At 45.6% G+C, this 72,089-nt stretch overlaps 2 protein-coding genes and 1 pseudogene across 2 annotated transcripts; 1 reads left to right on the forward strand and 2 right to left on the reverse strand.

Annotated features, from left to right (window-relative positions):
- Positions 1-246: 246 nt before the first annotated feature.
- Positions 247-558, forward strand: LOC136488009 (uncharacterized). The gene has a single exon (XM_066485068.1). The coding sequence runs from the start codon at positions 247-249 to the stop codon at positions 556-558; it is 312 nt and encodes a 103-aa protein (XP_066341165.1).
- Positions 559-17,087: 16,529 nt separating this feature from the next.
- LOC136486246 (uncharacterized) lies at positions 17,088-39,740 on the reverse strand. Its single transcript, XM_066483125.1, has 35 exons — positions 39,453-39,740; positions 38,806-38,973; positions 38,622-38,711; positions 38,362-38,498; positions 38,190-38,280; positions 37,992-38,074; positions 37,803-37,909; positions 37,125-37,277; positions 36,485-36,549; positions 36,250-36,337; positions 36,017-36,095; positions 35,822-35,930; positions 34,871-34,930; positions 33,623-33,741; positions 32,439-32,811; positions 32,168-32,352; positions 32,009-32,078; positions 25,338-25,488; positions 25,079-25,248; positions 24,647-24,988; positions 23,936-24,103; positions 23,556-23,849; positions 22,520-22,696; positions 22,120-22,383; positions 21,360-21,458; positions 21,072-21,256; positions 20,649-20,984; positions 20,368-20,521; positions 20,152-20,262; positions 19,853-20,020; positions 19,454-19,562; positions 18,844-19,002; positions 18,633-18,736; positions 18,479-18,538; positions 17,088-17,550 (listed from the first exon to the last, which is right to left on the reverse strand). Exons 1-35 carry the CDS (start codon positions 39,648-39,650, stop codon positions 17,347-17,349), a joined length of 5,430 nt encoding a protein of 1,809 aa, XP_066339222.1. The 5' UTR covers positions 39,651-39,740; the 3' UTR covers positions 17,088-17,346.
- A 24,486-nt stretch (positions 39,741-64,226) lies between these two features.
- On the reverse strand, positions 64,227-65,536 carry LOC136487424 (tryptamine hydroxycinnamoyltransferase 1-like; annotated as a pseudogene).
- Between the last annotated feature and the right edge of the window lie 6,553 nt (positions 65,537-72,089).

Raw genomic sequence — 72,089 nt, forward strand, 5'->3', positions numbered from 1 at the left:
GGAGGCAGCGGCCTCAACATTATGTACGCCAAGACGCTCGATGAAATAGGCATCGACCGAACACGCCTCTGCCCAACCCGAGCACCTTTCTATGGCATCATGCCTAGAAAGCAGGCTATGCCACTTGGGCAGATTGATCTGCCTGTTACCTTCGGGGATCCATCCAATTATAGGATAGAAACCCTCACCTTCAAGGTGGTCGGGTTCCCCAGAACCTTCCACGCCATCCTAGGATGTCTATGCTACATGAAGTTCATGGCCATCCCCAACTATGCATACCTCAAGCTAAAAATACCAGGCCCCGGTGGGGTCATCACCGTCGGCACCTCCTTCCAGCGCACCTATGAGTGCGAGGTCGAGTGCTGCGGTCATGTCACAGCAATCATTGCCTCCGGAGAGCTCGCCACCATCAAGAAGGAGGTCACCGAAGAAGCGCCCGACACCAAGAAGTCGACCAGGTCGTTCAATCCTATAGAGGGCTCTAAAGAAGTCCTCATAGACCCTGGGAGCACCAAGGGTAAAATGGTGCGTGTTGGTACCATGCTTTCCTCCAAATAGGAAGGCGCGCTCGTTGGCTTCCTCCGTGCTAATAGAGACATCTTTGCGTGGAAACCCTTGGACATGTCAGGCATCCTGAGGGAAGTCGCCAAGCACACCTTGAAGATCTGTCCAGGCTCCAAACCGGTGAAACAATGCCTGCATCACTTTGACAAGGGGAAACGCAAGACCATTGGTGAAGAGATAGCAAAACTTTCAGCGGCCGGATTCATCAAGGAAGTATACCATCCAGAGTGGTTAGCCAATCCCGTTCTTGTACGATAGAAGAGTGGGAAATGGAGGATTTGTGTTGACTATATGGGTCTCAACAAGACATGCCCAAAGGATCCATTTCCTTTACCGCGCATAGACCAAATAGTCGACTCTACCTCGGGGTGTGAAACTCTCTTCTTCCTTGATGCATACTCCAGGTACCATCAAATTGCGATGAAAGAGTCCAACCAGCCCATGACATCTTTCATCACCCCCTTCGAATCATTCTGCTACGTCTCAATGACGTTTGGTCTGAAGAACGTTGGGGCTACATACCAGCATTGTATGCTCAAGTGTTTCAGGGACCTCATCGGATGGACTGTTGAGGCCTACGTTGATGACATCGTGGTTAAGTCCAAATAGGTTGACCACCTCATTGTTGATCTTGAGCAGACCTTTGCAAAACTCCGAGCGAATGGCATCAAACTCAATCCTAAGAAGTGTGTTTTTGGGGTCCCGAGGGGAATGCTGCTTGGTTTCATCATCTCTAAGCATGGCATCGAAGCCAACCCAGAGAAGATCTTAGCCATCACAAGGATGGGCCCGATTCAGAACATAAAGTGGGTACAACAGGTTATGGGGTGCCTCACCGCACTCAGCCGCTTCATCTCGTGCCTCGACGAATGAGGTCTCCCCCTTTATTGACTTCTAAAGAAGGTTGATCACTTCGAATGGACGTCCAAGGCCCAGGAGGCACTTGACATGGTCAAGCAGCTTCTAACAAAGGCCCCGATCCTGGTTCCTCCTACCGATGGAGAATCCCTCCTTCTCTACATAGCGGCCACCACACAAGTGGTCAGCGCTGCCCTGGTAGTGGAATGGGAAGAAGGTGCAGCACCCTATGTACTTCATCAGCGAGGTCCTATCTAACTCGAAGACCCGCTACTCCCAAATCTAGAAGCTCCTGTGCGCCGTCCTCATCATAAAGAGGAAGCTACGCCACTAATTCGAGTCACACCCGGTGACGGTCGTGATGTCGCTCCCCCTCGGTGAGGTCATCCAAAGCTAGGACGCCATGGGAAGAACCACAAAATGGGCACTCGAGTTGATGGATCAGGGCATTACGTATGCCTCCCAAACAGCGATCAAGTCCTAGGTGTTGGTGGACTTCATTGCAGAATGGACTACGGTCCAAATGCCCCCAGTGGTCATCGATCAAGAGTACTGGATGATGTACTTCGATGGATCAGTGATGAAGAAGGGCATCGATGCAGGGCTAGTTTTCGTGTCACCCCTAGGGGTATGCATGAGGTACATGATTGGCCTCCACTTTCCCTCCTCCAATAATGTGCCGAGTATGAGGCGCTCATCAGTGGCCTACGCATCGCCATCGAGTTGGGCATTCGACGCCTCAATGTTCGAGGAGATTCCTAGTTAGTCGTCGACCAAGTCATGAAGGAGTCAAGCTATCATGACGCCAAGATGGCTGCATACTACCGAGAAGTCCGACGGCTGGAGGACAAATTCGACAGCCTCAAACTCAATCACATCCCGAGACGCCTCAATGAGGTGGCCGACGCGCTTGCGAAGGTAGCATCCGGCCGAGAGCTAGTGCCAATAGGTGTCTTTGCCAGCGACCAACACAAGCCCTTGGTGTGCTACGAAGGGTCAGAATAGGCTGACGACGGTCTACCCGATCTAGCCTCGGGGGCTAACCAACCGATAGCTCCATCTGGCCCTGAGGTCATGGAGCATGAAGAAGGTCTAGCGATAGAGCTTGATCCTCTGGTCGACTGGAGAACACTCTGCCTCAACTACCTACTCCATGACACACTACCGATGGACAAGGCGGAGGCTCGCTGGCTCACACGCCGTGCCAAGTCCTTCGTCCTTGTGGAGCGCAAACTCTACAAACAAAGCCACACCAGGATCCTACAGCGCTACATCCCCATTGAGTAGGGGAAGTGCTTGCTAAGCGATATCCATGGGGGTTCTATGGTCACCACACCATGCCTAGAACCTTGGTTGGAAACACATTCCAATAGGGCTTATACTAGCCCACTGCAGTAGCTGACACCGAGCAGATCGTGCCCACCTACGAAGGGTGTCAGTACTATGCTCGGCAAACTCACCTCCTAGCCTAGGCACTCCAGATGATCCCCATCACATGGCCCTTTGTGGTCTAGGGGCTCAATCTGCTTGGACGTCTCAAGAAGGCGCCCGAAGGATACACCCACTTGCTCATCACCATAGATAAGTTTACCAAATGGATGGAAGCTTAGCCGATCTCTGCGATCAAGTCTGAGCAAGCCATGCTATTCTTCCTCGACATCATCCATTGCTTTGGACTACCAAACTCCATCATCACAGACAAGGGCATGTAGTTCACCGACAAGAAGTTCCTTCGATTCTACGATGAATACCACATCTGGGTCAATTGGTCCACCATCGCGCACCCTCGAACAAATGGGCAGGTCAAGCGTGCAAATGGCATGGTCCTATAGGGCCTCAAGCCTAGGATCTTTGACCAGTTGAACAAGTTTGGCACATGGTGGGTCACCGAGCTCCCCGTGGTACTATGGAGCCTAAGGACAACTCCTAGTCGAGCCACCGGCTACACGCGCTTCCAGCCACGGCGCACCCTGGGGATCATGAGCGCCTGGTCGAGAATTTCTTCAGCTCCACCAACTTTGTAGCCTTTATTTCCCAGGCCAATGATATAGTAACCAAAGTGTTTTTCAACCCATAGTTTGTAATAGGTGATATTTAGCAAACAATTTCACCGTCTTGAGTGATTTTCCTTTGCTTTGTACTTCATATTATATGCATCACTTTGTCTGTGTTTGCTTTGCTCCTATAGGCGATACACATCATACCGGCTTTTACAGTTTTACCCCTTCAGGTTTATTTTTGCGCTAGAGGCAATACCTTTCTGGTATCGGCTATTAGAGCCGACGACCGAATAAATCAGTTGTCAAGTATTAATCCAAACACTAGGGTAATATTTCTTTAGATATTTCCCATTGATTGCTCTGCCAAATTCTTTCTCTCCTCTTAGTGTTTCCAAAATATAAGCATTACCAGACGCACAACATTTGATCCGATAAGGTCATTCCCAATTAGGTGACCATTTGCCAAACTTACTGTCCTTTGACCCGATCAACAATTTCACTCTCTAGACCATGACTCCTTCAGAAAATTGCTTAATCTTGACCTTTTTATTGTAATATTTTACAACCCTCAGTTTATTGGCTTCGATATTTTCAAGAGCACACAGCCAAAGGCAATGCAAGTCCTCTAAGTCATCTATCATAAGATTCTTATAGACTTTGGCTGACAAATCATTTTGCAATGTAACACGCCTTGATCCAGTCTGAACTTCCCAAGAAAGAACTGTATTATGGCCATACACAAGTTCATAAGGCGATGTTTTAATCGATCCATGACAGGCCATCCTATATGCCCATAGTGCCTCATTAAGCGTTGAATGCCACTTCCTTGGCTGTTCCTCAATCTTTTTCTTGATCATAATCTGATTGGACGTCTCTGCCTGGCCATTAGCCTAAGCATAGTAAGGAGAAGAATTTAGTAGTTTGATTCCCATACTGGCAGCAAAATCTCTGAACTCTTCTGATGTGAATATTGTCCCTTGATCGGTAGTTATAGTTTGAGGAATCCCAAAACGATACACAATATGTTCCTTGACAAAATCAACCATGTTCTTTGAGGTTACCGTCTTTAGAGGAATTACCTCCACCCATTTAGTGAAGTAATCTATTGCTACCAATATGAACTTATGTCCTTTGCTTGAGGGCGGAAAAATTTGGCCAATTAAATTAATTCCCCAACCTCGAAACGGCCATGGCTTGATTATTGGATTCATGGCCGATGCAGGTGATTTCTAGACATTACCAAAACATTGACAATCTAGGCACCCCTTGTAATATTCAAAATAGTCTTCCAATATCGTTGGCCAGAAATATCCAGTTCTACGAATAATCCATTTCATCTTATAATCCGATTGATGAGCTCCACATATCCCTTCATGCACCTCACCCATCAACACCTTAGCTTCTTCTTGATTTAAACATTTGAGCAACACCCCATCGACTATTTTATAATATAGCTGATCATCTAGTAAAACAAACTTAGTCGATTTATACCTTAGCTTTCTGGTAACTTTCCGTGTTTGATTCCTAAGGTAGTCGGCTATTTCAATTCTCCAATCATTACTCGAGGTTTCACTACTCAAGACTTCTTGAAACACTCGATAACCTGAAGCGCTTTGAGCTAGACGATTAGCTTCTTGATTCTGTGCCATCGGAATATGTTGAAAAGAGACATGAGGAAACTCTTTTAGCAACCTTTGACATTCATCATAATATCCCCTCAGAGTATCTTCTTTGCACTCATATAGGCCAATCAATTGACTAATAATTAACTATGAATCTCCAAATACTTCAGCTGCTTCGGCCTTTACTTCATGAAAAAGTTGAAGTCCCTTAAGAATAGCTTCATATTCTGCTTGGTTGTTGATAATCATCGGTTCAGTTGGAAGAGCAAACTCAAAACTTGCCCCCTCGAGGCGAAATAATAACAATGCCAATGCCACCACCTTGCTTGCATGATGATCCATCAAAGAATAACGTCCAAGGCACCAGCTCTACATAATCAATGCTTGGCTTATGATGCTGGGTGACAAAATCAGTCATTATTTGTCCTTTGACAGCTTTAGCCGATTCATACTTCAAGTCAAATTCCGATAACGTGAGAATCCACTTTCCTACTCTCCCATTCAGTATTGGCATTGATAATAGGTGCTTAATCACATTAGCCTTGGAAACAATGGTACATTTGACCGATAGTAGGTAATGTCATAACTTAGTGCAAGAGAAATATAAGCACAAGCATAACTTCTCGGTGGGAGAATATCTTGTCTCTTGATCCAGGAGTCTTCTACTTAGATAGAAAACAACTCGCTCTTTTCCTTCAAACTCTTGCATCAAAGCAGATCCAATTCTCTTGTCATCAGCCGATATGTACAACTTAAAAGGCTTACCTTACTGAGGAGGGACCAGCATAGGTCGACATTTCATATATTCTTTTAGCTCTTCAAACGTCTTTTGTTGTATGTTACCCCACTTGAATTCTTGATCATTTTTCAACTTCAACAAGGGAGAAAATGGCAGAATTCTTTCCAACAAATTTGAAATGAATCTTTTGATGAAATTAATCTTACCAAGCAGAGATTGTAACTCTATTTTAGTAGTCGGGGGAACTGCCTCATCAATTGTTTTTATGCTTTTTTGACCAACTTTAATTCCTCTCTCGTGGACCATAAAACCCAAGAATTGTCTAGCTGACACTCTAAAAGCACACTTATTAGGATTCATCTTTAGATCATGTTTTCTTGTGCATTCCAGAGTCTCCCGCAAATTAGCTAGATGCTCTTTGTACCCTTTGGATTTTATCATCACATCATTGATGTAGATTTCAACAATCCTGCCAATCAACTTATGAAAAATATAATTCATCGCCCTTTGATAAGTTGCAACGACATTCTTCAGACCAAAGGTCATCACAACCCACTCAAATAAACCGATTGCACCGGGGCACCTGAAAGCGGTCTTTGCTATGTCTTCCTCAGCAATGAAAATTTGGTTATATCTTGCATTGACGTGCATGAAGCTAATAACCTTGTGCCCGGCTGCTGCATCTACTAACATATCAGCTATCGGCATCGGATAACCATCCATGGGTGTGGCTTTGTTCAGATCCCTAAAATCAATGCAAACTCTTAACTTTCCATTCTTCTTATACACAGGGACAACATTCGATGTCCACTCCACATATCGGCACGATCGGATAAACTTTGCCTCCAGTAACCTTTCTGTCTCCTTTTTGATATCATCAAGCATGTTCGGGTTGAATCTCCTTGGAGCTTGTTTAAATGACCGATATCCAGGTTTGATTGGCAACCAATGTTCAACAATTGATCGGTCTAGACCAGGCATCTCATAGTATTCCCAAGCAAAACAATCTTTAAATTCTTTTAATAAACCAACTAACTCTTGCTTATACTTAGGATCCAACTTGGCACTTACATACATCGGCCTAGGTCTATCTCCAGAACCAATATCTACTTCTTCTAATTCATCAGCCGACGTGAAGCCATGTCCTAGTTTGTCATCTGTACCATCTATTGGATTATCCATTAAGATAAATTTTCAAAGCCGACTGCTTGGATCGGCTGTTGGCTTTCATTATTGACTCAATGAAGCCTCCTTCCCATATCTTGCCAGAAAAGCATTCGAAGTCTCCTAGTTCCCAAAAGATCGGATCGGCTGTTGCGATACTCACAGACTCGTCAACACGAACCAGCTCAACATCATCTCCATGCCATTGAATCAAACACTGATGCATGGCCAATGGTACACAATAGTTCGCATGAATCCAATCATGACCAAGGAGCAAACTGTATGACCCTTTTCCATCGATGACGGAGAATGTGGTGAGCAAAGTTTTACTCTCGATTGTCAGTTTGACATTCATTGCCCTCGGGTCTTAGACATATTACCCCTAAAGTCCTTAAGCATCATGTCAGTCTCAATCAGATCTCCTAGTAACTTGCCAAGTTTACGAAAAGTGGTGTAAGGCATGAGATTGATAGAAGCACCTCCGTCCACCAACATCTTATTCATCGGCTTCCCATCAACAAAACCTTTCACATATAAAGCTTTTAAGTGCTGATGCTTGATTGGTTTATCAATATAGCCTGTTGTATAACTGTCAGCTTAGCAACTAACTCCTCATACTCCGATTCATCAAAATCTAAATAAACTTCCTGATCTGCCGGAGCTCTGAACTCTGATGGCAACAGAAAAGCCATTGGTATATTAGCCGATGGTTGCCTTCTATCGGCTATTTGCTTAGCACACCATACTTGAGGTTTACCAGATGCCTAAGCCTGTTCCAACTCTCTATTCCTTAGGCATTGCACCCTTCTCTTCTGGCTTCTTGTCAAACCTCCTGGACACCATTGGCCTTCCTGCCAAACATATTCTCTCCCATTGCCTTCTTCATCATAATCAGCCCAGTCTTGATCAACAACTCTCTTTCCAAGCTGATTATGAATACTTCCATTTTTTAAGCGCCGATCCATGTTATTATGATGATATGCATCTTGAGCACGGATAGACCGGTGGTTAGCTTGAGATTGCCTAAACTCCCAATATTGATCGCTGCACTCTGGATAGTTATTCCTGGTAGGCAACTTCAAACCTTTGTTCTAGCAATGTCTGAAGAAAGGATAATTCCAATGCGATTCAGCTTGCTTTCTTTCATACCTTTCTTTTTCTTGTTGACGCTGGAATTCTTGTTCTTCTAACCAACGCGGACAATCCTTTTCCTTCTACCACTGCCACTTATTCAACAGAATTTGAGACATAACCTGCGGCTTTATCGCCCCACCTTTTCACATTTCTCCCTGCTCATATCGGCTCTTTTGCTTGTCGTGACATCTTCTAATTTCTCTGTATTCGTCAGCCGATATTTGCATCTTGGGATCGACTGTTCTAGCTTCTCTCGATTTGGTTGATGTTAGGACCTTAGTTTTTCCCTTGAGCAGCCCAGCATCGACCATCTTTTGATCTCCTAGGAAAGGATTATCATCAACTTTTATTTTCCGAGGCGTATCAAATTTGAGTCTTCCTTGCTGAATAGCCCTCTGTATATGCTACCAGAAAATTCTGCATTCATTAGTGGAATGAGAAGTAGCGTTATGGAACTTGCAGAACTTCTTATTCTTCAATTGATCAGGGGGCAACATAATATGATTATTGGGCAATTTGATCTGTCCCTTCTCAAGCAAGAAATCGAAGAGCTTGTCTGATTTTGTGACATCAAAGTCATAGCTCTCCTCGACTCCTTTTCCCTAAGGATTTGGTACCATTACTGCCTTTTTGCCCCAATTCCATTCAGCTGTGGCAACCTCTTCTTCTTCATCTTCATAGCCGTCATCGACTAAATATGGATTATAAGCTTCGGCCACTATGGTACTCTTCTGGAATCGGGTATCTCTGCACATACTCTGGAATTGGCTATTGAGCGCCGCCACTCGTTGAGCCAATTGACCCAAGTTGTCAAATTCTTATCCCGGCAGCTTTTCTTTCCATGTTGGTAGCATCCCTTGAACAGCCAAAGCGACTAGCTGATCATCAGCCGAATTTAATGAGAAGCACAAATTCCTAGTTTCTCAAAACCTCTAAAGAAACTCAATGCCCAATTCGTTAGCTTTCTGCCTTATAGTTGTCAAATCGGTAATCTTCTTTTCTCTAGTCCTAGTATAAAAATATGTATAAAATTTCTTTTCTAGGTCAGCCCAATTGGCAATGGAGTTGACTGACAGTAATGAAAACCAAGTGAAGGCTAGCCCTGATAGGGACAAGGAGAAGAAACGAACTCGATGGGCCTCTTCAACGGATGCTTCGCCCAACTATGTAAGATACCGACTGACATGTTCTATTGTGCTTGTGCCGTCTTGGCTAGTGAACTTAACAAACTCTGAGAGCCTATAATTTGTAGGAAGAGCGACCAAATCATACCATTCTGGATATGGGTGTTTGTACGAGAAAGCTAATCAGTAATTTAGGTGGAACATGCCGGTATTGCCAGACAGTCCTGAATGTGCGGCTCTGAGAGCCGATGTGGAAGGAAATCGACTAAATAATCGATTCCAGCATACTCATAAGAATAAATCAGTTAAAGCTCATGGGGTTGCGGAAGAAAAATCGGTTATCATTCAGGATGAATATCGTTATTTAGACAAATGTTAGTCAATGGCAATAGGATGTCAACAATAATCAGTTTATGCTAAGCCAATGACTGCAAGTAACCGAATCCATTTTTATATAAAAAAGCAGCTCATCATCATTTAACCATTTAATAAAGACAAATCTAATGAACATATTAGATCTCATCTATCGTTATGACCAGTGGGGCATGAGGCAGAATCATGCAGGTCATAGAAACAGCGATAAATTTGGTGACCCTAACTTATTACTAATATCAGAGGGGCATGAGGCAGAATCATGCAGACCGTAATACAATAATAAGATCATGGGGCTAATACATCTTTTAACCTAACTTTACTTCAACGGTCTCGTGATGTGAACTGCATATATGAAAGCACTCGATATCGGCTAAAACAGTCGATTCAGGCATAGCGCACAGTTAAGATCATGCCCTATCAGGAACAGATCTACCAAGTAACGATCCCCACTCCACGGTGCTAACAGTGGGGTGTGGGGCAGAATCACACAGGCCGTGATAACAGGCCATGGTACGATTTTCGTTAGCCAGTAGATCTATTCAAGACTAGACATGCCTTAACCGCACACTATGCACGATCAAGATTGACATAAAACAGTCGATAAAACATAACTCATCATTTAAGATGTAGATTAGATCAGTTTAGATTAATAAACGATGGGTTAAACAGGATATAAGGCCGATCTAGATCAATCCTAATCGGGCGAAGTGATATTGCTGTAATTAAATAAATAATGAAAGCAATAAGCAATATCGGTAACTTAATGAATCTATCCGAAGGACGCCATCCTTAGATAGAGCCAATAACTTGACCTTAATCTAGTTTGAGCAGTGGAGGTTGACCGGATCGATGCAGCCATACTTGAACTAAACAAGAGTCGATAACTAGCTTATACCAGAGTCACAGTGGAGGTCGACCAGATTGATGTAGCCGTACGAACAGAAGTATAAGCCATGACGGTACTTACAGATAAGCCAGAGGTTGGCTGGACCGATGCAGCCCTGCTCGCTGAAAAACTCACCAAGATCTACTCTACTCCTACTCCTAAGGGGTGGCCGGAGCCGAAAAAAGTAAGTAACTTGTATTTGATTGATTGTCCTTTACAATAACCGGGGTCCAATATTTATACCCGGAACCTACTCATGAATCCTACTTAAGCACGACTCATCACAATTTTTGGCCTAAGAGAAAACATTCCTAATTTAAGATAACTTAGACCCTAATCTTTCCCTTTTTTAGAGTCCAACATGTTTTTCCCGGCGCCGATCGTAGCTTTTGTCATTATCTGCTGGCGCTATCTGAAGAAAGCCGATTCTAGTGTTGCAGTAGAATCAGCTGATACCGACCTTCACGCAATCGATTCATTGATGACATGATCTTGAGAGCTTTCGAGTCCATGCAATTCTTCTTCCAAATTTTGGTGTAAACACGTCCCTCGTGCCTCATCGACAAAGGATGGGCCCGCAAGTGGCAAAAACTCAGGTGCACAAGCCTCAAGGGAGTCTCGATCCACGATCAAATCTCAACCGAGCTAACCCTAGATGAATCCCCACGAACAGGATACTAGGGTTCCCTTTAAGCTATCCGGCTAACAAAACCACGGCGGGCTGGCTGGCGCGGGTGGATGCGGCTGGCTGGCTGGCTGCCGGCGGCGCTCGTGGCGTGGCGGTCGGCGTGCTCGGCGGCGGGCGGACGTGGGCGCGGCGGCCAAGCGGCCTTGCTGCGCTGCTCAGATCTACCAAATAACGATCCCCACTCCACGATGCTAACAGTGGGGTGTGGGGCAGAATCACACAGGCCGTGATAACAGGCCATGGTACGGTTTTCGTTAGCCAATAGATCTATTCAAGACCAGACATGCCTTAACCGCACACTATGCACGATCAAGATTGACATAAAACAGTCGATAAAACATAACTCATCATTTAAGATGCAGATTAGATCAGTTTAGATTAATAAACGATGGGTTAAACAGGATATAAGGCCGATCTAGATCAATCCTAATCGGGCGAAGTGATATTGCTGTAATTAAATAAATAATGAAAGCAATAAGTAATATCGGTAACTTAATGAATCTATCCGAAGGACGCCATCCTTAGATAGAGCCAATAACTTGACCTTAATCTAGTTTGAGCAGTGGAGGTCGACCGGATTGATGCAGCCATACTTGAACTAAACAAGAGTCGATAACTAGCTTATACCAGAGTCACAGTGGAGGTCGACCAGATTGATGCAGCCGTACGAACAGAAGTATAAGCCATGACGGTACTTACAGATAAGCCAGAGGTTGGCTGGACCGATGCAGCCCTGCTCACTGAAGAACTCACCAAGATCTACTCTACTCCTATTCCTAAGGGGTGGCTGGAGCCAAAAAAAAGTAAGTAACTTGTATTTGATTGATTGTCCTTTACAATAGCCGGGGTCCAATATTTATACCCGGAACCTACTCATGAATCCTACTTAAGCACGACTCATCACAATTTTTGGCCTAAGAGAAAACATTCCTAATTTAAGATAACTTAGACCCTAATCTTTCCCATTTTTTAGAGTCCAACATGTTTTTCCCGGCGCCGATCGTAGCTTTTGTCATTATCTGCTGGCGTTATCTGAAGAAAGCCGATTCTAGTGTTGCAGTAGAATCAGCTGATACCGACCTTCACGCAATCGATTCCTTGATGACATGATCTTGAGAGCTTTCGAGTCCATGCAATTCTTCTTCCAAATTTTGGTGTAAACACCTCCCTCGTGCCTCATCGACAAAGGATGGGCCCGCAAGTGGCAAAAACTCAGGTGCACAAGCCTCAAGGGAGTCTCGATCCACGATCAAATCTCAACCGGGCTAACCCTGGATGAATCCCCGCGAACGGGATACTAGGGTTCCCTTTAAGCTATCCGGCTAACAAAACCACGGTGGGCTGGCTGGCGCGGGCGGATGCGGCTGGCTGGCTGGCTGCCGCCGGCGTTCATGGCGTGGCGGTCGGCGTGCTCGGCGGCGGGCGGACGCGGGCGCGGCGGCCAGGCGGCCTTGCTGCGCTGCTCAGATCTACCAAGTAACGATCCCCACTCCACGGTGCTAACAGTGGGGTGTGGGGCAGAATCACACAGGCCGTGATAACAGGCCATGGTACGGTTTTCGTTAGCCAATAGATCTATTCAAGACCAGACATGCCTTAACCGCACACTATGCACGATCAAGATTGACATAAAACAGTCGATAAAACATAACTCATCATTTAAGATGCAGATTAGATCAGTTTAGATTAATAAATGATGGGTTAAACAGGATATAAGGCCGATCTAGATCAATCCTAATCGGGCGAAGTGATATTGCTGTAATTAAATAAATAATGAAAGCAATAAGCAATATCGGTAACTTAATGAATCTATCCGAAGGACGCCATCCTTAGATAGAGCCAATAACTTGACCTTAATCTAGTTTGAGCAGTGGAGGTCGACCGGATCGATACAGCCATACTTGAACTAAACAAGAGTCGATAACTAGCTTATACCAGAGTCACAGTGGAGGTCGACCAGATTGATGCAGCCATACGAACAGAAGTATAAGCCATGACGGTACTTATAGATAAGCCAGAGGTTGGCTAGACCGATGCAGCCCTGCTCGCTGAAGAACTCACCAAGATCTACTCTACTCCTACTCCTAAGGGGTGGCCGGAGCCGAAAAAAGTAAGTAACTTGTATTTGATTGATTGTCCTTTACAATAGCCGGGGTTCAATATTTATACCCGGAACCTACTCATGAATCCTACTTAAGCACGACTCATCACAATTTTTGGCCTAAGAAAAAACATTCCTAATTTAAGATAACTTAGATCCTAATCTTTCCCTTTTTTTAGAGTCCAACATGTTTTTCCCGGCGCCGATCGTAGCTTTTGTCATTATCTGCTGACGCTATCTGAAGAAAGCCGATTCTAGTGTTGTAGTAGAATCAGCTGATACCGACCTTCACGCAATCGATTCCTTGATGACATGATCTTGAGAGCTTTCGAGTCCATGCAATTCTTCTTCCAAATTTTGGTGTAAACACGTCCCTCGTGCCTCATCGACAAAGGATGGGCCCGCAAGTGGCAAAAACTCAGGTGCACAAGCCTCAAGGGAGTCTCGATCCACGATCAAATCTCAACCGGGCTAACCCTAGATGAATCCCCGCGAACATCGCTACTAGGGTTCCCTTTAAGCTATCCGGCTAACAAAACCACGGCGGGCTGGCTGGCGCGGGCGGATGCGGCTGGCTGGCAGGCTGCCGCCGGCGTTCGTGGCGTGGCGGTCGGCGTGCTCGGCGGCGGGCGGACGCGGGCGCGGCGGCCAGGCGGCCTTGCTGCGTTGCTCGGGCAACGGCGGCTGCTCCGCCACTGGCGGACGCGGGCCGCGGCGGGGGTCTTATTCGGCTCTGCCGCGCCACGGATCAGGGCGCGGCAGTGCCGCGTCAAGATCGGTGGCGCGGCAGACCCTGCCCCGTCAGCGATCAGCGATTCGGGTCGCCGCCACGTCAGCCCTCTGCCGCGCCACCATGCATGACGCATTGACGCGGCACAGGCATTTGGCCGCGCCAGGGCAATAGGGACGGCCAAAAGTGTTAGTTTTTTAAAAAAAACCGATCATGTTAAATTTAAAATTAGTTTTAAAAAATGTTAAAATTAAAAAAAAAATCTCCTCTCACTAGTCGAGGGCTCCGGCCCGTGCTCCGAGAAATCGACCTGCATGCGTTGATCCCGTGTGCATGCTACGTCCGTGAAATCCTTATTAGCTTCTTCCCTTATCTGAAGAATGTGCAAATCGGTTCAACCTTATAAAATCCATTTAAAATCAAAATCAAATCCAAAAATCATGATTCAAGTTTATTTAGGTTCCTTTTGATCAGATTATATTCTAGAAGTGATAAAAACATATGTTACACCTTGAATATTTGTTATATATTTTGTTTTTGTAGCCTTTAGTATATTTTTATAGAAAATTGTTTGTTATTCGTATCAGTGTGAATTTTTATATAAATATATTAATATACTATTTATAATGATGCTTTGTCTATAATATTTATGTTTGATCATGGTGCCAGAATTACTAGTCTAAAAAATATTATAATCATATTTAACTTAATTATGCTTGATTTGTTTTGTATCAACTAACAACAAACCGGTGTACAAGGATCATATTCATACTTGATCGTGACTACATGCAACTATTAAACAACTTGTAGACAGTGAAATAGACGAACCATTGTATGAGCTATCTATTTAGCTATATATATGTGGATTTCAAAAACTTACCGAAAACATGTTGTACTGTCTGTGGATTGTACATGCCCACAGACCAAAAGACAAAGAAAACCAAGGCTTAACTTGACTAGGAAAGCCCATTGCCAGATTCAAAAAGTTCAACAGCAAACAAGGAGACAGACCAACCCATTTACGCCTGGCAGCTCGGCAGGAGGCTCCTTAACCTCCTCCAAAACCATAACACCAGTGAGTTCTGATTTCTAAACTGCCAAACACAGGTGGGCTTTGCTATAGTACCCTCTAATGACTATGAGTCGTTCATTTAATTAGATCGGACGGTTAGAATCATCTATTACTTCCTAGGAGGTAATAGATGAAATATATATTTATTTGATTTTAAATTTGGTAAAATAGAATACATAAGGAAAGTTTTAGATACAAAATTTATTTTCTAGATCTAATTGACGCATGTGTGATATATTAGATATAGTAATTTTTTTTATCACTTCTCATATATTTCAGGTGCCTAAATTTTAAGATGATTTCAGGCAACACTCTTGTACTACCAATTAGTACAAGTAAATTATTACTTTTGTGATTTATTATTTGTCTTTGTGTCATATCAAATTTTTGTCCTTGTCTGACTATAGAAATAATTGTAAATTGTTGAATTATCTTGTGCCAACACATATAAGATTTTGTCACTCGGAACAAAAAATTACAGATTATGTCTACAGAAATTGCAAAAAACTAAAACTGCAATTTTAGTATAAAATATATGCAATAAGCATCGCCTGAAAAAAACTAAAATTCAGGCACCTAAAATTTAGCAAATCCCTTTTTTATTTTGTAAGTTTAGACATGGAATAATTTAATTAGCCATAGCTGCCGTGAGCATTATTTCGTGCATGTAATTTCATTCTCCAATCACGTATACGTGACCGTAAATGTCTCGTTGCCAAATCCATGTCCGTACATGACCGTGACCATTTTTTATGCTTGTATGTAAGTTCTTATTCCTAAATCTACACACGTGACAGCACATATAAGAGTTTTTTTAATTGATTATATAACGTGATCGGTGTACAGCTTTAATGTGACTATGTATCTGCCAAAAGTTTTTTATCACTTTTAAAGAAAAAACATGTACATTAGCATCACACTGTATGCAAAATGAACAATTTTTTTAAAAAAAATACAGATTCAAATGCATTGTACAATCGGAGTGATAGTTGTATTATACATAATTAATAGAGTTGGGAGAATTTGAGAAATCAATGGCTTCACGTCCACTTGTGCATGCCGTGATGAGGGGGATTTTATAGCTGCACGTCCACTTATGCATGCCGTGATAAGGGGGATTTGAGAATACTTTTTTCATTTCTCATATTAATTAATCAATTAATTAATTTAAAAATTTTAAAAATCAATGACTCAGATTTGTTTGAAATATTACTCCCTTCATACTAAAAAATAAAGTCGTTTTGGACATGATTTAACATACAAGAAGTAATTAATTAGGATGTATTTTTCCTATTTGCCTGGGTATGAAGACCAACGTCGACCTCAACAAGCTCATGGAGGCTTGTGATTACATTTCCAAGGAATTGGGCAGGCCACTGGGTTCCAAGACTGCGACTGCTCTGCGCAAGCTAACCACCTGAGTCCCTGAAAACCTTTTTCAAGCACTCCGAAGAGAAATGTATCAGTTTGTGTTATCACACGTTTTTTTTTTTTACTTATATATACAGACGAGTCATATGAACGTCCTAAAGTTTTACTTTAGTTTGCAATTTGGTGAACATACTCTGAAAACATTTGATTCACACATTTGTACCTGTCGTTGGAAGGGCAGGCCTGGTGAAAGCGGTAGAGTTTTACCGCCTATGACCGGAAGGTCCCAGGTTCGAGTCACAGTCTCCTCGCATTGCACAGGTGAAGGTAAGACTTACCACTGACACCCTTCTCTAGACCTCGCACAGAACAAAAACTCTCTGCACTAGATACACCCCTATTTCTACCCGCCGTTGGATGATTCTGAATAATCTGCGTTTTCCTGGACACAAATTGTGTTTGCAGAAACGAGTATACGGAACAAAATGCACTGATAAAGTTTTGGAATAGTCTACATACTTCACCAGTTGCAATATGGAGACCTCGCTGGTTTTTTTTTTTTTTTTTTTTTTTTGGTAGCGGGCCTCGCTGGTTTTGTGCCGACGGGAAGTAAAATTTTCAAAAATCTGATCTTTGGTACCTTACCGTTATATTGGATGGACGGCACAACTGCGAAATGCTGCAGCAATAGTTTATTGCTGCCTGACAATCTCGTGTTTCTTACACGCACATGTATCAGAATATCACAGCTAAGGATCTAGGCAACAAATAAGCAAACTAATCGAAGCATGTGCCTATTCTTGCCCTGCCCTGACATAAAATGGAGGGAGAACTTCGCCATATATTCTGTACTATATGCATATATCGGAATCAATTTACAATCACCACGGGAACTTTACATGTTCCCTGTGCTGGTTTTTAATCCGTCGTCATGGTTACTCCAGGGAGAGTTTTAAGAATGGCCAGGCATTCCTTCAGAATTGCCTTTGCTTGTTCACTTTTTTCAGACTCGCAGAGCTCTGTAAGTTCATCCTCGAACTTGGCCTCTGTTCTGTCCAACAATGGGAAGTCTCTGTACAGTTTGCTCAAATCAAGAAGGCACTCCGATGCAGCAATGTGAACCTGCAAATAGGTGATAACTCGTGACTCATGAGGAATAAGGTTTGGTCTGGATACTAATGGCTAATGGCAAACTCAACAACAGCTTCTAAAACCACTGGTTAAGAAACAGCCATGGGTCTGTTTTACTATTAGTATTTACATGGATGTAACCTCATATTGTGGACTACTTATGGCAATTCCAGACAACCTTTGCACCATTCGTGTGTATGAGAATGAATGATGTAAGTATTGTGAAACAGGAACACTAGGGTTCTGTTGGCCAGCACTTATTCCAGTAATTTCACTGGTAGCAGCCATGACATCTGACCAGCGAACAGGAAAACCAAACCAACTTAGCATCCATGATTTATTACATGTCAGGGCTAATTAATTAAGATCTGCCAGCCACCATGATTTATTATATGCCAGGGGCATTTAATTAAGAACTGAGCAGATTAAAAAAGGTAGTTAAACAATGAGACAAATGCGTATTTGAATCTTAAAGAAATAGAGTGGACCCTAATGGTCACCTGAGTGATTTATCTGAAAACATAATCTTGCTCCTTACATAAAGCACTTATGCAGTTTTCCAATAATTGGTTTGAAGTTACTTGTTTGACACATGACAACTAAATTTGACAGAAAACAGCAACTTTTCTTATCATCATTAATGGAATCATAGACAAGTATACACACTGCTAAATCAAGGGCCAATGCTATTAAACCATGCTTTAAACTGTCAAGTGCAATATTACAATGTTTACATGCTTTATTCCATAAAAAAGACATGTTATAGGCACATATTTTAAATTAAAGTGAGTGTTAATTATTATCCATTAGCAGGAAGACAACGTATTATCTACGGGTAAAGGTGTTATGAGATGGTAACAAAAAATAGGCAAATATATTTCAACATCAGCTAGGGAGGACTAGACAGAGAGAAAATTACCTGAGCAATCTTTACTAATCTTATGGAGTCTACTAATTTTGGTGATACCAAATGAAATAACTGAAAAAATTAAACAGAAAAGATATGTCAGAAGCAATGAAAACCAACGGCAACCTGAAGCTGAATATAGAGACAAACAAACTACAGGATATACCTCCTGAACCAAGCAAGCTGTGTCTTGAGGCCATGTGCTACTATCACCAGAACTGTGAAATTTCAGGCACAACTCTTTGATACACAAGAAGGATGATAGTTTAACTGTTCATGAAAAAAATAATATGAGCGTTACTATGATGATTTGCAACCATGAGACAGAAGCATCCAAAAGATGTTTAGAATTATATTACGGATCCCATATATCATACCTTGCCAACTCTCCTCAGGTGAGAGAGAATTCAATATTAGTTCTAAAACATTCTTCTTTTGGTTGATAATATCCTGTGGAAAAGCGACACTGATGCAAGATGTTGCACAATTGAGCACTTTATCCAGAGAAATAGAAGCACCTTCACTTTCATCTAGTTCTGCAGAAAATAATCCATACATAAATTTTAAAGGAGTGAAAGAAGTATTTGGAGATACAATAGAGATAGATTATATAAGATGATTGCATAGCAGTAAGATCAAGTCAGGATTAGTTGAGGCTTCACTTATTGATTCAGAAAGACAATCAGTGATAACAAATTCGGCAAATTAGAATGATCATATTCCATACTAGAGCAAAATTTGAAAATTATATCCTAAGCCTCTCTGTAAATGAAATGTTGCTACACGAAGGGTATCAATGTATTATTCTGGAAGTGCCTCATCAAGCTTCAAGCTATTCTTGAAAAGGTCCTCAGAACTAAAAAATATGTTATCCTACAAAATAGCTATACATATAAAAGAGAGCATCAGATATTCTTGTATTCAATTACAAAAGGTTTTGTTAAGAATAGTCATTAACTGAATGAAATATTCAAAATAATGACTCACCCGCACCAGCAGAGCCTTTTGTCTTCGAAATGACAGATTGGTTAGAAACCTCGTACAACATTGGAAACACACTATTGAAAAATCCTGGATCTCTGAATGCCGCAATCACCTGAAAAATGATGAAAAAGAATAACCCTAGGTAAATGGTACCAATTCTAAAATTTTGAAATAGTATCTAAAAGGCTATATCATTGCAAACCTTAAGTTAACACCCTCAAGAAAAAATCTAGTAAATCTTTAGCATGATGCTAAAAGGTACATTTCTGCAACAGTTAAAATTTGTTTTATTAAAGAAAATTTTGGTCCACTAAAGAAAACGCTGGCCAACAAAAAATAACACTACAGCATCTGCTAGTGAAAATGGGTTCCGAAAAGTAAATGAGATTTGAAGAAAAATACTTTGTGTAGACACAAGAAAGCTGCTTCACGGTACAATTTTGATTTCCTACTGCACGCAGCACACACAGCATTTAGTATAACACTTGGCAAGCTGGAGTCTTCTGCAGTTATAGCAACATGACAGCAAGAACACAATGAAGCCAATGCGTCCAGAATAGCATCTTTTCCCTGTTGAAAAATGTAAGGGAACAAAATTAATTATGTACCAACAACCAAGACATGGATAAATTTCCAAAACAATGTATAAGCAGATACTCCACTTATCATTCCATGAACAAATGAATGATAGTGTGAATTACCTCCCAGAATCGACCTGGCAATTCTTTCAAAAGTGATTTGAGAATATTCTGGTAGTGTGCTGATAGGGGTTCTCCAAGAATATCACATAGCTTCTTTATAGCCTTGGCTGACTGGAAGGAGAAGGCTGTACAGTAAGTATATTACAAGGTACAGGACTTTTAACTATTATTATCTGATATGCATATGGACAAGCAAATTATGAAATAGGACTGTACCTTTCTTTTACCAGCCCATGATGACAATGACATGCCATCACATAAAAGAGATACAATTTCTGGTAAATATAGTGTTAGGGTTACTCTTTCACTAGTAGGAATATCCTCCCAAAGTTCTTCATATAAAGCACTGGTGTCTTTATCATCATCAAACCTGAAACAAAGTTTTGTTTATACACATGGAAAGGTTTCTGTATTTCAACTAAACTGAAGGCATTATGAATATTTGAAATACTAGGAGTCAAGAAAATGCAAGGTAGACAAATGTGTCCTTCACATACCTCGACACAAAAATTACAGGGATAACCACCGCATTATATCCACCAAGAATATCTGCTGCATTGCTCAAGTAGGCTTTAATAAGAATTGCACCAGATAACTGATCGTTTTTCCCACCTGAATGCAGAGAGGTAGTATCTTCAATAAGCTTCTGAGCCTGGGGAAGACTAGCGTATTTCAAAACAGTTGCACAAGAGGACGCGAAAGCCTTTTTAGCGGTAGAACTCCTTTCCTCCAGAACAGCACTATACAATAACTTCAGTAATATTGTTGTGAATGGTTTGATGTCAACCATGACCCTCTGCACCAACAAGGTTATGAAGCTAGCAACACCAACCCTGGAATCAGACAGAAAGGAACATTGAAGTAGTGAGAAATGAAGCATTTGAGGATATAATGAATAAGATCGTACAGGCAATCCTAACCTTGTATTTAAGCCAACAGCTGATCTAACCATTTGAGCCAAGCGAGGAACCAATAGATCAAGTGAATTCTTATCAACAATTTTTATACAGATATCAAGAGTTTCCCACATTGGAGAATCTTTAGCCACAGCTATACGCAAGCTTTCAAGCTTATCAGTTTTGATGCCAACATTCCCTGCATGCATCTTTGATCCAAAGGCAGGAGTGAGTAAAATATCGCATCTGTCAGATATACACGTGCAACATCATCATCATCAGTCCTTATAGAAGTGGGGAAAATTAGCATACCTCAACATAATTCAACCTTTGATCCTCCAGACTTGACAAACATTCAAGCATACAACTAACAAGTTCCGGCAGATGAGGACGAAGGGCAGGACCAGCACCCTGAAGACATCAGGAAGCCATGAGCTTAAGACATCTCTTTAGTTAATTATTTTGGTGATGGCATCTACATAAGCAGAGGAACTAGAAGCTGTAGTCTGTGCATAGGCAAAGTAGTAATTTTATTTTGCCCGTGGTAATAAGAACCTTTCATGTTTCTTTCCTTTTGATTCATTTCCTTTCATAACATTACTTAACAAATTCTAGGAATTCTGTTCCTTTACTTTAAGAAAGAAGTTAGAATACTCTTGAGGCATTCGGCCAAGTGCCAACCACATAAAAATGACAATCATGTTCGTGTTTTCAAATAATGTTCATATAACAAGGCTAATGCTGCATTAGGCTATTGGCATCCAAACAAGGAACTGGAGAAATTGCAATTTATATAAGTTCAAGTGGAATAAACATATGAAATTGCTTAGAAAGTAGAGGTAATAGAAAGTTTCTCTTCGATACCACCTTGAGGAACTTCAATGTTTGATTAGGATATGAATAGAGATAAAGTTCTATGATCTATTGTTCACTCAGTGGTCAGTATGTTAGAGTTGAAACACAATTGTCAGAGAAAAAAATCATCGAATTTGGTGAAATATCGCATGGTTTCAATATAACTCATTATGGCAGATATTGCAACTAAACTTGTTAAAGTTTACCATCAATATACCTTAGCAAGCTTCATGACCAAACTAATAGCAGCTTTTTGAACACTCGGAACTTTACTGAGTATGCCCTCAGAAAGCAAGTATGGCAGCACAATGTTCATTGTTTCGTTTGCATCAGAAGTAGAAGTTAGTGATATATCACAGAGCCTAATTGTCAATGAGCTTACGGCTCGGCACAAACTGTCACCAGCAGTTCGCACAGTTTCCTTTATGTCATCCATTGCACGGAAGGTGGTTGTCCATATTTTTCTCAAATGTTTACAAACCTAAAGAACAAATAAAAAGGTGAGTTGTAATTGTTCTGAAAAGAAATTCAAAGTCAGATTCATACAAACACTTTAATATAGCTCGTCAAATGAAATATTGAGCTATTCAGAATTTCCATAACACCATGAATGTTACCTGACTATATCTTCGACCTTGGATGATGTCTGCAAGTGCAAGACAGGATGCTTCTCGTGAGCGCCAAAGCCTCGATCCAGATTGAACCAATAGATCCTCTACTATGGCATCATAATGTTCATCTATTGCTTTTTTCGGATCTGAAACAATTAACTTCCAGATGTGTACCATTGAATCCTAAAAGGTGCAGCTGGAACTATTAGCTCCGAGGAAAGGCTCTATGAGCTTATTAAGAAATATGAATGCAATAAGATAACCTATTGATGTATATCAATGACAACCATAAAACAGTGCAATAACTGATTGCTGAGAGGGACCCTCTTAAGGATAAGAGGACTGCTGACATGTATATCAGTTACTCATCAGTAGATATGTTTGATCTATTTTTCTGATCCGAGTTCCAAGGCCACGTTTTACTTAATTTCAAGCACTAGTTGCATGGATGTTCATTATACCAAAACCTTGCTACTCACAGTAAAGGATGCTTGAAAATAATGATTTCTGGAACTATGATTGTGCATGGGAGTACATTGACTACTAGAAAACTATTATTGTGGTATAAAGCTAATCTCAATGAGTTATAATGCAAAATTCATGCAGTGTTTAAATAAATTTAATATAAATTTTCTCAACAACAAGAAAAACATGAGGAAATCTTATCTGCAATCTGATTACAGGATAGAAAAGTATACAACAGTATAGCATAACTAACACAATGTGGAAACAGAGTGTTTAGTTATAATGCTGAAAGTCATCATAGTGCCTTAATAAACCAGCATAACTTAAATGTACTAAACTAAGGAAATCAATGTCAAGTTATGCTTAACTAATCGAGCTGTTTGATGCATTACTTGCTTAGCACATCAGCTTGTTACTTTCTCATATGAAAAGAATGGCAACATCATACTGACTATATTACATGGTTATAAGTAGTTTTACAAGAGTACATTTGTCAACCAAATAGTTTAATTTCAGTCCAATAAAAAGGAAACATAGAAAATGGCACATATGGTGATGAGTGTGCAAACTTAGATACCTGGATGTTTTTATCAGGGTCGTGTTGGTAACGGACAAGCCTAGGAATTAAGGTATGCAGATAAGGTTGAAGTGCCTCGCCAGCTTGTTTGGCTATCTTGGAAAATCCAAAAGCAGCACCCCTTTTAGAATTGAGAGCAGCCTGATAATTAGCTAGATCCATGAACTTGTATATCAGGTCAGGTTGCCCCATCTCATTGGCAAGACTGCACAGCTCCTTGTACGTGCTAAGTTTCCCTCCAGTAGGATTATTGCCAATTGTGCCTTCTTGAAAGACCTCGGAATCCTCCATCAACTAATGCAAGTGCATAAAACATAATTACCTTCGGATGAAACATTATCAACTAAGGAAAAAATATATAATTGAGAAAAATCATGAACCTTAATGGCTTTTTTCTTTCTTGCAGCGCCAGTCAGTGTGTTCACCAGAGCATGAACCAGCTCCTCTTTCATAGATGCATCACCAAGCTCATACACAATACTCATGCCTTGAGATGCCAAATCTTGCGTAAGCTCATTTGGATCACCAAGAAGATGTGAAAGGGCTTCCTGCAAAAGAAATGAAATTTACATTTGTCAATAAAGAAGGAAGAACTCTGGTGAGAACATTAAATGACTATCTGAACAAATAAAGCAATCAAATATTAGACTAAACTAAAACTAAAGGTGACCTATATCCTCCAAGCAACAACTGTGCTAGCTGAAGAAGAAAAGAAGTATATTTCACCAGTATATGCATAAGCAGTTCAGCTCACTTCAATCAAAAGGTGAGATACCCTATGTCTATTTTTTGGCACCACACGAAAGCGCAAATTTGAAATACAGTCATAGATTGGCACATAAACCCTAGTAAGAACTCCCAAAATGAATCGAAAGCTAGTTCAGTTTTTAAGTGGGGTACACATCTAATGTACTTCTACTCAAAGTTAGCTTCCATGCCTAAATCACTGTAGATTACTGGCACTAAAATACCATATGGACATCACAGTATAATGATTACAGATTCTAATGCACTGAGGCAGTTTAGAGAAAGTTTAAAAATGTACAAAGGTCACCTTAATAATCTAGGTATCTTATTCTTGGTTGACAAACCTGGATTTGCGGAAGTAGTTCTAGGATTTTTTTATGTCGGCCACAGTACATCGTCAGTGAGACCAACCAGACAGTACCTGCACAGCGTTCTTCTTTTCTACTGCTATAAATTAGTGTTTCGAACAACTTTTTAATAATTTCGTCTCGTGCAACTGAGTGTGCTTCTTCACAAGCACTTTTTTCATAGGAGTTACTCGAGACTAGAGATGCATCACCGGTAAGATAGTTTGTGGCCTGGGAAAGGGAAACAAAGTTCGTCTCCAGTATCACATCTGCTGTCACAGGAACTTCTCCCCATATGAAAGATAAAGCCTCCCCCGCAGCAAAAAGTACATCTTCCACCTGAACAAGCATAATTTAAGAATGTTATTATTTATTCCAAAGAATAGTGGTAATATTTTAGCTGCAAAGTTTGGATTTTTGTGCCACTACCTTAGAACGTGAAAGGCTAAAAATCAAGTCTAATGCATCATTCAGGTGAGGAAAGGACATCTCATTCCAAGATATGTGCCCCAATGATACAAGAATTTTCTGTTGAGCTTTAGTATCATTTTCAGAAAGAAGCTTAGTCAGCCTCTCACGGAGAACGCTTAATAGTGTACCTGAAGGCAAAAATAATTAAAATAAATAGCATCATAGATGGTGAATAGCACAACTCATAAGCAGTATAGGTTTGATTAACAAGTTTAACCTGTAGAAGAGTTTTGGTTGATGGAAGGCAATGCACAACGCAGACCAATGTGACCAAGAGATTCCATTGCAACAGATGCTAATGTCGAACCTTCAGAGATAACTACTTTTACAAGAATATCAACTACATTTTGTACCATATCCTCAGATATCTGCATATGCACTCCAAATGCAACAAAATTAAAAAACTTCAAGTGAAAAACATACAAATTAGTTGCATTCATAAAAATAATGTGTTAGGAAGAAAGTTTTCTAAGCCACATGATGGCAGCCAAATTAATTGCATCATAGGCAGTCAAACTTGTGAAGTGGGCACAAGTATCCAAAACATAAAAATTAGACATCTATCAGACAGGTTCAGTTATAGTTTTGGCTCCAATCTAGCACTAGCGCATCTGTTTTCATAAGCCTAGGAGTGAGTGGGTGTGTGTTAAGATTTCTCCAAAGTTCAAACTCCTTCTCTCTTCTTAATATAATTTTATGCAGCTCTCCTGCATGGTCAAGAAAAAAAAAGTTATAGTTTTGGCTCACTGACGCTAGGGGCTAGTTACTTGTGGGGTAATGGTGCAGATATTTCTTCTACAGTTGTGCAGTTATAGCCCTTGCTTCCAACACTAATAGGCCACCCTTGTAAGATAATCTGCTGCTGTCCAGAAACGTCTGCAAGCAAGTGTAGTGCAGCAGCAGTCCTAGTTCAGTTCAGTTGCTGCACTTGCTGTGCGTGAGTGTGCTGTGCTCAACTTCTTCTTCTACCACCAGCCCAAAGTGTGTGTGTGTGTGTGTGTGTGTGTGTGTGTGTGTGTGTGTGTGTGTGTGTGTGTGTGTGAGTGAGCTGCTGCTCACCTGTGCAGACCAGCGGGATTCCAACAACCCTTTCTAGGAGTGCTATACTCCCTCCATTCCAAATTATAAGACGTTTTGGCTTTCCTAAATATGTAGTTTTGCTATACACTATGTCTAAATACATATCAAAAACAATGTATCTAGAATCTAGAAAAGCCAAAACGTCTTATAATTTGGAAAGGAGGAAGTAATGTTTAGCAAAGCTATCTATTGACTTGCACAACCAAGCATTGATGCTCAACAAAGTGTAGATGAAGAATATGAGAGAAATTTTTAAAAAAAAAGAAATCTAGCAATGTTCTGTACTTCTATTGTTTTGAGAAAATAATCAAATATTGATGTGACACAAATAAATCAGAAATGTGTTCTTCGTACTTCCTTTTAATCTCCCAATATAAAGTATTTTGACTTGTAATAAGAAAAGTGTTACTCTCTTCCTTCCCCATATTAGATAAACATACATTCTGCCACATGTTACTCGATTTCTCTCTCCAACTACTAATACCAGAGTAACATACAGGTTCTCATGGACCATAATTCTAACAGTATCAATATCAAGTCACTCTAGCAAATATGATAAGTATATTCAAGATGCAGTTTCAAGGCAGAGCAATCTAAGAGACCATGCCAAATTTGTCATGTGGGGCCGCACGTACACACGTCAGCGGCGGGCCCGAGACATCAGGCGAGCCGCAGAGCGCGCGGGCAGCAGCGAGCGGAGGCGCGCCCAACAGCCAGGCCAGATCGAGTGGCTAAGGGCTGGCCTTGATTTTAGGAGTTGGTTTCCTTAGTTTGCAAAGATTAGTTTGTTTCCAAGATTAGTTGGCTGATTGGCTATTTATATGTAATTCCGAAAAACAATGAGGAAAAAAAAAGAAGATCATTATCCTTAATCCTCTCTGTCTCTCAACTAAGCCTACGGTAGAGGGGTGTAACCTCACCGGAGAAGACGGCCGACGGCTACGAACTACGTAGCCGCGGTCCGGCCAGCCAAGGGCTTGACGCCCTTGACAACCTGGTATCACGGTCTCGCCGATCCTCTCCCACCCGCTCCACCCAGTCTTCCACAGCCGGCCAAAATCCTAGCCCGCCACCGTCACCGCCGCCCTTTCCCACGTCCGCGCCCCAGCCAGCAACCATGAGCGAGCCGTCCCTCGCCGATGTGGTCCAGATGCTGAAGTCCGTCACCACGGAATTGAAGGACCTGAAGGCCGACATGGCCGCCACGAAGGAGAAATCGGCGTCGTCGTCGGGCAGCGGCACCGGCGGTCGCCAGGACGGGCCGCGCGATCTTGATCGCCCGCCGAAATTCCAGAAATTGGAGTTTCCCCGCTACGACGGCAAGACTGATCCGATGCTCTTCGTCAACAAGTGCGAATCCTATTTTCGCCAACAACGTACCATGGCGGAGGAGCGCGTGTGGATGGCCTCCTACGCCTTGGAGGATGTCGCCCATCTCTGGTACGACCAGCTCCAGGAGGACGAGGGCACGCCGCCATGGGGGCGGTTTAAGGAGCTCCTGAACCTGCGTTTCGGGCCGCCCCTTCGCTCGGCTTCGCTGTTCGAGCTCACCCAATGCCGGCGTACAGGGACCGTGGAGTACTCCAACCGTTTCCAGGCCCTTCTGCCTCGCGCGGGTCGTCTTGATGAGATTCAACGTGTCCAGATCTTCACCGGCGGACTCCTGCCGCCGCTCAGCCACGCCGTCCGCATCCACAACCCGGAGACGCTAGCGGCCGCCATGAGTCTCGCCCGCCAGGTGGAGTTGATGGAGCTCGACCGGCAGGGGCCACCTCCCCCTCGACCGCCCTCGCGCGGCCTTCTTGCCGCTCCAGCGGTCCGACCAGCACTGCCCGCACCTCCGCAGCAGCTGATGCTCCCTGCTCCCCCGGTGGCCGCCCAGCAGGGCCGCGGCGAGGGCAACCAGCGGCGCCTTACACCGGACGAAATGGCGGAACGGCGCCGTCAAGGTCTGTGCTTCAATTGCAATGAAAAGTACACCCGTGGCCACAACAGGTTCTGCCGACGCCTCTTCTTCCTCGAGGGCGTGGAGGTCGACGACGCCGCGGACGACGGCGCTGCTGCAGCAGACGCGGTCAGTGAGACGGAGGCCCCAGTCTTCTCCCTCCACGCGGTCGCTGGTTTGCCCGTCGGCACGACCATGCAGGTCCGCGCCTCGGTGGGCGCGACGTCCCTCATCGCCCTCCTGGACACCGGATCCACCCACAGCTTCATAGGGGAGGATGCAGCGCGCCGGACCGGGCTGCCAGTCCAACCTCAGCCGCGCCTGACGGCCACGGTCGCCAACGGCGAGAAAGTACCATGCCCAGGCGTCCTTCGCCGCGCTCCACTCAATATCGACAACCTCAGCTTCGCCGTCGATTTGTTTGTCATGCCTCTTGCAGGGTACGACATCGTCCTGGGGACACACTGGATGGCCACCTTGGGGAAGCTGGTGTGGGACTTGGTAGCGGGCACTGTCTCGTTCCAGCACGAAGGGCGCACCGTGTGCTGGGCGGGCGTTCCAGCCCCAGGCGAGCACGGCCCCTACACCACCTCGGCCAGCACCTCCCTGCTCGAGGAGCTCTTGGCAAGGTTCGACGACGCCTTCGCCGAGCCGACCGGCCTGCCCCCGCCCCGAGTCCGCGACCATGGCATCACGCTCAAACCAGGCGCGCAGCCGGTGGCTGTCCGGCCGTATCGGTACCCGACGGCTCACAAAGATGAGCTCGAACGACAATGTGCCGCCATGATGGCGCAGGGCATCGTCCGCCGCAGCTCCTCGGAGTTCTCATCGCCGGTGCTCCTCGTCAAGAAGCCGGACGGCACGTGGCGGTTCTGCGTCGACTACAGGGCGCTGAACGCGCTCACAGTCAAGGATGCCTTCCCCATCCCGGTCGTGGACGAGCTGCTCGACGAGCTCCACGGCGCGCGTTTCTTCACCAAGCTAGACCTGCGGTCCGGGTACCACCAGGTCCGGATGCGGCCTGAGGATGTACACAAGACGGCGTTCCGCACGCATGACGGCCTCTACGAGTTCCTCGTCATGCCATTTGGCCTCTGCAACGCGCCGGCAACGTTCCAGTCCCTCATGAACGACGTCCTCCGGCCGTACCTACGTCGATTTGTACTTGTCTTTTTTATGACATTCTCATCTACAGTCAAACCTGGGCGGATCACCTGCGACACCTCCGTGTCGTCCTCTCCGAGTTAGTGCGCCACCGCCTCTTCGTCAAACGTTCCAAGTGCTCCTTCGGTGCGCCATCCGTCGCGTACCTGGGACACGTCATATCCGCGGCAGGCGTCGCCATGGACCCGTCGAAGGTCCAGGCCATCCACGACTGGCCGGTGCCCCGATCGGCACGGGCGGTGCGGGGCTTCCTCGGCTTGGCGGGCTACTACAGGAAGTTCGTCCACAACTACGGCGCCATCGCAGCCCCTCTCACGGCGCTCCTGAAGGAGGGGTTCGCGTGGAACGCCGAGGCAGCGGCGGCATTCAGCGCGCTCAAGGGCGCTGTGACGTCCGCGCCGGTACTGACGTTGCCGGACTTCACCAAGCCGTTCGTCGTCGAGTGCGACGCATCCACCTACGGGTTCGGGGCCGTGCTTATCTAGGAGGGCCACCCGATCGCCTTCTTCAGCAGACCAGTGGCGCCACGGCATACGAGCGTGAGCTCATCGGCTTGGTGCTCGCCGTGCGGCATTGGAGGCCGTACCTCTGGGGGCGGAGATTCGTCGTCAAGACCGATCACTACAGCCTCAAATATCTCCTCGACCAGCGGCTCGCCACCATCCCGCAGCACCACTGGGTGGGAAAGCTCCTCGGCTTCGACTTCGCCGTCTAGTACAAGTCGGGCGTCTCCAACACAGTCGCCGACGCTCTATCTCGCCGCGACACCGAAGAGGACACCATGGGCGAGCTCCGCGTGGTGTCGGCTCCGCGGTTCGACTTCATCGCGCGGCTCCGACAGGCCCAGGCCACCGACCCCGCGCTGGTCACCATCCACGGCGACATCCAGGCTGGAACGCGTGCGGCGCCCTGGACCGTGCGGGACGGCATGATCCTCTACGACGACCGCCTCTACATTCCGCCCGCCTCACCCCTTTTGCAGGAGATCGTCGTAGCTGTCCACGATGATGGGCACGAAGGAGTCCAGCGTACGATGCACCGCCTCCGCAGGGACTCTCACTTTCCCCACATGAGGCGCCTTGTGCAGGATTTCGTGAGGAGCTGCATCACTTGCCAGCGGTACAAGTCCGAACATCTGCTTCCGGCGGGGCTTCTCATGCCGCTGCCCGTTCCCACCATCGTCTGGGCGGATATCGGCCTCGACTTCATCGAAGCGCTTCCCCGGGTCAACGGCAAGTCGGTGATCCTCTCCGTCGTCGACCGCTTCAGCAAGTACTGCCACTTCATCGCACTGGCGCACCCGTACACCGCCGAGACAGTGGCGCAAGCCTTCTTCGCCGACATCGTGCGCCTCCATGGCATGCCGCAGTCGATAGTATCCGACCGCGACCCGGTGTTTACGTCGGCGTTCTGGCGCGAATTGATGCGCCTCATGGGAACGAAGCTGCACATGACAACGGCCTTTCACCCTCAGTCGGACGGCCAGACGGAGGCCGCCAACCGCGTCATCATCATGTACCTGCGGTGCTTCACCGGTGATCGCCCCAGGCAGTGGCTGCGGTGGTTGCCATGGGCTGAGTACGTGTACAACACGGCCTACCAGTCATCACTGCGGGAGACGCCGTTCCGCGTGGTCTACGGGCGCGATCCTCCAACGATCCGCTCCTACGAGCCGGGTGAGACACGGGTGGCAGCAGTCGCGCGCGACATGGAGGAGCGCGAGGCTTTTCTCGCTGATGTGCGGTACCGCCTGCAGCAGGCCCAAGCCGTTCAGAAGAGCCAATACGACAAACACCACCGCCCTGTTCACTACCAAGTGGGCGATTGGGCGCTACTTCGTCTTCGCCAGCGAACTGCCTCGTCCCTGCCAACAGCCACCGCTGGCAAGCTCAAGGCGCGCTACCTTAGGCCCTATAAGGTCGTCGAGCTCATCAACGACGTTGCGGTACGACTCAAGCTGCCGCCGCAGGCCAGGATCCATGACGTCTTCCACATCAGCACCCTCAAGAAGTTCGTCGGTACACCACCCGACGCGCCGCCCCCACTGCCGGACATCCACCACGGCTCCGTCGTTCCGGTGCCAGAACGCGTGGAGCAGACACGCTTGGCCCGCGGGGTCCGCCAGCTCCTGGTGCATTGGCGAGGCGAACCGGCGTCCTCAGCGACCTGGGAGGACCTTGATGACTTCCGCCAGCAGTACCCCACCTTTCAGCTCGAGGACGAGCTGGACTTCGAGGGGGGAGAGATGTCATGTGGGGCCGCACGTACACACGTCAGCGGCGGGCCCGAGACATCAGGCGAGCCGCAGAGCGCGCGGCAGCAGCGAGCGGAGGCGCGCCCAACAGCCAGGCCAGATCGAGTGGCTAAGGGCTGGCCTTGATTTTAGGAGTTGGTTTCCTTAGTTTGCAAAGATTAGTTTGTTTCCAAGATTAGTTGGCTGATTGGCTATTTATATGTAATTCCGAAAAACAATGAGGAAAAAAAAAGATCATTATCCTTAATCCTCTCTGTCTCTCAACTAAGCCTACGGTAGAGGGGTGTAACCTCACCGGAGAAGACGGCCGACGGCTACGAACTACGTAGCCGCGGTCCGGCCAGCCAAGGGCTTGACGCCCTTGACAAATTTCAGATAAAGACACGTCAGAGAATGAAATCAATAAACAAGCTACAAAGTTAGGAGATGAATAAAATGAGCGTACATAAGATTGCTTCAAAGCACCAGCTGTTAGGTACCCGATCGCACACAGAACTCCATGGTAATTTTCAAATCTGGCCAAATTCATCAAATAGTCACATGAATCAGAAGTTGTGTGGCAACACAAAGGACATGTCAGTCTTAAAGTTTTCATTTTTCATACCTTGATGGACGGTTTTGACTCAGTGTTGAAGTGAGCTCAGACAGAAGACTTGGTGCAGAAGTGGTTGAAAGAGCTGAAGAAGCAATACCAAGCAGGCGTGACGCAGCTTCACGAGCATCAGAATCAACATGACCCAAAAGAGTTCTTAGCCAATTTATGCGTTCTGCATACCGCAATGACACCAACTGCAAGTATAAAGTGCAAGTTTAAAAAAAATCTGAGGAAAAGGAAAACATGAGGTTTATTTTAATAAACGGCACCAAATGGAAACCTTTGGTTCACGAGAAGAAAGGTCAACCAATGACTTCAAGGCCAGCGCATGCAGTTCGCTAGACCCTTCATATGACATGGCATGTTCTAAGATGACACACATTTTTGCTACAGCAGAATCAGATGGATCTTGCAAAAGATTTGAGCTATCACTAGCCTCAAAGCACTTCATCAGAAACTTGATCATTGAAACAAATGTTTTTGAAGGGAAAAGTAATTTTCCATTTCTCTGCTCATCAGAATGCAGCAACTGAGGTCGCTGACAGCAGATATAATTTATCATTTCCTTTACATCAGGATAGCTGAAATCACCAGACCCTGCAGATGATTGCCTCCCATCATTCATAAGATTTAGACCAGCTAGAGCCATTTCCCTGTGACAGCAAAACTAATAAGAGAAGGATACATAGATGGCTAAACATGTACAAGTTAAAAAAGGCATGCATTGATAAAATCTGCTGAAGTATCAGCATCATAATGGTTTCTTGTTCACAAAAATGTATTGTACCAAATGCCAAAGCAAGATCACCAATTATTCTCTAGTCATTTGAAAATGTCAGAACTGAAGGACGTTGCTACTTTCATCCATCTAAAGGACATGAGAAACATTTGTTGAGTGTAGCAAAAAGGGTTTATGAAATTGAGTCAGGTGAACAGTTATTGATCTAGCAGATTTTACAATCTGAAATCAATCTAATGGTTTTACTGACTGATAAGTGACAAGTATAACTACAAGTCTAAAATAATATACAGCGTCACCTCATACAAATGACAATGAAGTCTTTATATTCAACTTGCAATTCCAAAAAAAATAAAAATGCTAATCGGATGAATACTGTATACTTGTATAGGAAAAGAGAAGAATGCCAATATGGCCTGCACTCTGCAGGATATAAAGTTAAGCATGCATAGCAATAGGGCAACTTTTACAAAATGAGTGAACCTTATGGTTAATTACATGGATACATAGCTAGAAAAAAATTATAACAAATACTAAAAGCATCAACAATGTTGGGACATTTGATGTTTGGAAACTTCTAAAAATATATATATTTCCCAAGTGATGTGGACTATAAAGTATATGGAGCTACCTGTGACCGCGCTAGTATAATAGTACAGAAAAGCAACCATAACATCAAAGCATTATGCCAAAATAATGTATATCCAATATCTTTTGTAACCAACCTTATGTCCAGTTTAACATCTGAAGCCCCAATCATGCAAATGTACCGGCTTGAACAGTGCCGTGTATCGTATAATGTTGTTGCCCATCTTATAGCAGAAAAGCGAACCTCACTTTGCTCCTTTATTGAGAAAAAAATTCAAAAAAATATATAACAAAAATGTGTAAGATCAAGCAATTATGCAAAATTTAAAATAAGAGCATAGAAATCCTTTGGTTAGGCCCTTAGAGATGATAAGATATTGCAATTTGGGAATAATTAGTCTACATATAATAAAAACAGGTGTTGCTGGAAGCCCATGTCTACTCCATAGGAGTTTCAAGTATCACCAAAACCACAAGAAAAATAGCCACCCCATAAAAACTGCCGCAGATAGAAAGTATGACAAAGTAAGCCATCAGCGATAAGTTCTCAAGGCTGTACATGAGATACGAATGCACTTGTGATCTTAGAAAAGGGTGGGAAAAAGTTATGTTTCGACTCCAAAGATGAGATCTAAACTGAGAATTTGAGCCATAGTTGAAGGATAAAAAATCTGACCTCTTGCCTAGGTGGCTATGAGCATATCTCAGACTAAAAACTAAAATCTTAAACCTCTCCTAACACTAAAAATTTGGCATGGTTATTGAAGTAAAAACTTGGTCAGAAATTTGTTCTGAGACCAGCTGTTTGAACTTTTAACTTCTTTTGCATAATACTTTAATAGTACTAGTGGCTGGAATAAATCTAAATCGAAATATCATATTCAGAAAATCAAACTGATTTGGTGAAGAGAAGGTGCTTTTCTATTCACATGAACTGGTCAATAACCCTGGATAAATTTACTTGGTTATTTTGCAATATTCACCTTATACATCAGGTAATCAGCTTTACAGATTGTTTTGAATAATTGCACTTTTGTTTAGCAAATGGAGCATGGGCCTTCCTTCAAGTTCCTAAAGCATGGACTTAGGTTTTGAACTTGCGGCCCTCATAAAAAAAAAAGGGCAGACCCAGTGCCGGAGGCTTCCACATGAGTGGGGTCTAGGGAAGGGATAAACCGAGACAAGCCTTTCCTCCGCAAAATCTACGGAGAGGCTGCTTCGAACCCACGACCTGGTGGCTCTCACCACTGCACCAGGCCTGCCCTCATACTAAAATTTATTTGCATTCAAAACTATCACCAACGATGAAACCATATATAAATGTTGAGAACAAAGGATTAGCACAATAGTGGTTTGAGAACCTATGATGTTAAGAACAACTTTACCGCTTCACAATTTTCCAGAAGAAGCGCCTCAAGATCCTTCAGTACTATCGTTGAAGCACACTGATATTAAGGTCAAGAAAAAAGAGAATAAACTTAACTGACAATTCTCTAATTAAAGCTAGAGAAAAATTGGATGCATAGATATCATGGTAAAGTCATGATGCAGCAAATAGAACAAAGCTATGCAAAAATGTTGCAAAATGAAAATACAGTACCCAATTGCTATTGGTTCTGTTCTGGATGATAGAAAATCTGTGTTTTATGTTGTTTCTATCTTATGTGCACACTAAAATATCCTTTTTTTGTGAAACACTTATCCTGCTAGATAAGCATCAATTACATTCTAATGTATTGAAGCTCACTTATTACTTGCGAGCAATAGCATAAAGGGTTGCCAACACACATGAAATGCCACTGGGTTGATATGTAATTGTGAACCCTAAGGCTTGGATGCAAAGTATTTTTGGAGTTTTAGACGAAAAAAATACCATGGTTTTACGAAATACATTAGTTTCAGAAAACTTTGAGGTGTTTGCATACAACAAACCTTGTAGTTTTGAAAAACATGATACTGCTAAAACTGTAGCCTTTTGGAGTTATAGAAACTCTACTCTAGACATCTTTTTGCAAAACAGTGGTTTTGCATATCTCTGGTCTCTAAAAACTACAACATCGAAACAGGACCTAAGTATTATCAAAGTAACAATATTAATTATTAAGGTAACTAGGTAAGGTCTCTGAGTAGATCAGAAGTTCAAAAATGGAAACTGCCTAGACATATTTTGAAGTCTCCTTGCCTCCAAAAGGTTTTAATATGGACTTCTTTGCATCAACCATTTACAATAATCTAGCATCTACAAGTTGCATCAACCATTTAAACCAAAAAAAATACTGTATAAATGATCAACTAATTACAATTTAAAATCATCTTTGTGAAGCACACAGAGTTACCTTATATGCTGTAGCAAGGGAAGTAGCCGCCTCTTGAATTGTCAAACGAAGAGATTGATCCTCCAATCTCAAAGCAGTAAAGAGTCGTATAGCCATGTCAGTTTTATCACTGCAATATAATAGAGGTAGAAATGGCATTCCTTAATATAACATAAATGAAACAAGAGCCAAGAAAGTTTTAAGAAAATATCATGCCTGAATAAATTTGGCATGCGAGAGGCAAGCAAACCAATAGCCTGGTATGCAAATATTTTGGTATCTCTACCGGTAGAATCTGGAGGAGAAGAAAATCAATACATGTTCAATGTTTTTCAATCATTTCAATATTGGAAATTTGGCCATCAACAATTATCTCAACAAACCATAAAAAATCAAAGATAAACCACATTTAGATCTGAATAGATAAAGCTGATAAATAGTTGAAAGACCTGTTTCTGCAGTTGAAGAACCATCAAGGGAGCGCAATATTCCACTAAGTATAACCGGACCGATTAACTTTAGCTGGTCAGTTACTGCCTAAATTAACAATTACATCATAAATTACATTAGTTTAAAAATGGAGCAAAAGAATTACCATAGGTGGCCAAATTAAAAGCAACAGAAGTCACTAAGTCTAGAAGTTAAGCTACTCCTTGTTAGAACATGCCAAGTGCACATACATACATGTTTGAAAACCCAGACAGTGAACTCCATTCCTAACTGCTTCAGCCTTGAAGTAGTTCCACTTCCTACAGGCGAAACACAATGAAAGATAAGACGGATTTAGTAACATACCGAAATGGTGAAGTTAAGTCATTACCTCATCGAAACAGCATAAGGATGGTTCTACCAACAAGTTATTATCTTATCGAAACAGCAAAAGGATGGTTCTACCAACAATGAAATGTAAGAATGAGGAGACAGAGTTATTAGTAATAATAGGTTCACAGAAATATGAGTTCGAAATGCCAGTGCATAATCTCATTAAGAACAACAAAGACCAAACACTAACTCATCGAGGCCAACGGAAATGCTTTCTGGAACCACGATGAGCATGATCCTTGAGCAGAATTAATAAAATGTCTGAATCTCAGTTGACCATGACCCTTGATTAAAGTAGTGTTGTGTAAGATGTCGCAGTTTATTCCATATGACTAGGGTAAAAAACAAAAACACAGTGAAACATCAACCAAAAAAATCAGCTTCATCTTCAATACACATCTATGTTCAGTAAGACAAAAGTTACAATGTAACAATTAGGCATCAGAAGGGATAAGACCAATTAAACGCAAACTAAAAAGTGGTGGGGTACAAAACAGAATACCGTAGATGCAGCCGAAGATGCATTGAAGTGTGTGTGGAAATGCATTTGCTGCAGCAACTGATCGGCAGAAAACACTCATAAGCCGCATACGCAACGAAGCATGTGCTGGGGAAACTTTCAGCTCTGCAGCTATATTTTCTGCACCCACAGTACCTGTCTCACAAGAGAACATTATCATGGAGCAAGACTTACCACAAAATATTTAGATACAAAGTGACAGATAAAAACACAAAGGGGTCACATGCAATGGAACTATCAATTTCTTAATGGCAAAGAAGAATAAGAAGTGCCCACACAAGTGCGCACAGCATTCAGCTATGCATGTGTTCAGCCTGCTGGCATTCAACCATGTCAGTGGGCAGCCAATTGTGTGGACATATGTAGTCATCTATATGGGTACTTGTGAAAGGTGGGTTTGGGAGTTCAAGAAGGGCTGCATAATCATGAGAACAGGTTTGCAATCATCCACTCACATATGCATTCTCTCCAATGGACCATAAAAACCAACACGTAAAAAGAAATGAAGCCACAATTAAAACAACACCAATTGATAGAAACGCATCTAAGTATTCAGACTATAACACAACACATAGATGGCAAGAGACGAACATAGTGACAGTACTCTAATTGAAATTTAAACCGCATTGATCAAAACCCAAGAAAATGCAAAGTACATACCATTGAACAATGTGAACAGTCTCTTGATAAGGTTCGGATCTTCTAAATTTACTGTTGAAGCTTTGCGCTTTAAGAACTCTTCTCCTTTCTTAGAAACTGGCTCTTGGCTGTACTAAGATAGTGGTTAGCATGATTATCGGTCCACGTAAAATTCCAATATATTTTAGACAAAATTCTAAAATAGAATACCTATCTGAAGAAGCAGATAAATAAAGAGGGTACACAATCTCAGGTGCGAAGTTCATAGCTTCAATGACATTCAAGATTCCAAGCTGAAGAGATTGAACAAGAAATTCAACCATGAGAAGACCAAGCGCATTGTGCAGGTAGTAACAACTAAAATATGTATGTGCACTTGTGCAGACATGATTACACATTTTTAATTACCTTTCTTGATGCAAGTACATCGATTTTTAGGGGTTGTTTTCCGGTGACACGTTCTGATTGGGCAACTGACAGTCCTGCTGGGCATCCAGTACTGTACAATTCAATAGCAGTCAAATGTCCGATGCTCAAATTGTGTTCTATGGTTTTACCTAATTTAGCAAGGAATACGTACCCTTGAGGTGGTGCTTGATACAATAATGTGTGAAAACAGAATTCAGCAAATACTAGACCATCCTTGGTTTCAGTTATTACTCGATATTTTGACGCAATAGTCTCGTCCACCTTATGGGTGTTACATTCGCCAATAGCCTGACTAATATAGATGCAATTTTTGTAAGGAAAAAACATGCGAGTGCTACAGAATGTAGAGACGCAAAGGAAAAAAAGGATGATACAAACAAAACTTTACAAGACATTCAATAAAAAGGTGACCTTTGTTACAAGTCTCAAGATGATCCCTTGATGCTGGGCTGGAACATTTGATATATTGATTAAAAGATCAGGTGCGATGTTCCCTTTCTCCTGTTACAGAATGGTAAGTTGACGCAATCAACTTTGCAGAAATGGTGAAGCAGCACTAGAGAAAACTAGAGACTAGCAAAGGAAAAGAGAGTACCTCGGTTGGCAGGCGTTCAAACGCCATCTCAATATATACGATACAAAAGTTTCGGACCATTGTTGCGGAAGTAGATTCAGTATAGATCTTCCATAACTCCAGCATTGGCAATGAAATCTCAGGCCTGTGCTTCACCCTTTTGTTAATGTGACTAAGAATTTCCATAACCTAATGAAACCCAAAAATAAAACCACATAACGTTAGAAAGGCCCATACAAAACTTAAACCAAAAAAATATAGTACTGACTAGTGACTACTAGTAGGCTAGTAGCAAGGCAGCACGTGAAAGGAGGCCAAGTAATTTTTTTTTAGTAGTCCTAGTACAAAATAAACAGCTAAGACTACAGAGAATGTGTTAATCGTGTAATTGTATGAGCCAGCCACTAATAATACAAGCAATTTCCCTCTGAAGAAACTAATGGAAGCAACTGCCGCAGACATAATAGGTACAACGCTCTCAGTTGTGCCACGCCCGAACCTAAAAATTCTCTCTCACATGTCACCCCATGAGCAATATCCAATACATAACATCACGAAGGAACCAACTAAACCAACTGAGGGGAATAGGACGAGCGGCACGAATGTCTCTCACTGAAATTCCGATCGGGTAAGGACTGGAGGAGAGGGGACAAGAGCGGTGCGCTTACGAGCTTTCGGACGGCCGGCGCGGGGGAGGCCAGCGAGGTGACGGCGTAGGGGAGGACGCGGGCGAGCACCGGCGCGAGGCGCGCGTCGTCGGCGAGGGCCAGCCGCATGAGCATCCGGTCCAGGGCATCCATCCTCTCCGCGTCCGTCTGCTCCGCGGCGGCGGTGGCGGCCGCGGAGGAGGCCGATGGCTCCGCCATCTCCGCCTGGCTGGGGTTGGAATCGCCGGCGTTTCCTTCTTCCGCCGCAAGAAGGTGAGGGGAGGACTGGCGAGGTGGCGGCTGAGTCGATGCTAGTCGGGTTCGAGTCCAACGGTTCATAAACCAAACCGGTGCGAGTAGGCTGTCTCTTTTTTTTCTTTTTTCCTCCGCGCCCGTGCAAACACGTTTTACTACGGAGGGCCTGTTTTACCCACCCAAAATGCCAAATTTTTCGAGATTCTCCGTCACATCAAATCTTTGGATACATACATAAAGTATTAAATATAAATAAAAAATAAAACTAATTACACAGTTTAGATGAAATTCACGAGACGAATTTTTTAAGCCTAATTATACTATGATTAGACACTAATTGCCAAATAACAACGAAAACGCTACAGTGCTCATTTTGCCAAATATTTCAGATCTAAACTGAGCCGGAGAAGAGAAGGTTACGACATGTAATCCCTGCAAGCATAGGTTTACCAAAATTAAGTTGACCGTTACGAGACTAGGGCATGTTTAGTTCCCTCCATTTTCCAGAATCCAGATTTCCAAATTTTTTATAATCCTAAATCCAGAATCCAAGAATTTCCATACACCTGTTTAGTTGCATCCAAAATCCAAGAAATCCCAAATCACATATTGCCTCATCCCCATGCAGAAGCATGCATGCCGCTGCTTCTTCCAGCCATCGACGTTGCTGCTTCTTCCATGCAAGCCACAGGCCATCGTTTTGACACGCAAGCATGCATGCAAGCCACAGTCAACAGTTCACAATGTTGACATGGAAGCCACAGTCAACAGTTCACAATTTTGACATGCAAGCCACAGTTCACAAAGCCATCGTTCACAAACACAGTTTAACAGTTCACAAAGCACATTTCACAAACACAGTTTACAGTTCACATGTACTAAATTGTTCATATACCAGTTCACAGTTTTACACAAACCAGTTCACATGTTTTACACAGTTCATATGTTTTACACAGTTCACAAACACAGTTAACAGCGATTACAAAGAACGATTATACAGACCAACAGCGATCGATTTACGAAACGCATTCATCACTTCTGCATCTTCCCTTGACGGTGTCGGAGTAGTTCGTGGCTGAGAGTATGACGCTTCAGGTGGGACGTAATTCTCATCACGATCACAAAGTGCAAAGTCCCTATCCACTAAGCCACTAGCTCTAATGAAGTTATGTAGTGCCATGCAAGCAACAATTATTTTGGTCTGGACATGTGGAGGATAAGCAGGGATCCCTAGCAGAATCCTCCATTTCATTTTCAGTACTCCAAAACACCTCTCTATCACATTCCTAAGCGATGAATATGTGAAGTTGAAGATTTCATTTTTACCTTCAGGCTCCGGGCCGTCACGGTACTCCGGAAGATGATATTTGGTTCCCTTGAACGGTGCAAGGTATCCCAGATAGTTTGGGTACCCGGAGTCCACTAGGTAAAACTTTTCTACACAATTATGAACTGCGGTTAGCTTCCATTAACTCAAATAGGAAACAGAACTACCTCAACTACAACAATGTGTACCTGATGGTGGATGTGGAAACTTATTGCTCCATTTGTCCATAGCATCATTGAATACTCTCATATCATGTACAGAACCGGGCCATCCAGCAAGCACAAATGTAAACCTCATGTCAAAATCACAGCAAGCCATGACGTTCTGGGTTGTAATGTTCTTGCGGCACATGTATTGAACCATCAAATCCTTGTCTACGATTACTGGGACGTGAGTGCCATATATTGCTCCAATACAATTGTTAAAAAAGGGAGAGAATCTAGGATTCTGCAATCTAGGATGCATATCACTGAAACTTGGGTCCCTTGGGCAGATGATTTCTACAGCTAGCTTGCAAACATATTTCAACACTTTCATGAAGTTGTTATGAATTGTACCTAGTGACCTCTCAAATCTATCCTCAGCCTGCCTAGCTGACTGTGGTGCTCCAACCATCCACAAGAACATTCCTAATGCTTCAATAGAGGAACACTTATTACTGGATTTCAGGCCATAAGACTCTAGCTTTTCATGGAGTCTGTAGAACAAAGTTGGGGTCATCCTAAATATTTTGTAGCAGCTCTCTCTGTTTGATAGCTTTCTCTCTACCCACTTTATCTCAGGTGCCAATGGTATTCTGTACTCTGATCTAGATAGATATTTTTCAGTATGCAGATCAAAAAGAAACATACCACTAGTTAAATGAGAACCTTCATTATCCACAAGCATGCTGGTTACTTTATCATCACTTGAATCAGAGCTGCTGGAACTACTTGAACTGCTGAAGCTACTTGACTTGCTTGAGCTGCTCACATCCATTGTTGTTTCAAGTACCTGACAAATTGGATACATGAAATAGTTAGTAGTGACACCATTCAAAATAACTTAAGCAGCTCAGAATAAATAGTGAGTACTAAATCTGCAAGTATTCAATAAATAGTGAGTACTGACATCACATACATGACTTAGTTCACATAGTACTGACAGCACAGAATAACTTCGAATCACACACATCACTTAGTTCACACACATACATGACTTATTTCAAATGACACACATCACATAGTTCAAATGACACACACATGACTCTGGATGACAGACATTGACACACAGGACTAGTTGTTGACACTGGCATAGTATTCAATGAACCCCTTCCTTGTATCTGGATCAGTCTTCTTGAAGAAAGTCATAGTCTTCTTGTCCTTGCAGATCTGCAGGACAGTGTACCACAGCCTTATATTATTTGGTTGAACACCACAGTCCCTTGCCATCTGCTGCACAATTTCAACTTCATCTTCCTCTTCCTTTCTCTTTTCTTCTCTGCATCTTTTCTTCATGATTGCCTTCATTTCAGCCTTCCTTTCCTACAGTTCAACGTGTCTTTCCATCATCTTGTTCCTGTCTTCACCAATCCTGGTTTGCTCACTCATAACCTTGTCCATTAGCTTGATAGCTTGGCTTTTGGACTTGGACTTCTTGTTGGGACTAGAGGCACAAGTACTAGCAGTACTGGCCCTCTTGTTGCTATTACTGCTGACTGGGGTCTGAACATTTAGTGATGGCTCCTCCTCCTCCTCAAATTCTTCATTTGCACTAGGAACATAAGCTGTGGAACCATCAACTGCTACACCTTCAAACATTTGCTTCAACTGGGGCATGTAATGTGGCCATCCATGTTTCAGCTTCTTCCAATCAGCCTTACCCTGCAGCACTTGGTAGTGTGAGAAGATTGGAGCATCATGGATAGTGTAGTAAGAACAGAGAAGATTGGAGCATAACCTTAGTCTTTGACTCCCACCACTCATCATCTGCAATGACTCAGAGTTACAACCTAGTCCTGTGTCAGTCTTCAGTTGCTTTATAAATTGCCATAGAGCCTTGAGCTGTCTGTACCTAAACATTATCTGTTCTCTGTCGTGCACTTTGCCAGTAGCATTAGTGTACTGCCTAATGACCTCCCTCATTCCTGCCTTGGTCATTGTACCTTTCATGCAGTTACCAATGTCAATCTGGTTACACCAGATCATACAGAGCTTCTCTGTATTGTCCTCACTCCAATCAGCCCCACTTTTAATAGTCTAAAACATACACAAGAAAAATTGAGCTAAGAATCATGCTGAAGAATGTAATGGTAGAATCATCAAATAGTTCTCACAAGCAAATAGTAATGGTAGAATCAGCAAATAGTAGTGCACAATCAAAAATTGACCATTCAGTTAAAACATGATGCAAATACTACATAAGCAGCAGCACACTAGAGTAGGTTGCGTACTTAGACTGAATTAGTTCTTTATTTAACACTGGAGTGTTGGCATACATGGTGTGCTGTAGGAATGCTAAATTGGACATAGTTCATTTATTCATCAGAGTTCAAGATAATGAGCATGTCACATATTATAATGTGATCCAATGAGTTATTAACTCATTACCATCACTCCAGTTTGGCCACACACAGATCTAGTCAACACACATTCCACATGCATTAAGAAAGAAATGCTGACTACGTCTAGTGCTAGATTAAGGACAGACAATGAAATGTTCCAGGTTGGAATAGCTGAACAATTCCAAAACTGACTAACTAACAAGGACAACTGTTGTACTGCCTATCTGACAAATCTATCTGCAGAACACAACAAGCTAAGAGAAGTTGCCCTGATCAGGAATAGTTAGTTAGCTCTATTTGTAGGCAACATTATTTAGTTCAGCTATTGATTTCTAGGACAGTGTAACACAGCCTATCAACTACAGAGTAGCGACAAGCCGATGATAGCAGAGATGATAGCATATGTGTGAACATGATAGCTGGGACTTCCTGCTGGGATCAGATCACTCAACAATCAGTTCATGAGACACTGCATACAGCATATTTTTACTACAGAATCTCTATATAGCAGGATTTTTCTATCCCTCTTTCCATAACCTTCTGAACAGATAAATGTTGGGGTGTTGGCACTGTCAGAACTCAGAGGTAAGGGATTCCAATTATTAGCAAGATGGTAAATAAATTGGTAATTCCCGTGTGGCTAGACCATCAGGTCTCAAGTTAGGCCTGAGGACATCCGGTCGTCGACAAAACTGCTACTAGCAAGATAAGAAACATAAGGAAAGGAATAAATATACTGCACTGTCTAGTTGACACAGAAAAGGTAACATTCTTCAGAATCACAAGGTAGTTGACACAGAAAATATATATAACTAGACACAATATTAGCTACAATGAAAGATTAGCTACAATGAAAGACTATCAGTTCATGAGAGACTGCATACAGCATTAGCTAATGAAAGATTAGCTACAGGAACTGATGATGACCTAGCTAGCTAGGAGCAGTTGACATCAGATACAGTTGACATCATAAAATTTGGCAGCAAGGGAAGACATCAATCTAGGAGGTATAGTTTCCTTTTTCACAAACAGGATTACCAACGCTATAAGATGGAGTATAGTTTCCTTTTTCACACACAGATGGCACAGATACACATAGATGCACCCCTAACAATCTTGTAGGCAGGGCAAGCAATTCTATCAAGTTTGAACAGCAAAATCTAAGGGCTCAAGCATTCTATCAAGTTTGCTGGCCTCGCTGCACACCCTAAAAAATTATACCAATAATCCAACTCTGATTATTGGCGACAATCACTAACAAATTGTTGGCATTCTATCAAGCATTGTGCACAATCACTAACAGATAACAACTAACTTTGATTATTGGCGACACTAGTACTATGAAATTGTGAACCACAGAAGAGCATATATCAAATCAGAAACTACACATATATCTTGCCTGATGATGACCTAGCTAGCTAGGAGCAGACACTACACATATATCAACATTGCAAGAATGTAATGGTACAGCTAAGAAAAATACCCTTGGAGCGTTGGGTAGGATCTCGACGCCGTCACCGTCATTGGAGGTGTTGGACGTGAAGTTGTCCTCTGCGATGGCTGGCACCCGAGGACATCTACCGCGGGCCATGGAGCCTTCTGCCATGCCGGAGGTAGACTTCTGCCACAAGCCGTGGAGGCTTCTTTGTGACGCGCCGCGACCAACAGCCGGCACACCACTACCACGGCCACCACCGGAGAACGTCGAGGTAGTGCACCTGGACCCAGCTCCAACTCCAGTGCTGCGAGGAGCACAGAAGCCAACACCTCCAGCTCCAACACTTCGACTTGCGCTGTGGGCTCCAACGGGAGGGGAGGCATTAGGGCCATTGACATCTCCACCTTGAAGACTAAAGCGAAGGAGGCCCTGGTACCCTCCCATGGGTGGCCATTGGCTGCCCTGCAAGTTGAGGCCGAGGGCCGCCATGCTTGTACGGGGAGAAGCGAAGTGGCTGGATCCAGGGCCGGTGAAGGCCGCCTGATTGTAGCCTTGGCCGGTGGGCGGCTGCGACAGGAAGTCCCTGGTGGCATCGATGCTGCCGTAGCTGTGGCCATCACCGTAGCAGTCGTCGTCGCCATGGAAGAATACATAGCCGTTGTACCCGTCCATGCGGGCAGTGCAGCAACAAGATCCCGCTGGGGTGGTGGAGCAGCAGCAAGATCCCGCTGAGGTGGTGGAGAAGGGAAGGGACAAACGGTGGAGTAGCAAGGGGAGGCAGCCAGGCAGGTGTGCGGGAACTGGGCCCCCAGATTCGCTCCTCGGTGTCTGATCCGCCCGCGCCCCCAAAATCGAGCGAGAGAGCATGCGTGGACCGAGCCGTGGCCAACGCGGGCTGGTGCTTCGCCTAGACAACGGCTGGAGGCACAACGACGGCTGGATGGAGGGAGGGAAGGACCCAGCACGGTGGAGATGGGGGAGGAAACCAGGAAGAGGGAGGAGGCATTAAGGCCGAGCTGCGGGTAGGGTTCAGGCGAGCAGCGAGTGGGAGAGAGCGGCGGCGGCGGCTCCTGATCGGGCACCGGGTAGGGTTCGGGGGCAGTGCGGGCGAGCAGTGATTGGGGGCAGTGTGGGCAAGGAGCACGTGCACCAGGCTCCAGTTGGGCTTATTTTGGCCTCTGGACTCCAGAATCTAGAATTCAGAATGGGTATGTGTTTCCAAAAAAATCTGAGTGGTGTTTAGATCCATTTCCTAGAATGTTGGGCCAAAATCCAGAATATTTTGGGTTTGATGAGGAACTAAACAGGGCCTAGCTAGACTAGAAAGAATTACCCATAGAGTTTAAGATCAAGTATAATAATTCCATAAAGAACAAATGTGTCCTGAGCAAATTTAGCATAAAAAATAGCAACCAAAAGTATAAGGCTAACACTACTGGAAACCGGCAATTTGCCGAGTGCCTGTGGCACTCGGCAAAGCCCGAAATACACTCGGTAAAGGCTTTGCCGAGTGCCTCACTCGACAAAGAGCAGTCAGCAAAGAACCCGTCGGCAAAGGTTTCTTTGTCGAGTGCCACATATCGGGCACTCGGTAAAGCCTTTGCCGAGTGTCACGTCAGTGCTCGGCAAAAAAAATCCGACGTCAACTCTGACGGCATCTTTGCCGAGTGCCACCTCAGCGGCACTCGACAAAGAATTTTTTCTTTTTTTTTGAAAATTCTTTGCCGAGTGCCATACTCTTGCACTCGACAAAGAAATTTTTTCTTTTTTAAAAAAATCTTTGCCGAGTGCCATGGCTCTGGCACTCGGCAAAGCTGGGAAATTGGGTCTCTGCTTCCCAGCTTTGCCGAGTGCCATGGTCATGGCACTCGGCAAAGAGGGGAAATGCTTTTTTTTGGTTTTTTGCTTTCCACCAGCGCAAACAAAGAAATCACATATATATCAACACACAACACAGGATATATCACATACACATCCATATTCCATCACATACACATACATAACCCATCACATACACATCCACCATCCATAATACATCACATACAAATCCATTGTCCATAATCAATCACATACATTCGCATCATCCATGACAATATCCATCACAATATATATATGTCTCTAGTAGTAGTCCAACATAAGGCTAAGTCTAACACAAGTCCATGCAACATGAAAAGAAACAAATAAACGGTACCTACTGCCAGCCTCCCCACTTGGAGTGTGAATTGCCACCTTGAGGAGGGCCAGTTGTCCACCCGCCCTGTGGAGAAGGGCCACCTTGAGGAGTCGGGTTCGAACCCGCCGACTGTTGCTGCACAAAGGAGAAGCGAATTCATGAGTATCTATAGGAGGGCCGCACAAGCTAAAGGAATAAACAACCATATATACTCACCGGAGTCCCTACAGGAGGAGGAGCCACAACTGGAGCGAGCAGCGACTGGGGCACGACCACACCTGGCAAGGCCTAAAGGCTCGCCATGAAGCTGAACATGTCCTGCAGCCTCTACGCCTCGGCCACCCTCTGGGCTTGTACAGCCTCCATCTCCAGCCGATGGGCCTTCGCCTAGGGCACCTGCTAGGCCTCCAACCTCCGCAAGTTGGCCTGCAACATTCCACCCGCAATGTTTAAACAATGCAAAGATAAGGTAGATGTGTAAAAGCAATGAACGACGAATAAAACAATTTTAACCTAGAGTTCCGCCATCTACTGCTGTGAGCTCTGCTGCCGAGAGCGTATGGGGAGGGAGGAGCTCATGCTCCTTGCTCGAATCTCGGCAAGGTTGGGAACAGAGGTGGAGTTGACTGTGCTGTCCGCCATCCAGTACCGACCGTGCTGCTTCCCTCATCCCAGCCTCATTAGGAGGTCTGAGTCTAGGGCTGGGTGGCTGGATTGAAGTCCTCCCCATGGCGCTCGTGGACTGCCAAGGTGTACTCGCTAAGCTTGCTGTGGACGCTTGCACTGGTGTACGCCTCAGGCCCGTCCGCTAGGTTGTAGGTGACTTCCGAGGCCGTCGCATTGCTCTTGTGTGCCAGGGCGTACGCCATGAACTCGTTGCATTCCTGGCCTTGGTGCGCCTGGGACTGCGAGGAAAACACAAAGATGATTACAAGTAATGAGAATTGAGCGTTAGAATAAATAAATAAAGATGAAAACACAAAGAAGATTACCCATGTCTGGGCATACACGCTGAGGCTCCGGTTGCCTTGGTGGTGTGGCGCCCCACCCATCTATAGGCGACAGTCCTGACGGATGTTGTGCTTCTCCGCCCACTCATCCAAGAGCCACCTGTCCACAATGGCCTCCCAGCAGAGGCGGTGCCTGGCGCACCAATCAGGACATTGCTACATGCCATCAAGTTATTGATATGTTAGAAGATGAAATGAAGCCTACCTATTCTTCATGGAAGGAGTCAGTATTAATGTTTCGTACTTACCGAGAGGTACTGCTCCTTGGTGAGCGTCCTGGTCCTGGCATCAGCCTTCCTCACCACCTGACCAAGGACATCGGTGCTGTAGTTGATGATGCACTGGAGCCGCGTCTCGTGGTACAGGTCCGAGAGTTGGGACCTACAGACCTTGTCCTGCACTCGCGCCGCCCGGTCCTCAAACCCTTCGCCGCACCTGAAGAAGTCCTACATACAGACATCATGTATCGTTTCATTATTTCAAGAACGACCAATGAATACATAGTATTGACCAATTTAGTGCGATGAAGACTCACCCAGAACTCGGCCTTGATCCACGCCGCAACGGTGCCGAACTTGCTGTCCTCGGCGATGTAGAAGTGGTCCCACGTCTAGGGCGGCAAAGTCACTGAGGCGTAGGTGACCATGCTAGGGTAGTGTTGCCAAATCAGAAGTCCTAGGGTGCCATTGATGTGCCGGCTCGTTCCGGACACAACTTCCCAGTTGCTGTAAGAGTCATTAAGAAGAATTGTTAGTCTCCAGTTTGATTTTCAACATGTCATATGAAATAGTAGTGAAATAATACTTACTTGTCGCCGCTGGGTCGAATCACCGAGCGCCGGTGAAGTGGGATTGGCCGCGCTGGGAGCTGCGAGGGCCCACGCAAGTAGACTCCCGACGAGGTAGAGCTAGAGGCAGTGCTAGTGGAACCCCCTACTGTCGCTATCGCCGCCTCCCCATGGTCCGATGAGTCAGAGGAAGTGCCACCCCCTCCTATGTGTAGGCCCACCGCCTGGTCGTCCTCGTCCACCGATGGGGTGGCAGTCGGCTGCACCCTCGTCCTCGGACGGCCGCGGGGGCGGCCGCTCCTCGTCCTCCTCGTCAGCGGCTCCAGCAAAGGGTCCTCCTTAGCGTGGGGTGGTGAGCGCTCCCTCATGTAGAGGGAGTTGACCCCCCAACGGGCCTGCCTTCTGCCCGACATTTTGTCGAGTGCCTACAATTTCAAAGAGTAAACCAATTAGCACAGTTAAATTACAAGTACTTATAAAAAGATGCAAAATGAACGAAACATAATTGCAATAATAATAATAATATAGTATTACATGAATTAGAAATATTCTTCACGATCGGCAGCGGCTGGATCATAGGTGTCATCATCACTATCAATATTGTCGAGTAAATCGGGCTCATCTCCATCGTTGTCATCATTGTCATCGCCTAACTGTAATCGCTCAAGCATTTGTAAGTCCTTAGCATTTTGCACCTCTTCTCCATCGTCCTCATCTCCATCGTCCTGATCAATGTCATTGTCTACTTCCATGCCCATCAGCGAAAACATGTCTGTGTCAAACCTCCCTTCTAGCCCCTCTGGTTCATAGAACTCCCGTGTGTTTGGGTCAAAGTTGTAATCCTCATCGTTTGGGACAGGCAGTTTACCGTGCGGCGATACTGATGTGTACAGGCCCGATCTTCCGAGAGGTAGCCGGTAAGTTCGATTTGTGGAGATCTCGACGTTGGCGATCTAGCTTCAAATCAGACACGATTCGAACCCTGCAACCGTTACACCACTGCTCCGTTGGTTATCAACCAAGCACAACTTGATTGACCTCGCCAAGAAGGCTTTTCCTGCAAGCGAATCGAAGAGCACAAGCAAGAAGGTAAAACACGCAATCTGAAATTGCAAATATGAATGTCGCGAATATCAATAGAGGGTTCAAGAACTCGGTTCCAAAGGACTAATCGACACAGTGGAGGAGATCAAGAACGGGGGCCCTGGATCACTGTAAAAGGATTTGTCACCACAGTTACAATGAACGATTCAGTTTCTCGATGGAAAACTAAACTCTAAACAAAACCCAATCGTGTAGCAGCGGCGGCGGCTGTGTTTATAGTCTAAGACTCGACCTAGGGTTGGGGACGGCCAGGGGTTGGGCGCCCACAACTTGGGCTTAAGGCCCGACACGATACATGGCCAAGTTGGCCCAAATAGGTAACGCAGCACCTTGCTGTGGTCACACAGAATGATCCATGGACCTTCTGGAGCTGGGACCAGATCCAAAATGACGGCGTCGTCGTCCCCTTTCCAACGCATCCAAGAACGGCCCGTTTCGACATCGTATGAGGAAGTTATGACCGAAACAGTGACGACGTGTCTGCTGAATCCGAGGGTGACGTGGCAGCTGAGTTGGGAACGAATTGCAACTTAGGGAAGACCATGGCGTCGGTGTGTCCAGCGTGGCGATGTCCTCATCATCCTCCCCTTCTCGAATTGGAGTCGTCCTCGACTCCATCTTGGCGATGTCCTCATCAGATACCAACTACACAAGGTACTAACCGATAAGATTGGGGTCTTTTTGGCACGCCCATAGGAGATAATAAACTTGCGTGGCCTGTTGAGCCACAATATAGACATCCTCTCCTTGATAGACAGAATCTTGTCGAATTTCGACTTGTCCAATCTCAGGGGCTGTTCTCATGACATTAGGATCGAACCAATGGCATTTGAATACGACTTGATTAGGAGCTTTGCGACACTCAAAATTGAGCTCGTATATTTCTTCTACTATGTCGTAGTAGTCGCGCTCATCGGTGCCGGGCGTACGAACTCCGGTATTCGTGGTTTTCCGATTGGGCCGACTCCGCTCGTAGTTTCTTATGTGAAAGCGATAGCCATTCACATCATAAACGGTGAATGACTTGACCTTGTAGGCAAAGCCTTTGGCGAGCCCTTTCAACTCAGCATCCATTTCCGCATCCTTACGGGCCTGCAAGGTGAGGCCGGATAAATCATTACATTACTTGCTCGTAGGAGCAAAGTGGGATGTCAAAGATTGAACGAGGTAAATTGGACAGTACCTTCGTATCGAACCAGGATATGAAATCAGGCACACCATCTTTGAGAAGACTATCTTCTTCTTGAGGGGAAGGAGCCCTATTCCCTGTCCAGTATTTTTTTAGAAATTCCCTGAAAAAACAAGAGATAAGGGGGTTCGATAGATGGAGGATAGTGACAAGGGCGTATGTAACAAGCTCATTGAGAACTTACTGCACATAAGGCTTCACTTCGTCAAGGTTCAACAATACATATAGCATGATAGTGCGCCACTCATCATGCTGCAAGGTCTTGGTGCCCGATGCGCTTGCCTTTCCGAGTTGCCCTTTGAAAAGGCTGAGGTTCGATGAACTCTTGTCCGTGTTGTAACGAGGGGGATGATTGTGCACGCTGGGAAGGCCATCCTTATAGTATGTTGTTGTGAAGTTTGACACCTCCTCCAGAATGAATGCCTCTGCCATAGAAGCCTCAATTTTGGCTTTATTTCTACACTTTTTCCGAAGAATCTTTAGACATCTCTCAATTGTATAGCACCAATGAGCCTACACGGGCCCCCCCATTCGTGCCTCATACGGTAGGTGCAAAATCAGATGCTGCATCGCCAGGAAGAAGCCGGGTGGGAAGATCTTCTCCAACTTGCAGAGCAACACATGTGCCACTTTCTCCAAGTCATCAATCACGTCCCGAGATAACTCCTTGGCACAAAGCTAGCGGAAGAAATAACTCAACTCTGCCAGCACGCGCCACACATGCTCAGGGACGTATCCCCGGGTCATCGTAAGAAGGAGCCACTCAATCCATATGTGGTAGTCATGACTCTTCATCCCTAAGACTCGCATAGTGGACAAGTTCACTCCCCTACTCAAATTCGTTGTATGCCCATCAGGGAACATTAACATCTGGATCCACTACAGTACTTCCTTCCTTTGGTCCTTTTTCAAGACAAAATCGATCAGAGTCCTTCTCTATTTCTTGCCGGACGCGGGAGGCTTCATCACTTGCTTTGGCCTATCGCACATCGTTGCTAGGTCTAGTCTAGCCTTAACGTTGTCCTTTGATTTATCAGGAATGTCCATGAGTGTTGCAAAAAGCACCTCGGCGATATTCTTTTCTGTGTGCATTACATCAATGTTGTGTGGAAGAAGAAGGTCATTGAAATAGGGGAGCCTAGTCAAGCTTGATTTATGAGTCCATTGGTGTTCCTCACCATATCCAATAAAACCACCTTTCTCTTTATCATCTTTGAGAGCCTCTATCTCAGCACGGACCTCGGCACCAGTCATCATCTGAGGTGCAGGGTCGGTGACTTGAACCCCTTTCTTGAAGTTCTTGATGTCTTGTCTGAATGGATGGTCAAGAGGGAGGAATAGACGATGTTGGTCAAAGGAAGAAAACTTGCCACCCCTCTTCAGCCAAGTGAACCTCACAGTTGTCTTGCATATTAGGCATAGGAACTTCCCGTGAACACACCACGCGTAGAATATGCCATATGCCAGGAAGTCATGCAGGGAGTAGTGGTACCACACATGCATTGTGAAGTTCTTCTTTGTAGCTCGGTCGTATGTCAGTACCCCCTTTTCCCAAGCAAGGATCAATTTATCAATGAGAGGCTCCATGAACAAACCCATCTTGTTCCCCGGGTGTCCAGGAATTATCAGTGACAAGAATACGTTCTTGGGTTGAAACATGACACTGGGGGGAGATTGAGGGGGATCACGAACACAGGCCAATAAGTGTACGGGGCCACCAGCAATCCATAGGGGTTGAACCCATCTGTTGCCAGAGCTACACGTACATTCCGAGCCTCCTCAGCTTTACCATGATGTATGCCATCGAAATGGGTCCATGCATCGCCATCCGATGGGTGTACCATCTTGTCAACATTATATCTTTTGCCATGTTTGTGCCATGTCATCTGTTTCGCGGACTCCTCTGTCATGTACAGCCGTTGGATCCTCGGTATGACAGGAAGGTACCGTAGGACCTTCGTGGGGATACCAAGCTATTCCTTCTTGCCATCACTAGTGTCGACCTCTAGATACCTAGAGGATTTGCACTTTGGACAGTGCGTTGCTTTCTCGTGATCTTTCCTAAATAGGACGCAATCATTCGGACAAGCATGGATGTGCTCATACGACATCTTAAGGGCACGAAGAAGTTTCTGTGACCCGTACAAGTTCTTCGGCAGAATGTGACCCTCTAAAAGCAGGGATCCAACAACTGCCAACATACCATCGAAGTTGTCTTGACTCATGCTACACTGCGACTTGAACGCCATTAGGCGTCCAATGGCATCCAGTTGCGAAACCATTGTCTTTTCGTGAAGGGGCTTCTGTGCCAAAGACAGCATATCGTAGTACGCCTTTGCAGATTCCTCTGGCTCGTCCTCTAATCCTACACCGAACCGTGCCTCCTAAAAGTCATCTATCCAGTCTGCTACCCCGGCATCTCCATCAAAGGCCTCGAGGCGTGGTCTCACCACCTCCTCTCTAATATGATCAGCTTCACCATGGTGGATCCAGCAGGTATAGTTTGGCGTGAATCTATACTTGCAAAGATCTTCCCCCACGTTCTTCCTATTCTTTCTTACACGGTTGTCACATTTGTTGCAGGGACACAGCATCCGACTCGACCCTCTAGCAGCCTCGCCAAATGAATGCTCCAAGAAAGCATTAGTCTTAGTCATCCATTCTAGGGTCATACTTGCGTGGCCCATGTACATCCAATCACGGTTCTCCATCCTCTGGCATATACATATGTAAGCGAGTAATATAACCAGCAATTGCATCTGCATGGCGTTCCTACCATCTAATAGGTGAGGATAGGTCCTAATCCCACCCGCGGATGCGTATATGAGGTCAGTTTCAATGCTCCGCTCTTATCCAAGATAGAATTTCGGCAGCACCTCCCCGCTGTTCTCCTGATACACGTCCTGCAAGAGAGAGTGTGTATCCAGAGAACAACAGGGAGGTGATGCCGAAAGTCTATCTCGGATCAAAGCGAACCATGGAAACTAACCTAATCTACGCATCCGTGGCCTGTCCAAAATACGTGGACAATCCGAAAGAGATACGGTCGCAGATATGCAAAGATCTGCATACCTACGACCATATCTCTTTCAAACGGGAGACGCCTAACTGGGCTACGTGACCATATAAAACATGCATGCAAAGGAGGAGGGGGTTATACCTAGGGTGGCGGTGGAGTCAGGCTAGTGGGGTAGTGGCGTGTCCGGTGCAGTGGCGAGGCGATGCGGTGCAGGCATACCAGCAGCGTCGACGAAGACGATCGGGGTCGCTAAGTCCCTCCCACGGGTCCTTCTACATAAAAAGGCAATAGGTTAGAATCCATTGAAAATTTCGGCAGCACCTCCCCTGCACGGGGAGGTTTCCAAAACCTACAAGAAACATAGGCGCGATGGCCAACAACCACATATATACCAAACATAGGCACGAAGGCCAACAAACATATATATACCAAGACGAGCCATGTACTTTAGTTCTCTTTCCATGCATATGAAAGTATCGAAGTAGTACAACAACAAGTACTACTACCACTACAACTACTACTAACACTAACACTACTACTACTAACACTACTACTATCACTACTTACTACTAACAATACTACTAACACTACTAACTACTAACTACTACTACTTACTAACTACTACTAACACTACTAAGTACTACTACTAACTACTACAGGTGTAGGGCATACCTTCTCGACGAGAATGTCAACAACGAGGGTCGGCGACGACAGTGGGGACGACCGCAGCGGCGTGAGGGTCGACGGGCTTAGGCCGGCACCTTCCTTCTCCTCTCCTCCTTCTCCTCCTCTCTTCTCCCCTCCTCCTCTCTTCTCCCCTGCCTCCTCCTCCTCTCTTCTACAGTGCCACCGACGGGGGAGGTGGCCGCCGAGGGGGGCGCGCAGGCAGGGGAGGTGGCCGCCAAGGGGGCCAGCGTGGGCGGTGGCCATGGCGCGCCTCCTCCTCCTCTCTTCTGCAGTGGCCGCCGGTGGGGGAGGTGGCCTCCGAGGGGGGCGCGCAGGCGGGGGAGGTGGCCGCCGAGGGGGCCAGCGTGGGCGGTGGAGGCTAGGCAGGGGCGGTGGCCGCCGGCGGGGCCCGCCGCGGCGGCACTGGGGCCCACGTGGGGAGGCGGCCTGGGGGCGCCGGCCGGCGAGGGGCCGCCGCACGGGGAGGCGCGGTGGCCGGCGGTGTGTGGAGGCGCGGGTCGGGGCGGAGGCGCGGTGGCCGGCGGTGTGAGGAGGCGCGGGCCGGGGCGGAGGCGCGGGCCGACGATGGGCGGCGGCGGCGGCTAAGGGAGAGAGAGGTGAGAGGGAGAGAGAAATGAGAGAAAGAGAGAGAGAGAGCGCCGGCCGGGCGCGGGTGAAGATAAGGCGGCTTTGCCGAGTGCCAGATCGGCGGCACTCAGCAAAGTCAATTTTCTTCGCGCGAGTGTCGTGATCTGGCACTCGGCGAAGTTTTAAAAAAATCAGCAGCTCTTTGTCGAGTGCCAGCTGGGCGGCACTCGGCAAAGAATTTATTTTGCCGAGTGCCAAAACTTGGCACTCGGCAAAAAAATTATTTTTTGGTTTTTTGCCACAAATTTTTTTGAAGCTTTAGTACACTACCACAAACAACATGTTTAAATTTGGGACATTTTTATTGTCTTTTGGCATATTTCTATAGTTTATTTTGTTTTGTTGAATTTTTCCAGAAAATGTAAGTTTAAACTACGGGTGCATTGAATAATGGATTACATTCGTTCAAAAAATGTTATCATTGTTTCTTAGTGTAAATTTAGGCTAAATCCAGGAACTGTCTCGAAATTTCGATCAACGTGCTCACGGGGCAACGCCGCCAACTTGCGTGGGAGTAGTTTTTTAATTGTATAAAATGCGAACGAATTCTGAAAATCATGAAACTTATCGAGTTGTCGCCGTATCGTATGTGTATGCCGTGGAAAAAATTTGAAAAAGTTTCGACCACGTTGTCACGTACGATACAGCGACAACTCGACAAGTTTCATGATTTTCGGAATTCGTTCGCATTTTATACAATTAAAAAACCACTCCCACGCAAGTTGGCGGCGTTGCCCCATGAGCACGTTGATCGAAATTTCGAGACAGTTCCTGGATTTAGCCTAAATTTACACTAAGAAACAAGGATAACATTTTTTGAACGAATGCAATCCATTATTCAATGCACTCGCAGTTCAAACTTACATTTTCCAGAAAAAATCAACAAAACAAAATAAACTATAGAAATATGCCAAAAGACAATGAAAATGTCCCAAATTTAAACATGTTGTTTGTGGTAGTGTACTAAAGCTTCAAAAAAAATGGTGGTAAAAAACGAAATTTTTTTTTGTCGAGTGCCAAACGGGGGGCACTCAAGAAAGAGGACGCCGTTGGATGCCGTTAGGCCCCTACCAATCTTTGCCAAGTGTCTGCCTTTGCCGAGTGCCAGACACTCGGCAAAGACAACCTTTGCCAAGTGCAGGTCTTTGCCGAGTGCCATATTTTGCCGAGTGCGGCGCTCGGCAAAGCAGGTCTTTACCGAGTGCCCGAAATTTGGCACTCGGTAAAGATTTTTGCACTCGGCAAATCACGTGTTTCTTGTAGTGTAACAACTAATAGTGACACTCAGAGGTCAAAAGCCTATCAAACCAAGGTAGTTCAAGGGATGCGCCATCCACCTCCATGCGGCCATGGCGTTTCACAGTCACCTAATGTAGTCGGTGTTTTCTACTAACGTCGGTAGATGGTTTATGGCGTTACCTTGACGGACAAGAAGAACACTAGTCACTAGCTAAAATGTTGACAGGACAAAGGAGTGGAGGCCTAATTTCGCCTCAATTAGCCTTTACTCCTATTCCTACTCGCTAAAATATATGAATATATTGGCTTTGGCGCTACTTGGCGGAGGTGGATAGGGACCCTACTAAGCACGGCTTCGCCCAGGATCATACTCAATGGACATCAGGGGGCTCCAATAGCACATCTCAGAGGGGTACGCCAAGGAGACTCCCTGTTGCCCCTGCTCTTCATTATCGCTATGGACATACTGCATAGGCTCTTCCTCAAGCATGCAGAGATGGGGTACTCAGAAGAGTAGAGCTGCCGGAGATCAAATACCAGTGCAGCATCTACGCTGATGATGTGATCCTCTTCATCCGGTCAATCGTCCAGGAGGCAAAGCGGTGAAAGAGATTCTGTCCATTTTCGGGGAAGCCTCCGGCCTAAAGACCAACCTGGCCAAATGCTCCATTACTCCTATCTATGGTGGTGAAGACGCCTTGGAAGAGATAATCAACATACTCGGATGTCAAGTGCAGCCGTTCCCACTCAAATATCTCGGCCTCCCTCTGAGCATCAGGCCAATTCCAAAAGCGCAGTTTCAGTCAGTCGTTGAGGCAGTGGCAAGGAAGCTACCCCTGTCATGGTTCACTCATGGCAAGAAGTGGACGTCTTGTATGGATCAAATCAGTGCTGCACGCAGTCCCAATATACGCAATGATGGCAGAAAACCTTCCAACCTGGGCAAGGAAGGAAATTGATGCCATATGCCGGAAGTGTCTTTGGGTTGGCAGTGACGCTTCTGTCCGTGGGAAATGTATGGTAGCCTGGCTGACGGTTTACAAGCCAACAGAGCTAGGCGGTCTGGGCGTCAGCGACTTGAAGCTACAGGGGTACGCACTGCAAACTCGATGGCTCTGGTTAGAAAAGACAGATCAAGATCGGGCGTGGAGCTCACTGCCGATCAAAACAGCCCCCGAGGTTAAGGCCTTCTTCCGGGCTTCAAGCTACTTCATGATCGGAGATGGTCGAACGGCCTTGTTCTGGGAAGACAAGTGGATAGGGGGATGGCATTAGCGACCTCGCTCCATACCTTTACCAACTAGTCCCAAACCAAGTCCGGCAACGGCAATAAGTAAGGCGCTAACGAACAGACAATGGGCGCGCGTCATCCAATCCGCTATTGAGAAGTACCTGGAGCTATGGAACATCCTGGAACAGATCAACCTGAGCGATCAGCCGGACAGGCTAGTTTGGCGATGGACACCTGATGGTACATACTCGGCCAAGTCTGCATACGCCATGCTTCATAGCGGCGCAATTACGTTCAGAGGTCACCGGCTAATTTGGAAGACTTGCATTGGGCTCCACTCCGAGTCAAGATATTCCTATGGCTGGCTATGTGACGCAGGCACTGGATGGCGGACTGGAGAGCTCGTCACGGGCTTACGCGTGCTAGAACCGTCTAATTTAATGCTCTTTCAAGAGTACCTGTCTTTCATTAGATACTGAGTACTTAAGCGAGGACACTAAACTATTGCAGTTCTGTCGAGCACATTCCGTGAGAGAACTCGAAACTCCACATTTTTTCATCAGGATCATAAATAAGAGTATAAAGCTTACACCTTCTTTTCGCCATTTCTTACATTATATAAAACAATAGCGGAATTGCACATGTGATCAGAGTTTCGGCGGAAATAAAATTCATAAACTACAATTTTAAGAGCTTTACGAGGAACCTTTACATACAAGGAGATGATATCAGGTTGTAAGTTTTTCCTTTGTAAAATATTTTCATGAAAATTTTAAATAAACACCTACGTCAGCAACGCTAGGAAATCACCGCTGAGCCCACCAGAAGGTTTCCACACACAAGTGTAGCTCAACTGTACCTGTCACCTGCAACAGGGGAATAAAACCCTGAGTACTTAATTGTACTCAGCAAGACTTACCCGACAGGAGAAAATAAGAGACTCCAAGAATATGCAACGCCATTTGGCTTGTTGTTTTATTGCCTTTGCATGAAGCATTACTAACAGTGCATCCTTATGTTCTAAGTTTTCAGCAGTTGTTTGTAGTTAATTAGCTAATCATTCTAGGTAAGCTCATATGCTACTTTCAAGCAAGTGGTAAGCAATCAGAATCATTTTATCACCTTCCAAGTTCCAGTTCTTACTACGGTGCTAGACCATAGCTAAGTCGGTATTGTCTCCAAGAAACGACGATTCGCGAATCAATGTATCCCAGCTGGGTACCCCGAAACACACGTCCCGCTTGTACCACAGGCACAAACGGAACCAACTCATCCCACTCCTGTCAAGGGGTCTAGGTCCTCATCCAAACTTGGACTCCAAGCCTACAACACCTGAGACCCGGGCTCAGTATGGTGTTTAGACCTCCACCTAATACCCACCCCTAAAAGTCGGTCTGAAAAAAGCCGGAACCCATGACAAGTGAGTCATAAGTCTTCCTGCCCCCATAAGCAAGTATGTGTTCAGGATAATAAGTATGTGACCTGACTATCATCCACAGCAACAGACGGTCCTTAATCGACACAGGCAGAACAAGTGCAATCCAAGCCTCACTCGAATGCCTAAACAAGTCCAGATCCAAGTACCATTCTGTCCGGTCTCCAATTATCATTCTGAGATATAAATATATATCCCTTGTGATAGTAGTATAATAATGACAATAATAGTATCTTTCCTATCTCTCGCGAGTGACAGGCAATCACTCAACTTCTACCGGATCCTATAGCATAGCAATCTACACGATCCTGCCATACTAGTAAGACTCGTAGGATAAAGGTATATGCAAGTGAGTTTTATTCAACTTCTTAAAACTTAATGCACAGACATAAAATAAAGTGCAGAATAGTAGAGGTTATGTACCGGGACTTGCTTGGGCAAGATATAACCAAGGATTAGCATTCTATTGTGGCGACATGATCATCAGGCACCATCTTTTATGTTACTCCGGTCGACTCCATAATCCATCGTTGTCCCTATTATGATATTCATGGATGCAACGTAGGGACGTAAATAATCAACGACATCCACAACCCTAAAAACACGATTACGCTTTGCAAGCTAACGAGCTAGCTCTACTAACTAACGTACTAGGCTACGTATTCGCGTTGTCAAATAAGGCTTCGTTTCCAGAAAATGTTTTAGTTCTACAACCCTAAGATGTTTTGGCATTTTATTGATTAAATACATGTATTCGTACTAGGGCTCATTTAACTACCTTAGCAAACTAATTCTTATGGAGCTACAAAAATTACAGTGAGCACCTAATAATATTATGAATTTACTATAAAAATCCCAGAGCCAACACTACTACCAATTCCTCACAATAATTCCTACAAATTGATGTTTTAACAATATTAAGTGCTTCTAATTAATTGGGTTACTCTTGAAAATTCTATGAAACTATGTGAACAAAATACACTAACAGATAGATCATGATTTTAGGAGCTGAACAAAATTGGTTTCACAATTTTTTGATCAACTACACAAATTTCTATTGAATTTACAAGGTTACCTTATAATCTAATTTAGAAAATACTTTAGAAAAAGAAAAGGGTCGGCGACCACTCATTCGGCCTAGCAGCCCAACTTAGCCCAACGCGGGACGCGGGTGCGCGCAGCAGCTGGCCCAGCAAAAGCCCAAGGCAGGAGAGCCCACGCGCGCGTGACTCTTTTGCAAAAGAGAGCTCGGCCTTTTAGACAATTATGCGAAAGATCGAAGCACTATTACCGCAGACGCGCGTTTTGCATCGAGGACCCCGGAACCTGCCGTCTTTGCAACAGGACAGTCCTCGGCGTGCCCACGCACGGCGCGGCACACCGGCGGCAACGGTGGTTACGCCAGGCAAACTAGACGCGATACGTCAGTCATGAAGGGCCGATCACCATCTATGGCTAACCCGTAGGGATATGTGACGGTTGGGGACTCGGCAACGCACCGTCACGGGCAGCCGCAGTGGGCGGCGATCCGCGGCGGCGGCGGGCCTGTTCCGATGAGGCTAAGAGCTAACGATACGATAGAGTTTGCACGGGAGCAACATGGGTTTACCACGAAGCCAGCCGCGCAACCAGTTGAGACAGAGAAGGTCGGGGGAATCCTGGCCACATGCGCCCACTCCGCGCGGCGACGCTCCGAGCGTGGCACCGGCGCATCACCTCACCGATGACGAGCACCCTAGCCAAGACAACACGAGCACCGGATGGAGGGAGTCAAGGCGAACTCATGGTTATGAGCAATTGAATTGCTACCGCTTCAACATACCTTACCCCCAAGTTCATGGTAACGGTGGCATTTCGACCTGCGATGAGCAAAATGCTAAATTGGCGGTCGGTAGCGCTTGGCCGGGGATGGGGAAGATGGAGCGCCTAGTTGGCTTCCTATGCCACATACAAGGGCGAGGAATCGGACTGTGAAGCCCTGAGCTAGGTGAACCGATGGGCGGCGGCGCGGTGCTCTTGCCGAGGTCATATCGTGGAGAGGTATGAAAGTGAGCTCGAGTGGATTAAGACGGCAGCTCCGATCGTTAGCTGCAACTCGAGCACGTGCACACAGGTGACGAGGCAGGGAAGAGCTTGGCGCGGCACGCTTGAATTGGGGCGGCCGGGCTCGAGCAGGGCTCCCCTATGGCGGCTAGCGGGGCGAGGCAGTGAGACATCCCGTCGCCACTGTGACCGGGCCAACAACTAGACACGGTGGCAGTGGCATACACCAAAGGCACGAGGCGGTAGGTAAATCGAAAGGGTGGGGCGGCACCACGTTGGCCAAGCAACGACCACCGCAGCCACGGCACGCCCGCGCGCGACACCGCGGCCAGCCGCCCAAGCGCGACGTGTGCGTAGCAACGAAAGCCAGGCCACGACCAGCCAGGGCCGGCCAACGCCAGGCTGTAGATGCTACGCGGCACCACCGGGCGCGTGAACTGGCCAGCGACAGCAGCTCGAGCATGGCCTGAGTCCGGCGCCAACAGCGCCCATGCGCGCGGTGACCGCGAACCCGGACCGAGAGGTGGCAACAGGTGACGTGCATGCATTTTGAAGCTCGAAAACCCACCTGTTAGAGCTCGGTTGAGATTAAGGCAAGAGTTCGAGACCCTAGTAGACCCTAAGGACTGCGTAACCAGGCCACAAGCACGACCGGAGGGTGACCAGCGATGACAATATAGAGATGCCAACGTGGGTTCGTCAAGCTAGGCGCTGGTTCATGAACTGAGCGCCAACAGCCTGGACACAGCACGTTCTAGCGAAGTTAGGGCAATTTTTAAGAGAACAACGTGCCACTCAACAACACTACACACATATACCATGCCGAAGTACTCACTTTGACGCAACCAATCGTACCAAAACATAAACTGATGTTTAAGAAATTTTACTATAATTCAAATGCCAAAATAGCATTGTCTAACACTCTTTTCCGACTTAGAAAGAAAGGGTTCAATTTGGACTCAACCTCCATGAACACTTGTTGCCACAATTTTTAAAATGTCTAAATCTTATTATCTTCAACCAAGGAGCATTTCACATATTAGTCCATACTTCGTACTAACCCATAGGAGCAAAACATTTAAGCACCTTTTTACTATTTTGTTCAATATAAATCACCAAAAATGGCATTTGAAACATAAGTTCAATTTCTCGTCGATTCAACGAAACGTTCTAGTTTGAATTTCGGATTCGATTTTTGAGCTCCAAAAACCCTAGTTAACAATACTCACTTCCCAAAAATTAAAGTTGTATTCTTATCTACACTATTGCTCACCATTACATAAACACTATACACAAGTTATATCTTGTTTTTGTTTTTAGAAATAGTTTTTCGTTTCACGTGTGTTTTAACTGGTTAAAATTCAAAAACTCGTTCGGCTAGATTCTCCGAGGCCTTAACCTAGACGCTAAGCCAGCTCGTAACACCAGAGGTGTTACATGATGCAAGATCGCTGCTACCTCTGTGACCAAGCTCCGGAGACAACTGACCACATCATCGCCTCCTGCCCATTCACTAGGGAGCTCTGGTACTTCATCCTGCAGGCGATCGGTTTCCAGCTTCCCCAAGGAAAACAATCAACACTGAGCTGGTGGAGGAAACTGCGAAAGCTCTCTGATGGACAACAGCGGAAGGGCCTCGCCTCGTTGTTTGCGCTAGTCTCTTGGCAAGTATGGAAAGAACGGAATGCAAGATGCTTCCGGGACGAAACCGCCATGATCGCTGAAATGCTGCAGATTATCAAGATGGAGGCAGATCGCTGGATCGAAGCCGGGGCGGCTGGGATGCGGGCGTTGGCTGTTCGGTAGTAATCTAGCAGCATCCCGTCTTCACCTTCTGTTGTCGTGTTTTTCAAAATGTAGCGATTTGTTGCCACCGGCTAGGCCGGCTAAATTTGTAACATAAACTATTTCCTTCTTAAATGCAATGATACGCAGATCTCATGCGTATTCCAGAAAAAAAATATATGAATATGCGGATATAAAACTTTATATAAGTCCTAATGGTTTAGTGGCTAAACAATAGATTAAATTTAATCTCTTAAGTATATAAGTTACACACAAAATTTATATAGTAGAATTGGACGCCGACGAGGCCGGCAGCCCAGCCTAGGATCACCGGCCCTAATCCGCCAGTGATATGAATGATTTAACTCTTAGCCAAAATATGAAATAACAATTTCTTGCTTCCTCCTCTATGGTTGTCTTCTTTTCCCCTGTAATGGATGCGTATCGTTGACTCGTTGTACGTTAGAAGAACATGAATTGATTGATTTGCACAACACATGACACCGTAGGGCCAGGACAAAAGTTGGAACACAACCGTAAACACATCGAAGGCTTTACCATGTTGTGGCTATTTTTCTAAGCTAAGAAGACAAATTGGACGCTTAGCTCCTGCTAGTACCCGACCAAACAAATGCTCTATCAAAACCTATATTATATAAAAAATAATACTACTAATTGGATCTTCTTGCATTTTTTTAATAAATTCTGATTAAATGTTGGGAATTTTGATTTAACATAGAGTCAGTAAACTATACTTTGGAACAGAGAGAGTATATATTCTTTAAAGAAAACTTTATTAACTTTCGGAAAAATTATTCGTTCTCGGATGCATAAGCAGTAAATAATGTTGGTCGCCACATATGTTTGGACTCTTGTATCCGTCACGCTGATGATGTCAAGATTTCTAGTCCATGGTGTAAGCAATATTCAGAAGCTCCTTCGCATGCTTCTCCCACAGTGCCACGAACACGTCCACCCCGCCCCCTTTCCGCAGGCTGGGTATCAGCACCACCACCCCGTCCAGCGGGACTTTCGCCGGCAGGATCCCGGCGAGCCGGCCGCCGCACCCAAAGTCCAGGCGGTGCAGCTCCAGGTGCAGCCAGCTGTCGGACGCGACGTCCGGGAGCAGCACGTTGTCGTCGTCCCCGACCGTGGGCTCCAGCTCCTCGCCGCCGTGCAGCTCCCCGAAGTCGATGAACGACTGGAAGTACTGGCGGTCGCGAGCGCGCACGCCCGCGCGGACCAGCGCTGCCGCGTCGGCGAGCGTGCCCCGGGCCAGGTCCCTGGCGCTGGCGGCGGCGCTCGCCGTGAGGACCACGTTGCCGAAGAAGCCCCGCGCCACGGCGGCGTCGGCGCCGAGGTGCGCGCGGCCGTTCACCGCGGCGTTGAGCGCCGTGCTCGACGCGTCGTCGGCCCGGCCGCGCGCCACGGTGATCTTCCGCCACAGGTGCGCGGACACGGTCTCGAAGGTCGTGTACGGCCGGCTCATCTGCGGCGCGGTGGCGTTCTCCTTGAGCGCCGCCACGAACTCGCTCGGGAGGTGCAGCAGCGTCCTCGGGGCTCAGGAACTCGGTGCCGCGGTGCTCGAACTCGCACCGCGGCGGGCGGCGCGGCACGATGGCGCTCGGCCCGTACGGCGCCGGTGGTAGCAGACCGCCGCCGACGTAGTCGAGTGGTGGCTTAGTAGTAGTAGCGCCGTTGTTGCTGGCGCGGACGGCGTCGGCCCACGCGTGGAAGAAGGTGGACATGGAGTAGCCGTCGGCGGCCTGGTGGTGCGTGGACGAGGCGATGACGAGGCCCCCGCACGCGAAGCGGTTAATCTGGAGCATGAGCAGGTGCAGCGGCAACAACGCGTCGCCATCGCCGCCGCCGCCGCCGACCGGCACGTGGCCTCGTCCGCGCACCGTGGCCTGAGAGCGCGGACGCCACCGTGGCCTCGACCACGAGCGCGCCCGCGCCGCCCTTCCCCGAGACGAAGAACGGGCGGCGGTCGTCGTCGGCGACGAGGCGCGCGGTGAGGAGCGGGAAGCGCGTGAGCGTGGCGGCGAGCGCGTCGAGGAGCGCCGCGTTGGTGGGGTTGGGCGCGGCATAGGCGAACAGCACCGTGACGTGGTAGGTGGGCGCCACGAGGTCGAACACCGTCAGCGGCACCTCCGTCGATGGCTCCGACGCCGGCGCGGGTATCACGAAGCTCCGCTGCACCTGCACGTCCATGCTGGCTCTCGACTTGTCTAGCTAGTGAGCTAGCTAGCTAACACTTGTGACTTGCGAGTGAAGCTTTGTGATCGAAAGATCGACTTGTGACTTTGTGAGAGTGTGCAACAGCTAGCTGAATGAAGACGATGGTGGTGGGTGCAGGCAGTGTGTAGGCAATGGCAGTCTATATATAGTGGTGTGTGTCGTGGAACGTCGTCGTGTGCCTGAACTGAACCTGCATGGCTGCACGTACACTTGCAAACCGAAACCGGTCTGGTTTGGAGATGCCGTGGTTGGTGCCGAGCTCGCCATGCATCGATCCGTGCGTCCTCGTAAATGCGTGCATGTATACAGGAGATAGGTGCATTGCGTGAAATTTTCGTATTTTGGTCTCTTTTGAAAACATTTTTTAGAAAAATACCAACGCCAAAACATTTTCTGAAAATAGACCATTTTTAGGCGTCTTAGCACATGACGCCGAGATATGAGGCTCGGCGTCGTGTCACTCGACGCCGAGGTATTGCCACGTCACGGACGACCGGGGTCGTCGTCGACACGTTGGCGCGTGGGTCCGAGACGTCGGCGTCGTGTCAGCCGACGCCAAGTACCCAACCTCGGCGCGGTTGGACTGCGCGCCGAGCTACTGCCCCATCCGGAGCGCGGCCCAGGCGGCCCAGGCGGCCCAACAAAGCACGGTGGCCCAGAAGCTCGACGTTGGGTCACTTAACGCCGAGCCTCCAGACCTCGGCGTGGCCCGACTCAACGCCGAGGTCTGGTCCCTTTAGGTCGAGGCCCCCTTCTTCTTCTTCCCTCCCCTCCTCCATTCCCCCACGGCTCCCAAATTCTAAAGACCGCCGGCTCCCAAATCCCCCACGGCCCCCACGAAACTCTAACCTCCAAAATCGACCCCCGGTGCCCGGATCTTGTCTCCCGAAGTTTCCTCGAGGTAATGGTCCCTCCCCTCCTCCATTCTATCCGCGTAGATGTGCTTACATTGTCCCTAATCATGTGGAATCATGGTTGTATTGTGTTTTGGTATATTTGTGTTTGCATTTGCAAAATGTATGGCTTAGGATGATTGAGTGCATTGTTGTTTAACTGTTTTATGTGATGAACATGTTAGGTTAGTTTGGTTTCTAGTTATTTTGGTCATTAGGGTTCTTTGTTTATTGTAGGTGTCATTAGGGTTAGTTATTTGTTGGTCATTAGGGTTACTATGTATTTTATTTATTTGTTGGTCATTACATTTCAATTTGTTATGACCAAGGTGTTTTGCCAAGGTACTCCTCTTTCCCCTCTTTCAATTCATCCATTTAGATTCGTTTGTTTTTGAACTTGGCATTATAGGTTTGGTTTACGTTCATGTCATTCGTGCAATGTATAGTGGTTCAAATGATTGAATGACCCAAATGTATGGTTGTTGTTGTTGTTGTTGTTGTATATGTTATGGTTTATAATCATTGAGTTAAATTTTGTGTTTGTTGGGATTCGAATTTGTTTAGGGTTTGTAATGAAAAGCTTATTTGGGAGGTATGGTGATTTAGTGTTAGTACCTTTACATTCGTTGCAAGGTACTTTGGATTGATTTTTTTTCTACGTAATGTTAGGATGCCAAGGCGTGGTAAAGCTCGTATTCCAAGGTAATCCCAATGTTTATTCATTATCTGTGCAACAAATAAAAAACCCTAGGTTTAGGTTTGGTTCTCCGTTAATATGACTAAATTCTTTCAATTGTAGCTATGGTCGCCAGAGGGCAAATCCCTACGACCTAAAGTCTCTCCCTGAAGGTGTTCCTCGACCAATGTGCTTTTGTGGTGATCCTTGCAAGGTAGACATCTCTGAAGATGAGGAAACATATAGACAGAGGTACTGGATGTGTCCCAATTATGCATGGGAACCTACAAAGCAATAGCGCCGTGTATCGTTTGTGAGGAATTTTTATTGTGTTAATTAATTTTTTTGTGATATTAAGTATTGCTTATTTATTTGTTTTGTAATAATTTGTTTTTCTTGTAGACCGTTCCACCACTGTGTGACTTTGAGCAGTGGATTGACACTGAGATCAAGGAGTCGGACAAGCAGCGTCTAGAAGGCCTGAAGGAGTGGGATGCGGAGGTTAAGGAGAGGTTTGAGCAGAGACGCAGACTGGAGGCTATAGAAAAGGAACATAAAGAAGAGGAGGAAAGGAGGCGTGTTGCTGCGTACAGGGCGGAGAGGGAGAAGAAGCTTGAGCGTGTGCGCCGAGCGAAGGCAGCGATGGAGGAGAATCCCGATGCCGAGAGGAAGGAAAAGTGGCCTCGTTGCACTCAGTAGGTATTTGGTTCATTCACGAGCGATGTCGTGTAGCCCTGGACTTTTTTTACTATGTTGTAATGCACTCTGCTTTTATTTCAGATGAACTTATTCCCTGGACTTTTTTTATTATGTTGGAATGCACTATGATTTTATTTCAGATGGTCTTATGCCCTGTACTTCGTTAACTATCCTAAGACTGTAGTGGTACTGTTTGTATCACTGAAAAGACTACTTGTGTTGTTGCAGTCACTGAAAGGGCTACAAGTACTGTTGCAGTCACTGAAAGGGCTACAAGTCTATTTGAAAACTCACTGAAAAGCCTAGATTCATTTACTGTTGTATCCGTATACGCAATGAATTAATATCAGAGTGATGTACTGCATTTAGATGAAGTGACAAAACACAGGTGTAGCCTTTTCAGATGAAATGACCAGTCATGGTTGTAGGCTTTTCAGATGAAGCATCTAGCCTTTTCAGATTCAATAAATGAGTACGCACACATATTTTTTGTCAAGTAGCATTCATGGTGAACCTGCCTTCATCTCTATATATAGTGCTCCATGTCTTGCTCCACATCCACACAACTTGTTTTCTGGTTTAGTTTTAGCAAATGTCGAGCGGAGGTTTCTCGAGTGGAAAGGGTTTCGGCGGAGGGAGAGGAAAGGGGGTGAGCAAGGGACCTCCGATTGTGTGGGAGGGTTCTCTGGGTCCTGATTCTTTTGAAGAACCAATAGATGAATTTCCTTTGGAGAGGAAGAGTGACTTCACCCGTGAGAGACCTCTTAGATCATACGAGAAGCGCATTGAAGATTGGCCAAAATGCCGCCATGGTTTGAATTGCGTTGTGCAGATGTACAACGACTGTGACGGTGGAGGCCGTCGTTTCTTCAGATGCCCGCGAGGATTTGTATTGCCTTTGAACTCTCTCCTTTTTAGATTTGCATTTGATTTCTAGTAGTACTTATTGGTAGATGGGTTTTCAGGATTCAAGCTGTCCAGATAACTGTGGCTTCACTAGATGGGTCGACCCTCCTCCTATCTATCCCCATCAACAGTACATCACATATCTACAGGGACGCATCTTTGACCTAGAGTATGGCCCTGGAAGTAGTAACAGGGACAAGTCGGACGACGACAACAGCAATGATGCAGAGGAGGCACTATGCAATAATCCATACTGCGAGTGCCCATACCATAAGAAGGACGGGCCTCCTTCTCCACCACCACCGCCACCACCACCACCACCGCCTCCGTCAACTAGAGGATACTATGGGGAAGGCGCAACTCAGTTCAATATATGGGAGCATTATTAGGACCAACCTTTGTTAGTCAATCCGAATGTGGAATGCTTGTATGAGTTGTTCTTTTCAATCTCGTAAGGCATGCTAGGTTTAGTTTGTAACATGCCATTGTTAGTTTTCATGTGAGTGTGTACCCTTTGCAATGTCTGTATCACTTGTTTCTTTCAATCCCCTAAGGCATGCTAGGTTTAGTTTGCGACATGCCATTGTTACTTTTGATGTGAGTGTAATCGTTGTGCATTCGCTATTTCATAAATTGTAGTTTACCTACCTCTAAGTTTCATGTACTATGGTTGATTCCCAAACTTAAAAAAAGTTTTGAGTCTCTCTAAAAATAGGGGATTGAAATTGAACCAACATTCAGTTTTTCCTGCAGGAACAAACATACAAACATAAATATAGCATGTCTATTCTTATTAGTATAACTCGTGTTAGTCGAAGAGGAATCGTTGCGAAAGATTTTTCATTTGAATCATGCAAATAGGATCGCAGCATATACCAAAGGGTTTGGGTCGGCGTTTACGTGTTGGGTTGAGGCTCGGCGTTGAGTCGGCCCACGCCGACCCTAGGGTTTGGCTCGGCCGAGGTGGGCTGATGCTCGGTGTTGAGTCGGCCCACGCCGACCCTAGGGTTTGGCTCGACCGTTTGCGAGGTGGGCTAAGGCTCGGCGTCGAGTCGGCCCATGCCAACCCTAGGGTTTGGCAACAGCCGTGGCCAGGTTTGGGCCGAACCTCGGCGCTTAGTCATCCCACGCCGAGGTTAATGTGTCGGCGTCAATTTACTGCACGCCGAGCTTGGGCACCTCGGCGCTTCGATGCAAGGGTTTCCAGTATGTACCAGGGGTCGGCGTCAAATGACTAAACGCCGAGCTTGGGCACCTCGGCACTTCGATGCAAGGGTTTCTAGTATGTACCAGGGGTCGGCGTCAAATGACTAAACGCCGAGCTCCTAGGTTCACCAAAATATATCATCTCTTCTTTGATGCTTCACTATTGCCCACTACTCTAATCAGCCGACGATGACCTTGTGCCAACAACGGACCTGAGCTCGCTAGCTCCTCGACTCTCCTAAGCCGCTTTGTCCCCTTTGCGTGCTTGCCATGTCACCGTGGATCCAACAGAGGTTGATCATAACATGGAGGATGGGGATGATGACACCCCTTCTTCCTTGTGAGTTGCGACGGAGGCCCTCTCTTAATAGCTGGAAACATGAAACATGGCGACGTTCCACACATTCACATAACACATGACCACACCGACATACACATTCATTCAACATCCGTACATACATAAGGTCCAACACATTCAACATCCAACATAGTGCAACACATTCAACATCCAACATAGTCCATACATTATCTCCATGCTCTATGCAACAAAAACAAGAATTTAAGTCTCCATCACAGTAAAGACCTCAGAGATGGAAATAGTTGTATCACTTACAGCTCTGGCTAACGCAGGGGCGATCTCAACTTGTCTGCCTTCTCGGGTAGCTTGGTCATATGGGTTGTTGCCCTCATCCTCGCCCGCAATGTCAGCAATGTCTTGCTCCGTCCAAGCGGGCCTCAATTGAAGCCTTGTTTGTTGAACAAACCAAACAAGGTAATCATCGAATGCCTTGTCACGATGGACGGCGTGGATGCCCATGTTGTTCTGCTCCATCAACATCCACTCATCAATGTAGTGCTGGTGCTCCAGCTGCCAGTTGGTGATCTTCTTATTTTTTTGTCTATTGAACCTGCAAATTTTACACCAAATCGGCAATATGAAGGCCTACTCAATGATTCATTCATGTGAAACGAACAAAATATTGCATGTTACGTACTTATGGAGCTGCCAACCGGTGGAGAAATCATCGGGCGGAGAAGGCTGCAGCCTACCAAACTGCCGTGCTACACAATGAGGGAGATGGTACTCCACTGCATAGAAACAAATAAGGGGGGTCCTCATCGTCCAGATGTCCTCGTCTGCCATGCACAAGGTGCTCAAGTTGAGATCCGTGACTTGCCTCCACCGATATGGGCGCCATTGAACCTGTACACAACGTCGTCATCAACTAGTCGACGCTCAATTTGTGCACATATCCTCGATTAGGCCAAAAGGGTGGGAAACTTACATGCTGTGGCAAAAGGGTGTCTAGCTCGTTGGTGAAGTTGATGTACGCGTGGCATGACACATGGTATGTTTCGTGGGCTCGCTTGTAGAGGTGTGCCATGGTAGGGGTGACAACTACGTCTCCTTGAGGAAACCAAGGTTGTGGGGGATCAAGCTGATGCGGTCTCCCAACTAGAAGCCTCTCCCACATCCAAATCTGCAAAAAAGAGTGGAAACATGAATGTTAATCACTTTTGTTAAGAAAAAACATTGAATTGTAGTGGAAACTTATACAACTTTGCTTTATTACCTGCAACAGTGTGATGCACCCTGACATTGTAGCGTGCGCACCTCCAGGATGGCGGCAAGCCTCGCAAAGCTGACGGTACAGGAAGGCAAGTATAGCCGAGCCCCAACTCCTATTGCCGGCATCCTCCCAGTTCAAAAGGCACGTGATGTACATCCAGGATACCGTGTCTCTAGTGCCGTCAAGGAAGAGAACCGTACCAAACATGTGGAGGACGTAGGCCCGACAGTAGTATGTCATGGTCTCGGTGTCTACGTTGGGTGGGCACTCCCAAAACTGCTGATGAAGCCACCTCAGGGACATCCCACTGCTGCGCCGTTTCTTGCCAGCCTCAACTGCCGCTAGGGGCCGTCCCAAGAAGTGCTCAACCCGCTGCTGCCATCCTTCGGACTCCATGTCTCCTGTCACTGGGAATCCTCGAATTTTGACTCCAAGGATCATGGCAATATCCTCGAGAGTGACCGTCATCTCCCCGCATGGTAGGTGAAAGCTGTGTGTCTCCGGATGCCACCGATCTATCAACACCGTCAGTGCCGCTGGGTTGAAAGGTGGCATGCCTCGACGACAAACACGAG

The sequence above is a fragment of the Miscanthus floridulus genome, chromosome 10 (genome assembly GCF_019320115.1).
Source record: "Miscanthus floridulus cultivar M001 chromosome 10, ASM1932011v1, whole genome shotgun sequence".
Taxonomy (NCBI): domain Eukaryota; kingdom Viridiplantae; phylum Streptophyta; class Magnoliopsida; order Poales; family Poaceae; genus Miscanthus; species Miscanthus floridulus.

What these genes read in the sequence shown, in the direction of transcription:
- LOC136488009 (XM_066485068.1), top strand. Translation starts at nt 247, where the DNA reads ATGAAGTTCATGGCCATCCCCAACTATGCATACCTCAAGCTAAAAATA.
- LOC136486246 (XM_066483125.1), bottom strand. Translation starts at nt 39,650, where the DNA reads ATGGCGGAGCCATCGGCCTCCTCCGCGGCCGCCACCGCCGCCGCGGAG. An exon ending in CCCTTGCTACAGCATATAAG is followed by an intron (nt 34,931 to 35,821) that starts GTAACTCTGTGT and finishes CCTTAATATCAG; the next exon opens with TGTGCTTCAACGATAGTACT. An exon ending in GATTAGTAAAGATTGCTCAG is followed by an intron (nt 17,551 to 18,478) that starts GTAATTTTCTCT and finishes ACCTATTTGCAG; the next exon opens with GTTCACATTGCTGCATCGGA.